Source organism: Typopeltis vanoorti, chromosome 1 (assembly GCF_054136105.1).
Source record: "Typopeltis vanoorti isolate ZY-2024b chromosome 1, IOZ_Tvanoo_1.0, whole genome shotgun sequence".
Taxonomy (NCBI): Eukaryota; Metazoa; Arthropoda; class Arachnida; order Uropygi; family Thelyphonidae; genus Typopeltis; species Typopeltis vanoorti.
In genome coordinates this window covers 82,018,512-82,090,600 of record NC_143549.1, presented here as the reverse complement: position 1 = coordinate 82,090,600, position 72,089 = coordinate 82,018,512, and the positions used below count along the sequence as shown (strand labels likewise).

Sequence of the window (72,089 nt, the reverse complement as noted above, 5' to 3'; positions counted from 1 at the left end):
AAACCGCTAATCTGATCATTGAAGTTCAATCCAAAATTTTGTATTATACTTCGAGCCATCAAAAATAATCGCCCGATGTCTAAATGCGAAAGGAAGCATTTCGATTATTTCCTCTTTAACTTAATTATAATTTGTAATTGTAGTCTTCGGAATAAATCTGCAAATGTTTTATAGTTCGTAGGTTTTCATGACTCCAAGTAAATTAGATTTAGAATCGTAAATATAATAACTTATTATAATAGGTACTGTCATGTGTGTTACTAGCACTTGATCGAGAAGAGAAAAAACAAAATCGCTGATTTTTGTTTCTTTGTTAATGGTATTCAACAGCTTCATCTAGTGATTCCATCACAATATTCTTCACGCTGTTAATTGGGATTTGGAATAGAATAAAGCCACACCCACTTCTCGTTTCTCCATTGTTTGCATTCTAGTAGCAGGTGTGGTGGGAAAATGCACAATTAAAATAGTCGCAATTAAAAACACATTTGACAAGGTTATCGTAGACATGACCGACAAACAGGTAAAGAAAGGAAGAATGAATGAGTGAGAAGTCCTACAGATTCCTACAAAGCGTCCACTTCGGATAATTTCTTACACACGTGATGATTTTCAAATAAGAAGAAATAATGATTGATGACATAATTTACAATTTTCCTCTGAAGATTAAAATTCTGCAGTACTCAGAAAAAAACATTATTTTTTAACTGAAACATCGTACGCAGTCGATACTTTAAATTGATTTAAATGCATCGGTATCGTTCCTATGCATTCTGGTAATACCGATGAGGGGATATTAATTGTTGACATGCGCTTCCCCCAAAAATCGACAGTTAAATATTACATTATTATTATTATTATTATTATTATTATTATTATTATTATTATTATTATTATTATTATTATTATTCCTGACACCTCCAAGGAGTCCGAAGACTCATCGCGGGAGGATACCTACAACTGTCTCAACCACTACACCGAACTTCTACTACGAATCATCTCCACAACGCCATCTACTGCCCACCTCCTCCACCACAACTAGTATTCTATGTCTGTAAATTGTGTGTGTTCTGAAGGGCCGATTTGTCTGTATGCGGGATGAAAAACCCGAGTTTCCGGAAGAAAAAACCCTGCTACCTCCGTATGAGATCGGCTAACTTACCTTCCTTATCCTTGAGTTTATATTTTTCGACTAGGGCCATTTGTTTCATTTGCAGAAATAAAGTGCTATTGGGTTTTCAAGTTTATAAAATGAATAGGAGAATATTTAAGATTAAATATTTCTTTCAAGACCACATGGATAATTCCTGAATTATGAGTGAATGGCGAGTGCAAAGGATTTTAATTCTCATGCATGAAGTAATCAGTCCAACTAGGGTGTAGATTAGTTATCGTTATGTATCAAAAGATAGGAATTATTCCAATTTTTTTTTTTTTTTCATTTTGAAAAGTGCGCGCCCGAAAACATCAAAAACCGTTAAAAATCTCAATTCAAAATAAACTACAGAATCCTGTTTTATTGAAATATCCTCCTTACCGTTGTATAATTGTTGAAATCTAATGACTGAAATTTTTAGCGAACGAATATGATATTTTACTTGTATTACAGTATTCCTACATGTTTCCTTCAATCTATAAATATACAGGTGAAAAATTATTTGTAAGTCATGTGCACACTAGCACTGACACATTTCAAAATAAATAAAGCAATAGAAAACGTAAGTTTGAAGCATATCGCATTTATGATATGTTATATTTAACGAAATGGACAACCTATGGAAAACAGGGCATAACGCACAACTTACTAAAACTAATTAAACAGTTGTGCTGTGTGATTACTGCCTGTATTACATCAAATATCAAAATCTAAGATATAATCTTTACGAAAGACTTTTATACATATATACTGCTTGGAAAGAATTTAACGGACATTATAATATAAGGACGCCCACTTTAATAAGATATAGGACATCTTTTTATTGCGATGACTGAGGCAATCCTACGGGGCAAAGTTTCGACAAGCGATCAATGGGAATTTTTAACCATTCTTCATGTAGGTATGCAATGAGGTCGTGGACTGTTGAGGGACGGACGTCCCTTGACCTCACTCGAAGTTCAGTTCAACTCACAGATGTATTCAATAGGATCCAAAACAGGACTCTGTGAAGTCCAGTCAAGTGTGGTGATGTTCTTGTCCACAAACCATGCAGTTACGGCAGCAGCTTTATGACACGGTGACCATTGTCTCTTCCTGAAAGAGACAATGGTCACCGTAGAAACGGCACGTAGAAACGGCACGAAGTAGGAAGCATTGTACTGTCCAGAATGTTCGGATAAATCTCGGAGTTCAATGTTTATGACACTACAAACAGAGGTCCGAGGCCAAACCAGGAAAAACTGGACCATACCACCGTACCTCGACCCCCCCGAATTTCATGGTAGGGGATTACGCACTCTGGTAGGAGACGTTCACCGGGCATCCACCACACTTGTCCATCTGATAGAGGATATAGCGTGATTCGTCGCTCCATAACACAGTTTTCCACGTCCACCCGTACACGCTCATTGTACTGCTGAAGGTATGTTGCTTTGGGCAATGTGGGGCTTGCATATTGCAGTCCTACTATTGATACCCAGGTTATGAGCCCCGGTTTGAATGTTTGGTTCAGGTTCCTATTCCAGTCGATACCCGGATCTCCGCATTCAACGTGAAGGCCGACGAATGGAGGCTTTTATATATTATCCTTCGTAATACCCTACGGTCGCGTTCGGTGGGTCGTCCACACACACACACACACACATACATACCCTGCTCGGAAAGAAGTCAAGGGAAACACTGCGGATAGCACTTGCAGTTGAATTCATGCATTTCTATCTCAGTATGGTATCATTGATTGTCGACCTGGGAATGCCCAATTTGTCAACAACTTGCCGAATATATAGGCTTGCAACAAGACATCCTATCACACCTCCTCTTTCAAACTTGGTCGGTTCCCTTTTTTGCGGTCATTTCACCCGGACGCAGTTGAATTGACTTGTGAACATCATATTTCTCTAATTTAATCTGGCTACAAACACGTGACTCGTTACATGGCACGATGCAACTTGCCCTTGGGAGTGTCTTTTGTCTTTTTTTTTCCCGAGCAAGGTATTTGTGTGTGTGTGTGTGTGTGTGTGTGTGTGTGTGTGTGTGTGTGTGTGTGTGTGTGTGTGTGTGTGTGTGTGTGTGTGTGTGTGTGTGTGTGTGTGTGTGTGTGTGTGCAGTGTATATACTCATAAAACCAGTTAGAAATAATTGTAGTTATAACTAGTTTTAATAATAGTTAAAGTGAAATTAGAAATTACAATTTTGCAATAGTTTCTACTTTCGGGTTTTTGTTTTATTTAGGGTACTCAGCTTGGGTGTTACGAGTGGGTGTTACTCGTAACATTGGTATTATGGTATTATTGGGTGTTACGAGTGGTATAATATATGGAACCCAGGAAGACCAAAATAGATCTTCCTATGTTCGATTCCCGTCAACGATGTGAGGAGCTTAAAGATCTTCCTCAGCCATAGCCAAGTTAGCCGGTCTTAGGGGGGTGGACACGGGTTTTTTTTCCACAGTCTATCTGGGGTTTTTTTCATCCCGCAAGCATGCAAACCAGCCCATTGAATACACACGGATTACAGTCATGAATGTTACCCTTAGGGGATGCAGCAGAGGAGTGGCGAACCGGCTGCATTAATACGCCAGTAATTGCTGGTAGTTATTGCCAGTAATTACTGGTAGGTCCCCTTATTAGGAGGGGACTCAACCCGTCCTAGGACGGATGAGAAGGATAGGATTTAAGCAGACGAAGACTCATCATCTTCCGTTTCTTAGAGTGAATATCAGGATGACTAGATCGACAGTAAGCCTGGTATTTCCTTAAATGAATATTACCAGGATCGAGCAGTTAATTAAATCTCCTTATTCTAATGATAATTGCATGTGTTCGCCTTCCATTTAATAAATAGATAAATAAAAAACTTCCAAAACTCCTAGCGTTCTAGATGGATTTGTCACAGATCGTTACAACCAAAGAACATATTTTTGAATACACTGAAATACAGTTTCTGCACTAACTATAGAACTGAACATGTTCTCCATCTGGGATTGATTTAGAGCTTTTCTCTCATACCTTGACACTGTGGGTACAAGGATAAACACTATAGTTAACAAGAGATTACAAACTGTGGTAGGGGATAAGGCGCCTCAGCCTGAAGAATGAATGATTTCTTTCTGAGCTATGACTTTTTTTTTTAACTTACTACTTATGAAAAATAGGCTTCCATAGAAAGACAGTGCAGAATTAAATCTTTAGCAATAATTGTTAAAACGTAGAACCGGTGTGCATTCCACTGTAATGAGAGAATGAATAGAAAGGACTATAAAACTTTCAGTTGATAAGAGTCATCCGTAAATAATGAGAATTAGGAGAAAATATTAACAGCATGCTGTCAAAAATGACGTAATGATAGCATGTAAACAGAAGACCATGCAGAAAGAAAAATTAAAGAATTAAAACGAAAATATGAAGGTGAAAAGTTAAGAAGAAATATAATGAAAGTTCTTTATGGGGATAATAAAGAATAGAGGTTGTTTAGTGCACCAGTGCATTGAATGAATGGATTGCTAAGAAGGAAGAAAGAAAACAAAACATTAAGATTCGTATCCTTAAAGAGGAGAATTGCTTTACAGAACATGAACGAAGTGGGAGGAAGTGAATTTGGCGGTTGAATGAAATGATAGTGAATAATCGCGGTACCTGTCTGACCGATTTAGAGAAGGGTGAGGAGAATTATTGATTCTCCTCAAATCTGATGAACAGTGACCATGGGAATATTTGTAGAACATGCAAAAATGCCACAAATTATGACGACTGAGTGAAAATGAGCGCACTAAATGAATTGATTAGTGAAGTATCATTAATTAACGTAACCGTTCTCTTTTGTGCCATCAAGATTTCTGGGAAACCATTCTAAATAAGAAATAGCAGTATTCGATGATTGATCAGATCTATGATGATTGTATATTTTATTGGACGCTGATAAAGCATACTGTGACATGATGCAAGGAAAAAAACTGAGATAAATATTATCGAATATTTTCGGAAAACAACTTATTATTTTTCAAAGAAATAATAGAAGATAGCGTGTTACTAATATTAAAATAAAACTTCAATTCTACATTGGAAATTATTTATCATTGATAAGGAATGTATTAAGGAATTCTTTAGTGTACTATCAACAGCAAAACTGGGAATTTCATCTGTGGTTAATATCGACTTGGAATTTAGAAAGAAAATAGTATGTGAAAACAAGAGTCCTTCAGAGAGCATTAGTTGAAATTTTTAGGACTAACATCCATCATTCAATGAGGTAGTGTACAGCAGAAAGAAACCTGGCAAAAAAGAGACAGAAGTTTGATGCTAAGATATGAGTCTCAGGATTCATTCTTTCTATGCAAAGCAGTCAAATCAAAGTAGACAAACATAATAATCTGTTTCGTGTCTTTGTTGGTCTCGCTGTGGTATTCAAATAACCATAACTATAGCTAATCTTATCAAATATCTAAGCGGTATGCATTCAATGCTTAAATATCTACAAATGTTTCCTAATATTTGTTCAAAGGAGGCGTAATAAAAAAAAGGTCTCTCGGGATCGATATCGGCAAAATCTATACTGAGGATCATCTATTATTTGAACAGTTTTAATTAGGGAGTAAATTTCTATATTATTTTAGAAAGAATCATTTAATGATAAAGATGTTTTCTACTTCTTTTTCTTCTTCTTCTTCTTCTTATTATTATTATAAATGGGTGTCTCCATGGAGTCAAAAGACTCATTGAGGGAGACCCTATGTCGACACAGTAGCCGTTATTCAACAATGTATGTCATTCCCAGACGAAGCGCTCACAACTAACTCTGGTAACCATTCTGCCCATTCACCACCCTCAAAGCAAAATATATCTAATCAATAACATCCTCGTTCCTCGTTAACCACATTCTTGCACAATTTCATGGGTGACCCCTCGTTCTCTTTCCTCCTGCACTACATGGAAAAACGTTATTAACGTCAATTCTATAAAATCCCTTTAAGAACTTATATGCTTCTATCATATCTCATCTCTTACATCTATCAGCTAGTACTGAGGCCTACTCGTTCATCTATTCTCATAAGAAGCATTCCACATACCTGCCACAATCTTTGTCACTCGCCTCTGAATCATCCTCTCCACACTTCTTCATCACCAAAAAATCCAGGCGATCAGATATGTGCACAATAGTCCAGATGTGGCCTTATGGAACAATAACTTCCCTTTAGAGGATATATTGCAAAGGTGGCCAAAACAGAGAATCAAATTACATGGTTGTTGAAGAACGCACTGACAAGCAGGGAGTTTTTCAACAGCCATGTAATTTGATGTTCTTTTTTGACCACCTTTGCAATATTTCATCTAAACTTCAATTCTCTGCCCACAATCACCCCCTCCCCTCAAGTCCCTTGCCTCGTCAACTTCTTCCAGTTCAGTTCCAACAATATAATAGTGTATAGCATGTGATTTCATCCTCCCAAAATGCATTGTCTTTCACTTAGACACGTTAAATTGGCAGCAGTTGACCTTTGCCCGTACCGACAGCATATTTAAGTCATCACCGTCACTCACTATGCTCTTCCCAATTTTGCATCATTAGCAGAGAAGTGGATATTTCCTGTCAGATTATTTCCAATATCATTAATGTACAAATTAAACAACAGAGGACCAAATACTGAGCTGAGGGGTACACCACTAGTCATTGACTTTTCCTAAACTCAATTCTTCCATAAACAAGTGTTTGGTATCTGTCAATCAGCCAATCCTCTAAACCAAATCTCCAATTTATGTAACAGAGTTCCATGTGGAATCGTGTCAAATGATTTTGAAAAGTCATCAGTATCAATGAGTAAGCATTTCCTTTATCCATCTCCACTGTTACTTTAATATAGGCAGCCAGTAAATTACTAAAGCAATACCCATCCTTCACAAAACCATGTCGTCTCTTTTAAAATATCATGTTCATGTTCACCATTCTGATTTTTCCCAACTTCCCCAAAATTCTTCAACCATCAACCGAACCAAATCTGATATATTGATTTGCCTATAATTTGCTACTTCTGTCTAGCAGCCTCTTTTATGGACTGGAATTGTTTTCCTCTTTGCACACTATCTCTATTGGAACCTTACCAGAAATGAAGCTTAAATTAACCAGCTTGGTCAGAGGAAGTGCTAATTCTCTTATATATTCTCGTAATACATTGGCCGATATGCGATCTAACCCTAGTAGTGTTCGCATCAAGGTTTTGCAACGTCCAAAACATTTATGTTTCCATCTCTGTTCTCCCATTAGTTAGTGACACATCCAGAATTACTTTATCACAACCAAGATGGTACAATTTTGCAAAATGATCCCTTAGTAACTCAACTATTTCATTTGCTTTTGTTATTTCCCAACACCAAAGTTTTTAAAGTCATCCCTATTTCCACTTTTACTTGCCGTATAGCAAATGAACTCCTTAGGATTTCTCTTGGATTCATCAGCTAGCTTCCTCTCCTAATTAGCTTTGGATTTTCTTACCATATAGATCCCACTTTTTGCCTGTGCGTTGTATTGCTCATGGACATGCTGAACACCGTTTTCTTTATACTTCCTGTATAATCTTTTATTTCTTCTTTTGAATATGTGGAGTATGAAATAATAAAGAAGCTACTTACTAAAATAAAGAACCAAAAAGCTTCAGAAGCTACTATATAAATAATAATGTAAGAGGAGAATGTGAAAAGAAATTATGAAGGAAAATTTCAGTTTTAGAGCACAAACCTTTCGAGAATTGGAGAAAGTTATGACAAAACTCATTAAGATTCTACTGTGTGCTCTTTCTTGAAAACAACAACAACAAAAAACTAAAACGAGGCATTGAATTCTGCGATGTCTGAGTATCAGACATTTTTCTAAATCATCAGCGGGATTTCGAGGATATGTCAAAATTAGCTTTGCAAGTGATACTGCAGTAAAACTCATCAGAATCCAAATAAGACGAATGAGGATGCAAAATAACTTTCCTTCAATTCGTTCTAAGAAAAGATCACGAAATATACAACTTCTATTTGGACATTAAAAATTTCTTGGTTTAAAGCTTTTCAGAATCAACCGAACCAAATCTGAATGTGCTGATAATATATTTGCAATTAGTGAAAGTTTATTCAGTCAGGAAGAAAATGAAGGAGAAGATTCAGTAAAAACTGTTCACAATAAAATCTTTAGGTTTAGATATGTGAAGATGGCTTCCAAGGCTAAGACGGTTCCAACGATGCCTTTTCGATGAAAGACCTGGGTTCGAATGCCTGTCTAGAACTCGAAGAACCTTTATCACCACTTTTCATTTCAACATGAGTTAGCCAGTTTCGTAGGATGTAGAGGGCTTTTAAAACCCAATCGGAAACTTGGGTTTTATCATCACCCAAACGGATCAGAACACATGCATTTTTAATGAATTATTTACACGTAAACACAAGGTAAAGATAATATTTATTTGATTATAAGGCCATACATTTCAGTATGAAAATTACAGACCATCTTCAGTGACAAAAAACATTTGATACAAGGTAGAATACAAACAATGGATTTATTTGAAATAGAGTGAGCCACGTGATTTGTATTTCCACTAACGTTATGTTCTAACTGACGAAAAGGTTAATCATAACAGTATAAAAAATTAATGATGCGCTATTCTAATCAGACTTTCTCATATTTTTGATAACGATAGGCAGTCATTCCGATTCAAGTTCGGGCATTGAAGAAAGGCTTTAACACTCTCTTTAAATAAATTTGTATCGACAGCGATATAGTGGGCATGTTTCAGACCAAAGAATGTTGTGGCCTATGTCTACCCCCTGTTGAGCCAATTCAGATTTGACAGATTTCCTGTGGAAAATAGAGGATTGATATTCTTGTGTTCTCTTTTCTATTGAGCGTCCAGTTTGTCCGAAGTATGATAGTTGGCAGACAAAAGGAACTTTGTATACACCTGAAAGAGACATCGGAGAGCGCTTATTTTTTGAAGAAGGGAAATAAGTTGAGACTTTATTGATGGGTATAAAAGTAACTACTAAATCATATTTTTTTAACATTCTGGAAATCGGTTCTGAAACGCCAGAAATGTATGGGATCGGAACTCAACTTACTGTTTCACTGTTGTTTAGGTTAGGTTGTTGAGGTAATGTCAAACGCACGTTGTGTAGTAGTCCTTTCTGAGAAGCCATTTAATTTCATATGTTGTTTGTTATTTGAGAGTTCTTCCTGTAATTGATGAATAATCGAATAATTAGTCAAAGCCCCGTGGATAATCAATAGAAAAGCGATTACAAGAATATCAGTCCTATATTTTCCACAGGAAATCCGACAAATCTGGACTGGATTTGTGGGATTTCTTCACCGCCCGAACTTGAATCGGAATGACTGCCTATCGTTATCAAACATATGGGAAAGTCTGATTAGATTAACTCGTCATTAATTTTTTAATACTGTTATGATTAACCTTTTCCTCAGTTAGAACGTAACGTTAGTGGAAATATATCACGCAGCTCACTGTGTTTCAAATGAATCCATTGTTTGCATTTTACCTTGTGTCAACTGTTTTTTGCCATTGAAGATGGTCTGTAATTTTCAGACTGAAATATATGGCCTTATAATACTGTAAATTATTACCTTTCTCTTGCGTTGACGTGTAAGTAATTCATAAAACTATACTACAAGTTTCTCTATAAGAAAGAATACACGCAATGTACACCCAAAAATATGAATTTAGGGCGTAAGGATACTTAGCAGGTCGTGGGCACATTAGCAGTAGACTATTATTATGTGAAGAGAATTAAAGAAGAATGGGGAAAATGTCTTAATTTTTAGAAAAAATTCATTTCATGCTGATCCAACTGTGAATATCTTTGGATGTGAGAAGAACTTTATTGCTGCTTGTGAGATCACATCCTACTTAGTGAAGCTGTAAAAAAATAAAAAAATAAAATAAAAAAATACAAAAAATTAGAAAATTAGAAGCTAGAAAATAATAAATCAAGATCTAATAATCTCTAATAATAACAGTAATAATAATAATAATTTCTCTAATAACAGAGAAATAAAATTATATAAACCATACATAAACCAAGAAGATCATTGACATTCTCTCTTGATGACCCTCTTGACATTCATATGAGCAGTGGGAGAAATCATTACCAAAGAGAAGATCCGAATTGCTTAAACAACAAACAACATCTCGAATACACTTTAGAAGGCTTATTGGTCAGAAATTGATCATAGGTGTTTACTGAATGGTCAGGAATGTCTGATAGGTATGTGTACAATTACACTTCGGGTTTAGCGACGGTAATTACCTTACCAACTTTGCTAGCTAGATTATTGCTGTTGAGAAGTTTTTTTTAAGTTGAACGTAAGAAATGTTAAATTGATTCCCGTTTAGACAACGTCCAATTTCGGATATAACAGCGAACTGCTTCTCTCGACACGGAAATAAAGAAAATGTGTATACTTTTAAGAAGTTTATTCTGTTTAATCTAAAGAATAAGATTAAAATAATTTACTGTTCTTAAAACGAATTTGGGATACCATAAGATTCTATGAATAAATCTAGTTTTTACTTTAAACTAAATAGGACGAAATAGTGTAATAATAGCAGCGGTTCGATATTTTGTTTGGTATGACCTATCTTGTTAACGCATTTCTTTAAAACACCAACTAAAAAACTTTCTTTGGTGATTTTTTTTCAGGGTGTTACTATCCGGAAGACTGTCTGATGTAGATTTTGAAGATTGAAAATGGACAACATTAAGATGAAGTCGACTTCATAGGTTTGGAAAGGTCGACTTTTTTTTTCTTTTTTTCCTGCATGTAATCTATTTCTATTTTGAGTTTTCACAATTGTATCAGTTAAAATGAGATTGGGAAAAGTATGGAATATATAATGATGCCTTTTTTTTTGGGCTAAGTTCATCATCACATATTACATGGCATTTTCAACCCGGACCGAAATGTTTACGAAAAAAGATAAATAAAAAATAAAGGACATTTAAAAAACGAAGCGCCTGACAATGATCATGAAACAATAGATATATAAAAAATTAGAAGTGATTTGGGATGTTGTATCATATTTCTTCTAAAATAAAAATCTGAGTTATATTAAAGTTTGCGTGCATACACTTTTAAATAAAAGTAAATTATATAGAAACATCCTGGTACAGAGTGGAAAAACATATGAATGTATAGTGCAAGAAGGTAGGAGAATGTTTAAACAATAAGCAAAACCACTTTTTGGTGTTTCATGGCTAGATAAGACGTCATTCAATCGCAGGTTATTTTCCCTATAAATTATTTTACCTTAAAGGATTATCTAATGAGATAATCAGAACTACTGACATTGAAACTAGATAGTTTTGTTATTAAGAATCGATAACTGAATTGCATCTACCATTCAGTTTCTGGGAAAACTCACTCTAGGAGTTGGTAAATTCCAAGAAAAAATCATTGCTCACATTTCCTTCTATTTACTATTTAAAAATGCATTTTAAAAAGCTAACTGTTGTCTAAAATGTCAAATCTATAAAAGGGGAACTTTGTAGGTAATCGGATATTCTATATACACCAATGACACGTATCGCTTTGGTAACTTTGAACGCCTTGGCTCAAGGACAATGGATAAACTTCCCCAAAGGCATATCAAGGAAAGTTTTCATAGACGATGACGTTAACTTCTGTGTGTTGCACAATATACAGAGGAAAGTGAATATAAATCTGATCTTGGATTTGAAAAATGTCTTTGTGTGTGGATCCTGGCTTTTAAGAAAAGTTTACTTATCCAACAATCTTTTTTTTTTGTGTAGTCAGACTATTATTATTATTATTATTATTATTATTATTATTATTATTATTATTATTATTATTATTATTATTATTAAAAGACTGTGCTATTTTCAAAAGCAATGTTACTAGTAATGTCCAATCATGCGTTTTCCATTACTTTTCTTTTTATCGAAATTCTATGGTTTAATTATCCCACTATAATATTATATAAATTGGAATATATGCTATCAAAAATACTAATAATTTAGTTTTGTTTAATATATTGTTTCTTCAGTATAAATTATCACATTTCCAAAGATCTATTTTTATTTTCTTATGATTAATACATAAATGGATTCCAGCATATATATCACAAGTAAAGCATTATTTGAGTGCACAGTACAAACGCTGCATGTACGGTTCGCTTGAGTACACGGTCGCATTTTTCGATTAAGTTATTTGGAATATCGGTTAAAGCAACTTAGGCTATGAGATTAGCGTGTTATGTATATTATTTGCTCTATTCTTTTGACAGGCTTGTTTGTAAAAAGACAATGAAGGTCATCTTCAAGAATCAGTTTATGAATTACACAAAATAAGTCCACAATACAATTTAAAAAAGTCATGGCATTTAAAGGTCCGGAGCATGTTAGATCAAAAATAGTTATAGAAAATAAAATAATAGAACAGATGACATACTATAATTATTGAGGTTGCATAAAAGGATATCTAAAAGAAAATGATATACATGAAAAAATTAAAAAAAATTCAGAAATCTGTGGAACAATTAAAAGGACATTGAAAGAAAAAAGGAAAAAAAAACACTGGAAAAAAAAAAGATGAGAAACCCAACTAAAATTTTACACAGTAATGGCCACTTCCACTCTGTTATATGGTTCAGAAATGTGAATTGTTAAAAAGAAAGATCAAAGTAAAATACAGACAGTACAAATGATATTTAAAAAAAAAAAAAAAAATTGAGGACGCACAAAATTATACCGTATAGAAATGAAGACATTAGAAGAGATGCTGATTATTTACAACCTAAGTGAAAAGATCAAGGAATATTAAATAGAGAGAGAGAAATGGAAAGAGCATTTATATAGAATGTAAAGGTATCGTCGGCTACCAAAAGAGGTGGATTGATATGGACAAAAAGGGAAAAAGAGAGGGGGAAGATAAGAGATAAAGTGGGAAGACCAGTAAAGCCGGAACAGGCAAATACCTAATCCCTGAAAAGAAAAAGACGAATATACCTTGATAAAGTCAAAGCAAACAAAGACATTATCGCGCATGCGTATATAAAAAGGCAGTCATAGCAACCAGCCTACCTTCATTCATTTAACATCCGGGTGGATACACCAAAGGGGAGAGAGAGAGAGAGAGAGAGAGAGTGAGAGGAGGAGGATTAGCTGCAAGATGGAAAGACCAGTGAAACCAAAACATGCAAATACCTAATCTTTGATAATAATAATAAGAAGAAGATTTCCCTGTTTTTAAGGATGAAAAACCCAGGTTTCTTAGTGAAAAAAATCGCGTTATCGACACTTCGGACTGGCTGACACTTTTTAAAGAATTCGTCTTTCCAACTAAACGACATAATTGTTATCCGCATTTCTGGATACGGTAACTTAAAGAGTTTTAATTAAAATAATACATTCACGTGAACTTGAATTCATTATTACTTTCCAGTGTTTTATGCCGTTCTTTGCATAGTCAAAGACACGCAATGAAAAGAGTAAAATCAAGACTGATTGGAACTACTCTACACTTGCTTTCATCTGTGTACAGCTAGCCCACTGTAGTTCTCTGTTTAAAAATTGCAGATGAAAGAATTAAGTCACACAGAAACTTGAATGATGACTTCATACTTCAAGTTTCTGTGTGACTTAATTCTTTCATCTGCAATTTTTTTTTGCGAAAAACACTTAATGTTTTTCGTATGATATGCTTATTGACATATACCATATCAAAAGATACTGTTTTCTTTGAGGTAATATATCTAAATGACTGCATTGATGAGCTGCTTAGTTTTTTAATAGTTTATAAAAAAATATTCACATACATGTGAATGAAGCTAGAGAAAAATTCTGAGAATTGATCCAAATCTAAAATTCTCTCAAACTGCTGGAGAGTTAGGGATATTTTCTACTGTTTCATTAACTTAGTTCTCACAGAGGGAAGATATTCTTAATGCAAAACTGAAAAGATTCTGAAAAATATTGCATTCTTCCTTAAAACGTTTAAGCTATTTTTAATTTTGATATAACCATGATCTCACATCTATTTACTCTTTTAAACTTGGATTTAAACCTTGTCAAGAACTCAAGAAACATCTTCAAAATCTTTTCATCTGAAGTAAGGTGCTATTGTAGAGAATGGTAGAGCTTTCCCTCTCTGTTACCGCCCCCCCCCCTTACACACACACACACACACACACACACACACACACACACACACACACACACACACACACACACACACATCACCGTCACCACCAGGGAAAAACATATAAACCGACCAGTGAATACACGCATTACTAGTCTCCTGGGAATTCTACTAGCCTGCCACGGAATTTGAAATATTTTTAGACAAAGTGTTTAAACATGTATTGAGCTTATTAGCATAGCATACACGTTAGAAATAATAAATATAATTACACGCACTATAATAATAATAACTACATTTGTAAGATTCAGTGTTTTAATTGAATACAGTCCACGTTAGCTTTTTGTTTATTCTACCGGTTCAAATCCACAATGAACAACTTCTCATTAGGTTCATTACATTCTGGAGAGACTACACCAAAAATAGCAGAGGAAAACAACTGGCTTATCCTGGGTGTGAAATTGGCTTACCGCTACCATACTTCCTGAGGGAGGGGGGTATCTCCGTCAACATATTCACCGAATCGAAATAGTTAATTACTTGGTTTGTGCCGTCCTGGGAAGAACAGTCATCATGAAGTGGTGTACTTGTCAGTACGTACTTTTAATATTCATAATACGGTGTACGAATATCAGAACTACACGAGATTCCTAGAATATCTGTTCATCTTCGGGTTTTCTCCTAACCGTCCACATGGCATAGTTGGAAAGGAGAAAAAAAAACAACTTTTTTCCCGTTATTAATGGTTTTATGACCTCTCGTACAAACTGTAGGTCAATGATTAACGTAAGCATGGGTGTATACCTCGATTGTTTTTGGTGCATTTCTTTTCTGCCATCCACCTCCGCAAGTACATAGTTCCTGGAATGTATTTATACATTTGTGAAACACGTGTTTTCAATCATTGAATGACGCATGCCTTCGTTAAATTAATACTTTCTCCCATTTCGACTGTTGGATTCAAATTGATTAAGATTTCTTTATCTAAGACATTCAAAGTTTCTTTGCATATGACTTCTTTACCTTTATCTAAAGATTGAAGACTTTATCTTTCTACAAATAAATACTTTCTGAAATAAATTTTTCAAAAACATTTTAATTATTAGATGACTCTACCTTCATTAATCGTTTTCACATATTTCAAGGAAAAAAATATTTAAGAGTTTATCATCTTAAAACTTATTCTTATGAGATGTAGTGCTAATATAAAGAGATGTATTTGCACTGGCAATCATACGCCACCTGCCACATGGAACTGCCCTAGGAGGTACTCCTCGTGTACATTAATCATTCTATACCTGCCTTGCTTCACTAAGTAAACATTCCGCTAGCTAAACAGTCACTGCTAAAAAGCATCTATTGAACTCCGACACAAAACATCGGACACTGTTCAAGTCCTCTATTGGAGAAAAGCCAATTTGTTTTTTGCCATTTGCACGGTTATCCGAACTGTTTTACCCACCCCATCAGATCGTCATATTATTCTCATCGGTGACGTCATCTACCAGACGTAAGCTAGAAGGTACTCACTTCCTAGACATTACTTCATTTCCTCCATCGTTTGTTTAACAGCAGAAACTCACGCGGGAATCGCGCATTTCAGCATCGAAACACCCGGCTGATGTCTGTTGATCGGTGTCTTGAAGACTCACAGAAAAGCAGGTGAGTTTTATCTTATCATTCGCATATATCTTTCATTTTTTTATCGTTCGTAATGAATTCTTTAAACGTTGAAAAATCGTTAAATCAACTAAATATTATTGCTCTGATCACTTAGTATTTGGATTGTGATTTATAGGTTTAAACATGAGTTTGTGTGAACAGAAAAAATAGTCACAGTTTGGTAATGAACTCGAGAAAAAAAAAAAGACAGACTTCCTGTTCAATAACACTATTACAGAGATAAATGTCTGTTAAAGGTCACTAGAAATTTCTGATTTTTGTGGCCTTTTAAGTCGCCATGTTTTTGAGAAATTGTAATCTATACCACTATTAGCTGCTGAGCTACTGAAAAGCAAGTGGGAATAGAAATTTGGGAAATTAATGCATAAGGAATGGCTTTGTTTACAGATCGTGAGTTTTAACTAGTATGACAAAATATTGCCGAATAATTAAACAGAGAACTTGATATTACTAGCGCTGCAACGGGCTTTTAAAAAGTTCTCTTGACTCAAAGAATATCCTCAAATTGTGAATGTTGACGCGTATTCTTAGGTGATGAAAATCGTCACAAAGTAATTTACTTTTAATCCGGCTAATAGAACTGGTTTTTCTTGTAGTAAACTGATGCGATTCCTGGAAAAGATGCTTAACGTAATCTTATGAGTGCCTTACGGGATAAAAACTTCTTACAATGAACTCAGTACTTTCTAGAGAGAGAGAGAGAGAGAGAGAGAGTCCTAATGACATTTCTGAAATAAAGTTACACGTATTGTTCTTATCATTAATTATTAAGACCGTCGCTTTCAGATAACTACTTTTTTTACACGTGAAATTCACATTTGTTTTCTTCCTACTAATTAACAAAACAATTCCTATTAATTACCAAAAGGTCAACTTTCTTCAGCGTTCAGACCACACAAAAATGTTGATGGTTCCAACTTGTAGTATTACGCAGGGCTTGGTCTTTCAGTCAAGACTAGTGGCGACCGGTGAAAATTTTAAGTGGGGGTACTGCATATACAAAATAAAATTTTAAAAAAATTCATTTTTTCCTAATCAGTAACCAATTTATTAATAAATAAATTTACATATTTAAAAATTGCTTTATTAAAAATATTTCAGCCTCACCACGAACACACACCAATAATAATAGTTTCGTATCTCACAGAAATAACCAGCGCAAACATACAATTTATCTGTAGCGACACTGCTCTCTGAACAGTGTCACTACAGATAAATCCTCACTACAGATGTCGCTACAGAGAGCAGTGTCGGATTCACTTGTTAACGGCAGTGACAAATGCAAACGAATATCGGCGAGTCTAGCTTTTGGTCGAACGTGATAATTCCGACACTGGTTAGATCGCAGTGCATTTGTTTCTTAATTTAAAGCGTTAATCGAACAAATCTAATTATTAACTATTCAGTCAATGTCAAAACATAAGCCGTAACCTTTAACATGTTGTATTGTTTATATAATGTTGTAAGCATTGTTATTATTTATAAACACAAACAAAATTTACATTTTTCATTTTTTTTCCCTTCGGGTGCTGTGAGGTACTGCTTATGTACAAGTCACATAGTCATATATTTAGTCGGCTGTCTGGGCTGAGCCAATCGTTGGATTTTTTTTTTTCTCGCCGATATTTGAAGAATCTTATCAATATACCATTTATCTTTGGTTTAATCATTTTATAGTGCTCAATAAAGATAAGTAGAAAACAACACGTAACACCTGGGGAGAAAGAATTCTCAAAACATACTTGCTTTGTTCCAGTCGCTCCGTTCTAGGTTTTTCGTAGTTCTTAAATTATGAAGCTCTCATTCTTTCATATTTCATTCTCATTTAATAAGGATATTTCAAGGTTAACACATACACCTTTCCTAATTAATAAACTGTAACACTACAGTTGTTTTTGCCTTCTCAACCATGACATCGTAATACAGGAATGAAAAATATTGTAAGGAAATGAATCATAAAGCCTCTGACATCATTGATGTGAGCAACAGATTTGCATTGAGCATAAATATCTTAGTACTTACTTCTCTTTGTCAACAGCCTATAGTTCAAGACTAGTTGGTTTTGCAAGAAAAAAAAATCCGATTTCATTAACATGTAGGATTCCAATCTGTGTTTTTCAAATCGAAACTCTACTGTCATTTTCAAATGGCTTAAAAAAATGTGAGATTTATTTGAAATCATCTTGTTTTAGATGCATGTGCATCTTTTTTTTTGGGGGGGGGGGGGCTCTTGCATTAGGCGTCCTTTAGTTTGTTTTCTATCTCCTGATATTTCATTTCCATATGTTTCATCTTCTCCAATTATAACTCCACGAATTTTAAATGAAGGAGTTGCATCATTGGCATTACCTGAATGCTCAAATTCACATTACATCGCACATAATTGTATTACAATTACCTACTGGTATATTTAATTCAGTTTAGTGATGTTCAAGTATTTTTATAGAGAAAGCATTTTGATTATTTTATTGGTAAGCTGAAAACCATGGGATCATCGGTCATTGGGAGTTCCTTCTTCTTATTTTATCTAATTTTATATTGTTAATAGTCATATATTAACGACAAAATCTTTCTTTATTATTATTATTATTATTAATAAATCAAGCACAAAGCTTGAACAATACTTTACTCCAATAATTTTTCCCTCTCCAGGTTTCGTGAGTATGACAGCATATCTTCTCAAAACCTTTGCATTGACGTCATATGTGGTTTTAATTGCATCGATGCCGAATGAACAGCCTAATATCCACAAACAGGGTGAGTCTTATGGCATTGCTGTTTCATATTCCTGAATAAAAATTAAATATATGCAACACATACCAACCGAACCTTATGCTATTTCAAAAAATGTATGAACTTATCCATAATTCGGGAGATATAAAAAATGAGTGCTTTTGTAAAATTCAAATATTTAATTTGAATTCTGAGGAGGTGGCAATTTGCCGGCCTAATTGGCCAAATGGTTAACATATTCGCTCTCCACCCAACAAGTCGCGGGTTCGAATCCCGCTGTTAACAAGGATGGTTGTGACTGTCTTTTGAATTTCAGTATCCAACCTAAAGTGGTTTAAAAAGTAAAAATACAGCATAGTTTAATTTATCACATATTTACATGTGTAATTATATAATTACATGTTTTAATAGTTAGTACTTATTTTATTTTATGCTAAAGGAATACTAGTTTTCGTTCATTAACATTGCCTGATGGTATATTTAAGTTTGCATCTTAGAAGCGGTCTATGTTTATATTTGCTATCTTTGATGTAGAGTTGAATACTTACATATAAATTAATCTTAATTGCTAAATCATAGCATATATAATATAATAAAAACGATTATTTCTTTACCATTTTAATAATAATTAAAATATAGACATAACGTCATAAACAGAAAATACAATTTTGTCTTTATAATAAATTAATTTATAAACTTTGTATCAGAAATTTCGCCGTATTCAGTATAAGAACTTTTATGAATTAAAATGGAACGCACCGTCTCTGTCTTTCTCATAAACATTGTTCTTGGTATGCTATTAGTATTTCATGTTTTGTTTTGTTTTTTAATTTCATTGTAGCAGAATGTGAGGGTATCGAGATCGTTGAAAGAGACGAATGGAGAGCGAGGCCTTCAAATGGATATGAACCACTCCCAATCCCAGTAGAGCGTGTGTTTTTTCACCATACTGCAGGTATTTTATGTAAGACTAAGGAAGAATGCATCAAAATAATGAAGGCTATGCAGGATTTGCATATGGTTGAGTGGGGTAAGTTCACCTCAAAATAATTACGTGATGGTACCGATTTATCCTTTTTATTGTGTTATCTCTAGTAAATTTAATATTTTACTTTGAAAAATAAAGAATTGCCTTAGTCTACAAAATCGGTGTCATATTGCTTAATCTCAATTATATTTATATATTATTATTATTATTTTCATTGTAGGCTGGAGAGACTTGGGATATAGTTTTGTGATTGGCAACGAAGGCCGTGTCTATCGAGTACGCAGTTGGGATAAAGTAGGAGCTCACACAATAAGATACAATAACATCTCCATCTCTATTGCCTTTATGGGGAACTTCCAAAATTTGGTTCCGAACAAGAAGATGTTAAATGCAGCAGAAAAGTTGATCCAGTGTGGTATCGAACTGGTAAGCTTTTGCTATTAAAAGATTTTCACTTATTTATACTAGATTAAGTTTTTTATTCCAGATTCCAGCCTTTCCTCTCACCGTAAAAATTAGAGGAAATGCCCCGCGGTTGTAGACATACGCAAAGTATTCATATAAGACTGATCGTTTTATATCAAAATTAGGTTTATGAAAATGGTCACATTAATTAATTGGCTATTGAGTCTAATACCCTAATGATAGATGAGATGCCGTATAACTACACGTTCCATAAATGCTAACATTTTCAGAATTATAAACAGTACTTGAGTTTATGACAAATATATAACAATATTGCTTTATTATCCTCCCCCCCCCCCCAAGGCTTATCTTGTCCAAATGGAACAAGTTGGTCTAGTTCAGGAAATTATCACTAGAGGGAGATGCAAACTGTGCCGGTATTCAGTTAACTGCTTTCTTTTGTATATTTTCGGTGACAATGTTAACCTCGGTTTCAATAAATATCAGTTAATATTATAGCCAATTTTAATCATTTTTAATTTTTTTTCTTTTTAAAATCCACTCTTAAAATTTATCTTCATTTAATATATGAAGCCTAAATGCATGTTAGTTGAGATAAAAACCAGATATGTTCACAAAATATTTGGAACACCTTACAAAACTTTATATTATATTTACATATCAAAAGAGTATGATATAATGATAAGAGCAGTTTATGTTTATTCGGCTTATTTCGCTGGCCTGGTTGGCCGAGTGGTTAGAGTATCCACTCTCCAATCAAAATGTTACGGGTTCGAATCTCGCCGTGAGCATGGATGTATGTGAGTGTCTATGGGGATAGTAGGGGGTGGTGGTCGGCTGTAGATGATGAACGTAGTTGCGTCTGTTGGATTGACGGAGAGTTGTACAGTAGGATGAGTCTTTGGACTCCCTGGAGGAGTTACGTAATAATTATTTTATCATTCCCTCTCCCTTTTTAAATATCATTTGTGTGAAATTAATTTGGCAAAGAGAGTAGTATCCCCACACTGCTCGTGCAGTTTCATTATATAGTAATTCACAGTAGGTACTAGATAACTGGAATTATTTATCACTAAAAGACCTTTGCTAAACGAAAGCACATTAACGGGAAAAAACTCTTATACCCAACTTAAAAAAAGTCTGTCATATTTCCTAAATTATATTTCAAACAGTATTTTACTGTTCAAAAATGCGCTACTATTATATTAGTATATAATTCGTTGTCAATAACGACTGCTACTGACAAAGAATTTGTCAATACCTGTAGCCTCGTTGTAACTTTCATGATGTTAGATGACAGAAGAAAGACATACAAGTTTATGTCTAGTCACCAATCAAAGAGATTATCTCCTGGAAGGAACTCGCTTCTTTTTTTTTTCTTTATTTATTTTTTTAACAGCGATCCTTGGAGAAATAGACCATAGAACCTTTAAGATTTCACGCAGTAATTTCAGCAAAGATTATGAATAATAATTTATTTATTTATTCGTATGGAGTTCCTTCCCCAACCCCCGTTCCTCGACCGTCTCTTAGGACTGGTTGAGCCCTCCTAGTGAGGGATTAAGTATGTATTTTATGACTGTAGATCCGTATGTGTCCACAGGCTGGTTTGCCTGTTCTGAGATCAATAGTAGTGGCAGCATTAGTCGATGATATTCTTGTCACGCCATCGTCTATAAAACTACTAGTGTAGATGAAATGCCTACCAATTTCTTAAAGTTAGGGTTAAAAGAGTTCTACCCACTCCCTCGGTGAATACAAAATCGCTATTGGATTTATTTATTATATTACATCGTAGATTAGTTCATGTGCCCCTCTTTGTTTCCAGTTTAATCGGAATTATTTAACTTTTTGAGAATATGATTTCAATATTTTAATATTAGAATACTCATAGCGTAACATTTAACATTTCATGTTAGTCTTACAAGAGAGCATCTGAACCTCCCCTCTTCCAGTATCACAACTGTCGTGTTAAATATTATATCAATGGTTCAAGTTTGTCTTTATTTCTAAGAAATTTCTTTTTAGTTTTATAACTTCCGTAATTAGAGTTAGTGCTGTTGTTTCTGATAAAAATTTTTAGAATATTGTTTCTAAGACAATGATAGAAAATGTCATATTTTTCAGAACTACCCTTCTGTAAATGGGATATATACGATGTTATGAAAGCAATGCGTCATACATGATACGTTGTTTTCATAACATCGTTATGAAAGCAATGTGTAGACTAACAATAGTCTACACCTATATGAAATAGGTGTAGACTATTGTTATAAACAATTGGAATATCCGTAGTATTGCAATTCTAAGCCTATTTTAGCCATTTATTTCCTAGATCATTGATAAATGTTCTAGGAGATAAATGCTATGCCATAAACGCTCTGGCCATTGATAAAATGTCATAGTTCGTTGCCCATCAATTGCTTCCTTGTTCAAATTTATTTGTAATATGCTTATAAGTATAATATTATGCTCACTCACACGCCCACACTTGAACTTCTAGAATACAAACAGTAAAATCATAATATAAGACAGATATTTGCATTTATTTTTACTTGGAATAATTTACTACAATGAAATAAGTTTTCTACAAATTTTTTTTTACTTCCTTTCAATTGACTGTTTTTATATTAAAGTTGTGCCTTTCCTTTTTAGGGTTACATTACTAAGGATTACAAGCTACACGGACATCGGGATGCATCTTGCACCTTCTCACCAGGTGATGTTATATATGAAATCATGAAAAGAATGCCACATTACTCTAATGATGTTCCTTATTATACTTGTAAGGATATTAACTATACACCATCGCCAGAGCATCTGGAATTTCTGAAAAGGTTTGATGAGAATGGCAATGCCATTGAAAACCCAGCTCAATGAAAGTGATGCTCGCTGATCTCAGATAACAAAGCCAGCGAATGTTCAGACATTAATTACATTTGTAATGTGTATACTTGCTGGTTTTAATTATTCAACTGGTGCAGTACTTAGACTCGAATACTTTGTATAATTATCTTTATTGAGTCATTTTGATAGCCATGAAGATTGTTGAACATTTTCTTGTACATAAAGAGATCTATTTTTATAATATTTGTGCAAAAGTTATTTCTCATTTAAAGACATTATTTGCACTGTTTGAATAAAGTGCATCATCTTCTCAATCATACCATCCATGCTACAAAAATTAATTCATTTAACAGTAAAATTATTTTAATTCTAAAATAAGATTTTTTAAAAAAATAATTTACATGAATTCATTAAAAAGCTACAGTTGATTTATCTGAACATTTTGCACATGAATTCAAAAACATGAAGTTTATATTATATTTGTTTCAATTATCTCGTATAAAACTGTTTTTAATCAGCAGATTTGATATAAATGTCTTTAAAATACGATAAGACTGATATATTTTTTAATTCCACTATGTACATAGGCTATATTTCTGTGAATGAATAGCACCTATCAATTTTATCATTTTGTGTTAATGAACATAAAACAACTGAATAACGGCGAAACAATTTGAAGAAAAATTTTCGAGCATGCAATGGAGTTACCCTTGATATCTGTGATTTAAATGCTTCCCGTGAACGTAATCTCGCACTTATCTCCTCGCACTAACTAACCCTCTTAAAGTGATGGTTGTAAACATATCTTAGATACGCGAAAGTGTTTGCAATGCTGTCGTATGTGTACATTTCCCATTATCTACATTCACAGATGATCAGTTTTAAGCATAGAATGGAGGTGGATCAAACTTAACATATGTTATCAGGTAGAGATTCTTTGTTAAAGAACAATTAAAGCGGTAAGCTTTAAGGTCAGTCAACTAGAAACACAATTTTTGCAGAGGTCATGCTCGCGTAATGTTTATTGTAAAATTCAATGAATTTCAAGATTAAACTATGGAGTGTACATGTTAATTCCTAACATGGATACTTTCGAGATTAGGTCGAAAAGGATTTGTTAGTGATATTCTACCCAGGTGAGTTAAGTGGAAGAACAGTAACCGTACCCTTTCTTTCTTGTTGTCAGAGATTTTTATTTTATTTTATTTTTAAAGTAATTCCATGCTAGTGTTGGTAGTGTTGCTAGAATAGGTTCTTAAAACTGAAAAAGAAATGCGTCTAACCGATCTCTTACAGTGTGCGAATTACATAACTGTTTATAAAAGTAGCGAAGCTATGCATGCATATACGAAGAACTCTTCTCTCTCTCTCTCTCTCTCTCTCTCTCTCTCTCTCTCTCTCTTTGTGTCTCGCAACCAAGAATGGTTTGAATCTCCTGGTTAGAAGTTTCTATAAAGTTGATTCATTTTATTAATTTTTTGAAAGTAAGGGATAAGAAACAGGAAAGGAAAAAAGATATTTTTTAATGAGGAAAGGATAGATCGAACGAATTAGAGGAAGACTCATAACACTCTCGATTAGAAAGGATTGATTGATTTTGTTTTAAATTCATTTCTCTCTCCTGGACAGTTGTCATTGTACCAAGCAAGAGATTTAAAATAAAATGAAACGTTAGTTCTTCCACTCCAAGAATAATTAATACACTAAAACCGATGCATTAAAAATAAATGATATCTTATGTTTTACGATCTTCGATATCTCTTAAAAGCAATCATGATTAGGAGATGGCAAAAGATAATTTTAGCACCAAAAGATGGGTAATTAAGAATAGTAACATTCGCGCAATATTTCTGCATTGTCCTGTAAGGAATGCACAAAAATAAGGAAATAATTAATGCATAATTTGATATTAAACAAACAGAAGAGAAAACTTAATATAAATAAGCATTATTCGTTTTCAAATGAAGTGAAAATGCAAGAGTTATTGCCAAAGCGATTAGATCTTTCATTTTGACTTGCAACCATTCAGCTAGTTAAATACGAATAAAAAAATAAACTATGGAGTTCTGTTTGATCAGTTTTTTTTTTATAATAAAATGACTCAGACTAGAAGTCTCAGTTAAAAGGTAGACATCTGCTGCTCTTCACATAATGGAATTTACTCTTGCGAAATATTCTGCCAGTTCTAGCATACTCTCTATTCTTCTTTCCGGATACATTTTATTTAATTTATTTTTAAACTAAAAAAAAATACTAATGAAAGAAATATACTGACTTCGGATAGTTTGTTTTAAGTAATTCAACACCTGGTCACATCATTAGAAACGTTTCGTGTTTGTTATTTTGAAGATGCATATATTCACAGATTTCCGAATGTCAAATACAATATTATTATTATTAGTTATTCTAATATGAACTTTAGTCCTAAAGCTGCGTATGAGTGTTTATGAATTTTAAAGTAACTCATTTTAAAGATTTCGTAAGTCTGAAAAGTGTCAAGTATCGAATTTTTTTTCAAGTTTCTGCCATTGTTTTTGTTGCACTAGTCTGAAAAAGTAAAGTAATAAAAAAGCATTTACAACATAAATTCAAATAACTAGATCAGTAGATTAATGCATTTTCTTTCGATAACGAGACGAAATCACGTTATTTTCATTTTTTCACAGCTTATTTCTATTAAAAATAATAATACAACTTATGTTTTATTCCTGACTTAAAATTTAAATCTAAAAGGATTAAGTTTTTTAAAAAAATTCTAAATATATTGAAACACCTTTAAGTTTTTTATATCGTAACGCCGGTCGTTTTTCCAATCTAATACCCTTGGAGGGTAATGGATGGCAATGCTGTAGCTAATGAAGTTCTAACTGAGGCTCGGCTATTGCTGTTACCTTCCTGCCATGATCAGAGCTTCAATAGCTCAATAACACCTTATCCCTACACTGTCCTCTACAGATAACGGAGAAGATGAAAAGCATTCTTGCTTCGCCCCTTTAAGCCAGTCCTTATAAGGACTATTAAAAAAAAAAAAAGTATTTGTATTAGGAACTTGAATTCCGCAATACCCTTGGAGGGTGATGGATGGCAATGCTGTAGCCAATGAAGTTCTAACTGAGGCTCGGCTATTGCTGTTACCCTCCTGCCACGATCAGAGCTTTAATAGCTGAATAACACCTTATCCCTACACTGTCCTCTACAGATAACGGGGAAGATGAAAAGCTTTCTTGCTTCGCCCCTTTAAGCCAGTCCTTATAAGGACTATAAGGATAAGTATTTGTATTATTATTATTAGCTTGAAGGATGAAATAGATTAATCGACCGTGAGATGCGGTGATTAATACCCTTGGAGGGTAATGGATGGCAATGCTGTAGCCAATCAAGTTCTAACTGAGGCTCGTCTATTGCTGTTACCCTCCTGTCATGATCAGAGCTTTAATAGCGCAATAACACCTTATCCTTACACTGTCTTCTACAGATAACGGGGAAGATGAAAAGAATTCTTGCGTCGCCCCTTTAAGCCAGTCCTTATAAGGACTTATAAAGTATTTGTATTCACGGTGTAATCAATCGACCGTGAGATGCGGTGATTGATTCATTCAATCCAATACCCTTGGAGGGTAATGGATGACAATGCTGTAGCCAATGAAGTTCTAACGGAGGCTCGGCTATTGCTGTTACCCTCCTGCCATGATCAGAGCTTTAATAGTTCAAAAACACCTTATCCCTACACTTCCCTCTACAGATAACGGGGAAGATGAAAAGCATTCTTGCTTCGCCCCTTTAAGCCAGTCCTTATAAAGACTATAAGGTATTTGTATTAACAGAATGAGTCAACTTTTAGTTGCCCAAAATTAATTAACAAATATTGTGATAAAATCAATCCTTTCAACAGTACACCTTGAAACCCACAGAACAAGTTTCTTTTCCTCTTCCTTCATCCCTGCTACCTGTACTGTGGGACAGTCTCCCTACTCCTGACGTATTTCCCAAGGAATACAACATACAGGCTTTTAAATCAAATGTAAAGAAGTTTTTCCTTTCCCAACCTACTACCCATATAAGGTAGTAACGTACTATAGGTTGACCAGCCAACCTCTCGTATATAGACCCAACATAAAAAAAAAAGCATGATTTATATTTGGTAAATTAAAGATGTTGTAATTATTATGGCAATATAAATACATTACATACGTCGATAGCAAAGAACAGTTTTATCTCTCCCCAAAACGTAAACTAATCTGAATAGCTGACACTAACTCTCTTATTGATTTTAAGTGGAAGAGAGGGGAAAAAATCACATTATTTATTTATATAAAACAGATTTGTATCTGATAAAAGAGATTCTGTAATGTTGGATCCCTGTAAATACGCAAAACTCTAGGAAGTTTTTAATCCATATTTTATTATGCTAATCAAGTTCAGTGTGATGTCTGACCACTCGAATATATTCATCTTGATATGATAAAAAAAAAGTTTTAAATGTCTAAAACAATGGCTGTACCGTCGACTGTAAACTAGAGTGAGAAATTCAATTGAGTATTGACTTTATTATAACCAGTGGCGCACCCAGAGGGGGGGGGGGGGAAAGGGGCCCGGGCACCCCCTAAAGAAAAGGAAAAAACATTAGAAAATTTTCCAAAAATCTTTTCCTAATTAAAATTCATTTTTTTTTATTTATGTTGTGTCGTGTCTTCTATTCCACTTATGAATTAGCGATCACTGCAGATGCTCAGTCATAGGTCGTATGCGATGCGTAGTGTGTATTCGCAAATCGTCTACTCAACTCGGCCCCCCCCCCCCAAAGGTTAAATCCTGAGCGCTCGGCCCCCTCCAAGATTAAATCCTGAGTGCGCCACTTATCATAACACATATATCACTTAATATGTACATTGTAATGGCTTCATTGTAAGATCGACATCTCCAAGCTAAGAACACGTGTTAGCAATAAGGAAAACGTGCACTTAATTGTTGTGTTTAGTTTTTCTATCTGCCAACCTTTCTAATGACCTTTATACACACCATTGCAATCCATTCCCACGTAACAGTCTGTATGGTATAGAAATTTGCGCAACACTTCTCCGACTTGGTGTTTACAGTTCCGAGAGGTAGCTTTTGCGAACCGCGCCTGCGCGCACTTTTACATTCGGTTACTCCTATCACTTCCTCTTTGGATGAACTGTAGCGAAAGCACATGTCTCGCTATGAACACATGTACTCATCTGGAGGTCAACAGGTTATGAATGTTAGGTGTTAACGAAGACTACATGAGGCTAAAAACATCCAGAGACTGAGGTAAGAGTCAAATCAATTTTCATATGTTTCAGCCTTCCGCTTCTTTTAATATTTATAAAAAAATAATTAAATATTCCTATCTAAGATGAAAAGAATCTTATACGTTCTTAGACCTTAGACCAATCGTCCAGAAGTGAATAAACAATCAACAGACATAATGCACTAGTCTCGTAGCTTAATTGTTGTTTTGGCCATGATTCAACCAACTCCAATATAAATTCGTCAATATCTGTATAGGTGTTTTGCAGATTTGAACCCCCCCCCCCATTAAGCTTTTATTCCATTACTGATTTCACAGTTTGAGAACATGACAACACCTGTTTTGTTGTCTTAGAGATGAGGCAGAATATAAACTGAAAGATTGGAAGATTTTATTGATAAATATATTTCATAATCCATTGATAAGCGTATTATTATTATGCAGTAAATATAATTATATATATATTTACAAAATAAATGTTTGTAGTTCTATTACTGTCATTCCTTTCTGTTTAAAACAGATCGACGTCTGCTGAATGTGCTATTTAGAAAGAGACAGTCAAGGTCAAAAGAAACAGCCTATCACATTTGGTTGGAGGGAAAACCAAGTTTGCTTTAATCAGAACCTGTCTGAGATGACATGGCCTTGTAAGGTCAAAACTCCAGTTCAAGTAGCACATGACTGCAGAAATTAAAGCGTTTTAAAAAATTACTTTCGTTTTTGACTCAACTGTATTCGTGGAAGTGTAACAATTCAACGCATATTTTTTTTGTGTCTGCCAGCCAACTCGTAATGATGCATACAATACGTCAACATTGTGTCGTCATACTTTTTTCTGTGAAATGTGTCCAAAAAAAACTAATTTCTCTACTGATTTTCACTAATATCTCCAGAAATAATTCCATTCTGAGAAAGTGGGATTTTTTTTTTTTAGTTTGATATTTGGATGTATTTATTTGTATTCCCAGAAAGACTTTTAGATCCAGGAACTTCCTCAACATTGGATAGAATTGAATTCCGTGAGGATGCTTAGTTTATTGAGGTCATCAATACATTTCCTGTTTCACTGGTAATGTGCTAACCACAGGAATTTCTCGGTCTACTTTGTTACAGTACTCTGACTGTTTTTACCGGAATTGAAATGTAAAAACAAATATACTTTTTTAAAGTTATAAATGGACAATTTTGTAGATACTCGGAGCAAAATTAAACTCACCATCTTTATTGTGACACCGTGTTTTTAAACTGATACATACTTCCTGTGTTCCTTCCTTTTCGTGTGATGGTACAGCACCCCCTCCCGTCCCCGTCCGTTTTTTACTGGAATGTACATCACCATCTGAGTCCCCCCAAAATTTTATCCGGGCTCCGGAACCGGCATAGGCTGACGAATCAGGCCTATGGCTGGGTCAGTATTCCTGGCTGTAATCCGTGTGTGTTCAGAAGACCGGTTTGCTTGCTTGCGGGATGAAAAACCCCAGATAAACTCGCGGAAGAACCCCTGCTGTCCACGCCCAAGACCGGCTAATTTGTCTATGGCTGAGGAAGATCCTTAAGCTCCTCACGTCGTCGACGAGATCGAACCTAGGACACTCCTTCCCCAGACATATGGTTGCGAAGCGCAAAGCCACTAGGCTAACCTCGCAGACACTTCCTGTATTGAAGTGTGTATCAGTTTACAGTATAATGTTTGACAAGCTTTTTGGACAATATCAGGGTAGTTTAACTACCAACAGATCCCAGCATCAGTGAATATTATTGAGTCATTTAGTATAACAATGTCCGGAGTAGCCCAGATGATCACTTGACTGAATATATACCCAATCAACATCAAATGCGACGAGATTAGCAATGGATGAGAAAATTTGTGAAAAGAAAATAATACTTATTATTATTTAAAGTTTAACGTATCATGACTTAAATATAAATAACATCTCCATACGCCCATATAAATTTTCTGTGCAGCCTTCTGATTTCATAATGTTAATATTACACCATCATCCTTGTTAAAGGATCACCTTCTAAACAGGAATTTATTTTTATATTTTAAAAGCTGGTTTAGTCGATCTTTGAGAAGGCAAGTAACGTTTTTAATCCCCCGCATTTCAAAAGAAAAAACAAACAAACATACGATTCATCGTGTAAAGGAAAACAAACAATGCAAATAAAGAAAGTAGGCTGAAGATTAAAATCTCGCCACTCTATGAAGGCTGCGTTGCTTTGATCATCTAGCAATCCATTTTAACACTTTTCATATAGAGGAACATCCGATAATACCACGGAATACCATTTTACACACAAAATGGTATTCCATATTAGCTGAAGTTCCTCTAAAGCGTTTAGAGTGATGGAAATAAATAATATGATGAACATAAAACGGTCGCGAAATGAGTTATTGAACAATGAGGAAGAAATGCTAGCCATTAAACTAGCATGTTTATTTCATAAAATACTAAATGAATGTAGGATCTTAAAAGAATCGGAAAATATTACTGTACCTGTCGATAGAAACACGTGACAAAAGAAACCAGGAAAATTATAATGGAATTAATCTCTTAAACACAATATGAAAATTAATGACAAAAATAATCTGAAAGACTATAAAAATTATCAGGATCATTTCAAAAGTTTAGCATCTTGGACTAGTCTTGTTATTATAAACTACAAAGTCAATCAAATTTTTACCATTCCTGTTTAGAGTATGTTCTCCATGTATTCCTATATTATTATTAATTTTCGTGTTTCCAATTCTTGCATTTAAGTCTCCTGCTAAAATTACGTAATCATTTTTATTTATTTTATTATATATGTCAATATTATCCTATTCTCTTCCTTCTTCTGGGGCATATAAACCAATTATTGTTAAATACCCTCTATCTATTTGTATTCTATCTTCTATTATTCTTTCATTCCATAATTTATAATGTTTTAACTGTTTTGAAAGGGAGTTATGAATCCATATCATGACTCCAGCTTGTGCTCTTTGGTCTCTGTCAACTCCACTGTATATCACATTAAAATTTTCAGTTCTAATGGTTCCTTTTAATTTCTGTTTTGTTTCAGTGATTACTGCTATTTTAAAATTTCTTTCATTTAATAATTGGTCTAATTCTATTTCTTTATATGCTATTCCTCTTACATTCCAGTTTGCTATGTGTATTATATTTTGTCGTTTCTGCGTTTGTTTTACCTTTTCCATTCCAGGGTCGTTTCCTATAGATTCAATCCGATTATCTTTTTCTGTCAGCTTACTAATAGAATTATGTTCTCCATGTCAGGGGACTAGCCTGACGATGGAATAGTTCAGTGGTAGGGCTGCTACCTTAAGGCTTCTGAACTAGCTTTCTTCCGAATTTAAACCCATAGGAGGAATAGGGTCTAGGAATAAGGGGGGGAAAGAGTAGATTATAGAAGAATTATAGTAAGGTTTATAGAGAGGACATAGTTGTAAGGCCAGAAATTAAAAGATCCCATGGCCCTCGAGTACTCTAATAGCATAACGGTCATAAAATAAGAAGAGTTGGCTGATAAGGCCTTATAGAACAGATTAAAGTAAGTGGATCTTCCTCAAAGTAGAAGAAGAAGAGGATAGATCCAGCTAGGGGTCCATGGGTGTGCCGCTTCCCTTACAATCAAGATGATTGCCACTTATGGCCCTGTTGGTCCACGAGTCCTTATTCAGTATATTCGGACCACCCCACCACACACACACACACACATGGTGGGCTCCCCTATCCGCCACCCAGGGGACGCACTCTCTAGGGGTTACAGGGTCTCTCCGAGAGGTATCAGTATACTAAACTCCTGTTACAAAATATATAGCAGAATATTAAATAGCAAACTAATGAAATATTCCTAAAACTTTATTTTAGCAGACAGAATGGATTTAGAAAAGGAGGATCATGTATAGACCCGGCCTTTTGCCTAGAATTAATAATAGAGAAAAGAAGAGAATACAATTTAGAAACACATATTGCATTTTTGACTTTGAAAAAGCATTTGACCAAGTTAAAAGAAACATATTATTTAAAATATTAAAAGAAAGACAAATACTAAATAATATCCTAAAAGCTATCACAAGTATATATGAAAATAATCAAATACAAATAAGATTAAATCACGAGCTATCATATACGAGAGAGATAAACCAAGGGGTCCGACAGGGATGTCCCCTCTCAGCAACTCTTTTTTTAATATCTACTTAATTGAAATAATAATAAAATGGAATAAACATTTACATCAAGGAACTTTCTCCTACAAAAAACACTCTCCTCATTGCTGACGACCAAACAATAATTACAAATTCTGAAGATAACTTACAGAAAGCTATTTTAGATCTTAATGAGATAGCCAAAGATTATGGTATGATAATATCAACAGAAAAAATAAAAACTATGGCCTTTAAAGGACAAGATCCAGCAAGAACTAAAATAGTAATAGATAACAAGATCTTAGAACAGGTGAATTCATTTAACTATCTAGGATGTATGATCACATATGAAAATGAAAAAAATATAAACGTAAAAATTGCAAAATATTTAAAAATAACAGGTGTAATTAACTCTATATTTAAACCAAACCTAGTTCAAAAACAAACCAGGCTAAAAGTATACAATACATTAGCCCTACCGGTCTTAATGTATGGAAGCGAAATCTGGACAATAAAACAAAAAGACAAACAAAGATTAACAACAGCAGAAATGAAGTTTATGAGAAAAACTGCAAAGTATACCCTATTTGATCACAAAAGAAACGAAGATATTATGAAAGAATTAAACCAAGAACCAGTAAAAGAAAAAATTAAAAAATATAAATGGATGAAACACGTTCAAAGAATGAAAACAGAAAGATTACCAAAACAAGTCTTAAAGTACAAGCCATTAGGAAAAAGAAAACCAGGACGTCCTCCAAAGAGATTCAACGATGACTTCTAAGGCCGGAACAGGCCATGCTAGGCCTAAATCCTTGATACGCAAGATGATGATGATGATGATGATGATGACTAATCTTGTTAAACCAAACCTTTATTAAGCAAAATACATTTACAGGAGTTTCAATACAATCTCCATTCTGCCTTGTATTACTGTCAGTAAACCTCTGTTGATGTGTTTTAAAAGTCGGGTCGGAAACATCGTTCAATGGTTGCGAAGTGTTTTCCTTTGGAATGTTTTTTTTTTCATCTACAAGGGGCCAAATCGAAGTATGGAAGGTTTATGTCAGACTTCACGTGTATTTGTGTGTGGGGGGAAAGCATTTGCAACTATATTTTTCTATAAGATCACGTGAAACAAAATACCCCACCGAATCTAGATATTTCCTTCATTTATAAATCTTATTTCTCAGAACAAGAACAATAGAAACGAGCACGTGACATTTTCACTGTCGACTTGCGCCAAACGTGGAGATGGAAGCCATTACATAATTTCACTGGCCACTCATGAGTAATGCTCAGAGCTTTTGAAATTACTTTCATAGATCAAGAACCAGGTTTTATTAATGGAGGGTCATATAATAATTCTATATTTATCGTGAGAAAGTGTTAATATAAAAATCTACCTAATATAAGTAAACAATGTTTTATTATTTGCTGACATACAAAATGTTGATATTTATTTAAACAGAACGAAAAAAAAACCCAACAAGAACAGAACTCAGTACCATTGAGACTAGTCATGGTATTTTATATATATAATAACATCCTAAACTATGGATGTAACTGTAATGTTCCTTTTTACGGTCAAACTAATAAATCTGTTGAACCTCGCATGGAGGAGCATAGAAGAGACATATCCTATAAAAGATCACATGCCAGTGCCTTATCCAGCCATGTTCTCTTCTCTAACAATCCTCATGACAATTTTCAAGGTCACTCAGTTTCCTGGGATAGATCTGAAAACATTTTCCGTTGCAAGGATGAATTTGAAAGAAAGATAGTGGAATCCAAGGAGATCGTCCTTAATTCTGAGCATCTGAACAGTAATTTGAGCTATAACATCCCTGAGAGCCATACTGCTGTTGTTCAATACTGGCGTTCTCGAGAGTCTACTACCACGCATACAATAAACAATGGCACGTAAATAGAACAACATTATCTAATACAATTAACCTGTGCTTCTCAGTTTCCTTAATATCTTCAGTCTTTTATTATTGTTTCTTCTACCTGCAAAGATACCTGATGAAGGCCATAATAAGCCGAAACTAATTGTATCATATCATTAAAGTTTTCTAACTTATTCTCGGTTTGTTAATCATTAAATATTTTTTTAAATGTATCACAGTAACCGAGTCAATGTTCATGAATATATATATATATATATATATATATATATATATATATATATATATATATATATATATATATATATATATATATATATATATATATAAAGAGAAACTTTAAAATGACACAGCTTATGTACAGCTTTTTTCAACTTCGAAAAAAATGGGACAATTTCCTCTAATTATCGTATTCTGAAAATACGATAATTAGAGGAAACGAGAGAGAGAGAGAGAGAGAGTTTCAAACATTTTCCTAAAACATTTCCACACTCGCTATTACAGTTAGATACTATTTAGAAAGCGTCGGTAGATGGCGCCATGTTGTCAGTGTCTGACGTCATTTATCTCAGTGTGTACTCCTTTGAATTTTCTTATTGTCAATAAGATTATAAAAGAAAATGGAAAGGATCATTTCGTTCATATTGACGTCAAATGTCATTCGAGTTCTTTAAAAACAGAAGGCTGTGATATGACTAATGATGGCTTTAAGTCATTTGGATGGTTTTGGTTTATCTGGTGTAACTGTTTTCCGTTCTGGGTGAGTTTCTGGGATTTCCTGATAGACGGAAGCCAACCAGTTTATTATTAACAGAAAAGAAACAAGAGACTCTTTTTATTCATCCTATATTTATTCAGCATGCACAATCACGTTACAGAATTATAGAGAAAACGGGAAAATCACCACTTCAAGTTGTAGATTTGTCAACAACTACCGGAATGCTTTATATAAACAGTGTTGGATACAATAACAGTCGCTGTGGAAAGAATTATTATGCAAAATACTTCATAAATGGTATGTTTCTTAGTATATTTATGTATAAAAATCATTAAAATATGAAAGAAAAAAAAGTTATCGTAGACGATGTGTATTTAATGACGTTTCTTTAATTAATATCTAGGCTTTTTTATTTTGATTAAATACTTGATCACGAATCTAGATTTTCTTTCGCGAATTTGTCTTCTGAAAAGTAGGAAGGTTTTGCCTTAGTGTTTAACTTCAAGGCGTCCAGAAGGTGAAGTGAGGTCACTTTACGGCGATCCCTGAAGTCGGCAGCATGTTGCACTTTCCATAGATGTCCACAATACAGTTCTTTAAAGTATGGAAGAAAATCGGGATGATTTTCCTATTTTAATATTCTACTTAATGTTTTACTTTAAAATATTTAATGTTTGCTGTCGTCTATATTGCTTTATGACTGGCTGGAATTATCCTAGCAGACGGGAGTTCCTTATTAGCATTCAAGTGAAATTTGTGATGTGTTTAATTCATATTTTAATGCTTTGTCATTCTCGATTCTACAGCTGAGATTAGAACTCATGTCTTCATGTCATTATTGTGAGAAGATAATCATATAATGAAGATACATTGAAATAAACTACTGTAAGGTTATTAACATGTGCTAATTTAGGTCAACGAGTGATTATGACATTACCCTGTGCTTGTGTTGAAATGCGCGATCATTAAACTTATCCGATAAAGTAAAATTGAACAAAATCCAAATAGAGTGCAATAATAAGACTAAATTTTATTCCGGGTGGAAAGAATATAAGGTTTACTTTGTCGCAATCATCCATTCTTTTTAGATCAGACATTACTACTTTTTTTACGAGCTACCCATAGAGAAGGCTGTCATGCGCAGAATATTACCGCAGGTGTTCCACTCGCTTTATCTAACAAGCTGTGGAGTTTATCTACCTCTGTATTGTGGTGACATTATTTGAAGTGAGAGGTTTATTACTGTTTGTTCAGCATTTCCTAACACAAATTCTTTATTTCTTTTTCTAGACTCATGCATGGTAGCACACAATAATAGGGAACTGGACACGCTACGAGAGAAAGATATTTGAAATTTCATATTTATACTATTCAATCTAAATGCATGCAATTATTTGGTAGATATTCCTATCTCCCTTTATGACAATAATTAACAGTTATGTCAGTATCAACTATTGTACTGATTCCTGATTACTAATATTATAATGAGAGGATACTGACTAATACACTTCAAATGAACAGTAACCATGAAAATATCAATAGATGTAAAGAATAAAAAAAAACAATAGTAACTATTCATCTGTCCGATAGGGAGATATGAAAGCCAGTAAACGGTCATGAATCAATCTGATTGTTTTCCTAATTCGTTAGTTAGAAATAAGGCCAAGGCCACCAATCACAAACAAATAACTGTGGCGAGTTTGTTTTTGAGGTATGAAAAATCCTACTTTTTTTCTGGAAAGAATTGATCATTACTAGTTTCCGGAAATAAAAATCCTTCTTCCTCCATATGAGACTGGATAACTCGCCATCTGGTGAAAAAAAAACCTTATATGGTTCTTCATATCCTAGACACGATTCGAATCCAGATGTGTCTGACAACGGAAGGTCATGCTTCTGTTATTGAATCTACAGAGTTTCCTATTGCTCTTTGTTAAAACAGAGACTTTAGGATGAATATCACCCAAGAATGAAAGCTTAGCGGATAAGTGGATGTACAGATAAGGAATGCATCTGAAGAATAAAAGCAGCATTTTAGAAAATGAAATATGGTTGCGATACGTTGTGACATGTTTACGATAAGAGAAATTATTTTAATCATAAAAAGTATATAAATGTGATAATGACAAATTTTATTGTTTCCAATGGAAATAAAAAAACAACAACAGTACTTCTTCGTTTCTCTCTCTCTCTCACACACACACACACACACACACACACACACACACATTCTCTCTCTCTCTCTCTCTCTCTCTCACACACACACACACACATTCTCTCTCTCTCTCCCTCTCATGTACTGCTAAAAATTATAATTTATGCATTTCATAAAGGATCTCAAATTCAATTCAATATAAAGCGAGAATAACATCGAGGAACTTCAATATCCTTGATAACCGTGAGCATAATATAGCTCAAGACGGTATGGATTTCGAAACATACTCATTAATATTATTTAAAATAAACATAATAAATAAAAAAAGTTTAATTAATTTTAACCTAAAAATTATCCGTTTATCTGCTGTGATTGTTGTTAACTCAAAGCACCTCGCTAATAGTCTGTAGTTTAACTTTCAGAAGTATAAACTTGTAGTCGTCACACTGGAATTACCAAAAACGTTAGTATTAAAAATGTGGGAAATACGAGTAAATCTTGAAAAAAAGCTGATAGAACAGACCACTACATACACAACTTAGTTTTAATGTTGTTTTTTTCTCATTTTCAATTTGTTGATGTGATTTTATGTGAGAAATAACAAAGAAATATTAATGCATTTTGTGTATAATAGATTTGCGATTTGCTAGACAATTATTTGCTGTCGACTCTGCGTGCATTTAATCTCAATCCTGCATAGATTCAGCGCAGACTCCACATTCTATAGCGACGAAGTATTGACTACATAACTAAAGATTTTTTTTTCATTGTTAGAACTATAACATAAAAATTAATAAGAAATAAATTTTAAAAAAATCGAACTGGACAAGAAAATTAAAAGGAAGCATTAAAATCTCATCAAAGACATTATTTGTGTTTGGACAGTAGTTCAAAACTACAGTAGTTTGAACGCTTGATCGAGTCTTTTCCTGTGGATTAACTTTATTTGTATTTTGATAAAATTTTCTCATAATAAAAAAAAAAATCAGAACATGAGAAGTGGTTTGCTTCTCAAGCAGCTAACTTATCGGCGTTGTCTGATAACGCAATAAAGCTGGTACTATCTGCTTTATTCAAGAAGATTTGCACCAACAGCACGATTATTTTGGGGGAAAAGGCAAGCTCGAAATTGAAAATGTCATTCTATTTAGTATACTTGAATATAAATGAGCGAAACAGATCATTCAAAAATGAAAAGTACTTCGATAGCTGAAATTTTAGTCTCATATGTAACCTGCAAGAAATTATTACAGTTTCAGGGAAAAAAAAAATTCATTTGGTCTACTAAATCAAAATTTACACCGATAGAATGAGACCTGTTTTTCCTGATGCTTTTTCAAATAAAGAATTATTTGAAAATCGGTAAAAATAAGATAATTTTTCTTTAAGTGGATTTGCATACTGACGGAGAAACCAAGGCTGTAGAGGAAATAATTACATAGAGAGTGATTCTACACTCGTTATAAACGTAAAGATTATTCTACACCTAAAAACTAACAAAATGTTTTCAATAAACGTGGATCTGGAAATCTCACAGTTCGAGATACAGCGCTTTTTAGTGGCAGCACGATCGCTGAGAGCCTGCTATGTCGATATAACGCAAAATTCCAAGAAACAAACATAGATCCCGTGAAACAAGCAAAGAAACGCTGTAGGATGAGTGTATTTGAAAGCATGTGTTCGAAATGACCTGTTACCAGCCACGCATCGGTTGAGAAGTCTCACACCACTGAGAGCCTCACGCGCTCGAAGATTCAGGATGGTGTCTATGGGGGTGCACAACATGTTCCTGAAGATCATCATCATTCTTCACTAGCTAAAGAAGTGTTTCTTAAATTTTTGAGACACCAGAACCCTACGTACAAATACTTCGTTTGGGCAAACATATCAGGGCAAACGCAAAAATTTTCACAAAGAATTATTGGAAAGGAATCATCATAATGAACCGTTACGTATAAAATATTTTAATCAGGAAAACATGCGGTATATAATATTATAAATAATAAAGTAACACAATTTAATAAATCAATTTAATAAAAAAATCCTCACTTTCTGCTATGCTCCACTATGCAATGCAGGAGGACCGTATTTTCCCCCCCTTTCTTTTCAATGTAGAAAAGATGCGATATTAACAAACCTTGAGAAATAAAATGGCAAATCTTACATTTAAATCAGTCTTAAGTGGTAAATGAGCTTGCTATTTTTCGCAGCAGTCATTAAATTTCTGTCGTTTTCTTTAAAGAGATCTAACGCGGTTCACTTTTTTTTTTTTTTTTTGTAACTGCCATCTACGAAACGTTGTAAACCAATAGTACAGAACACCATGGGTAAACCGAGGATTCCTTTTGTATATTTTTATTAATTTACATTGTTTGTATGTTTATTTATTTTTACATAGTTCGGAAACCCTTCTCTAGACACCAAACATGGAACTATTTTGAGCCAATTCAGACCTCCAATAAGCAGAGCTTGTGGTCTCACACCAGAGGAAGAAATTCATCGCCTACCTAAAGACCATCATAAAAGAGCCATGCTCGCAATGGCATTCAAATCCACAGCCTTTTGGTTAGACAGTGGATACATTCGGTAAATAAATATACAAATAATTACAATAATATTACTCTTTCTCTAAGGTTTAATAATTAGAGACCTAAACCTCCTCGATCCTACGCATACATCATTCGCCAGATTAATTTTCCTGTAGAATTTTTCTCGGAAACTACATCCAATACAAGTTAGAAATGTCTGCATGAGCCGAGGGGCCCCTTTTACTTTATCGCGTAATTCTAGGGTTTGTGTGATTGAACACAGTTTAAAAAACACTGAAACAGAATGCGGCAATGATTTCGAATATCCTCACATATCTCAAAATCCTGCTCATGGTTGTTAATCCACGTCATATGAAATTGACCTGGTGAGGTCAGTCTGATCCTAAGGTCATATGAGGCCTAATTGGCACATTTCGAACACTCTATTTGATCACCATATCTTCAGGCTTTTCTGTGTGCTGGAACTCCGTCTTGAATGAACTATATGTCTCCTCTACAACATCGGAGCGTATTTTCTAATCTAGGAAGGTGTTTTCTACTAAGTTTTGCAAGAAATCACAGTAGATATCCTAAGCCTGTTTCCCTATTAATTAATCTGTATCTACAAATGCCTGCTAATACGCAGATGGAGAACTGCTGATGATATTATGATTGAATAACTGCATGCGTATTTTGATAGGTACACATACTGTATGTAACAATTGAAACCTTTCACTTCAAAAAAAAAAAGATATATTTGGTAGAGAAACAGAAACAAAACAACTGCCGCTTGTTGAGGGCAAACCTATTAGACCAAACGCATCTCCACTTCATAAGTACTTGTCGTGCATGCGATTTCATTATTCTTTACAATCACGTGATTCACCGAGTTGCGTGAATCTACTCTGTGTGTTGATGCATCTACAAACGACTATATCTCTGAAATGCAAGCCCTATAGACTAATACAATTTACTAGTACTTTTTCATTAGTTTTCATTATTGAGAAGCACAGGAAAATTGCAGTACATAATTCACATGAAAAAACGTTGTATTTACATTTAAGTTGTTCTTACAAACGTGCATTGTTTGTTGAGTGCGTGCTTGCAGACTATCGCGAATTTTTGATACGAAACGTACTCTAGCTTTTTTATTCAACGATAAAAGAACTTTAGTTCAAAAGCTTGAAGAAGTCCTGGATAATGGTAGCTTGCATGAGTTTTTTTATGAATAGTGAAGCTCAGGCATCTCAGATACAATATAATAACAAGATTAACCTTATTAGAAAATTTGAGAATCTTAAGAGAATGCAGAATCCACTTGATTTTAATAAAGACCACATTAATCCTGACAAAGTTGTAGTAAACAAGTCCTCTCACGTTCTTACAGTAGCCGAAAAAAAGCATTCTCTGCAAAGGTCTTATTTTCATTCCTTCACCAAGATTTATTCCTAAGGAATCTCTCCTTACTAAAATAGAAAAAGCTACTTCACTCCTACCTACTCAAATGGCTAACCTTCTACGCATGGAATCCATTTTTATTATTAACAATGCGAAACCTCCTACAGATAACATTTCCTCCGCTGAACGACACGCCTTAAAAAAACTTAAAAACAACAGAAATATTACCGGCAGATAAAGGCAATGCTACCGTAGTCCTCGATTCTGAAGAATACCATAATAAGATGCTTCAATTACTTGAAAATGATACATATTCAATACTACAGGAAGATCCAACACAGGAATTTCAAAACCGCACAAACAATTTATTGAAGACTACAACTGAACTATCTCGCAACATTCTGCTTTCTCTACTCTCTCTGCATCCACTCATCCCACGTATTTATGGAGTTCCAAAAATCCACAAGGAAAATTTACACTTCGTCCAATCGTGGAAGGTATTGATTCGCCTACTTACAAGCTTTCCAAACATCTTGCTAAATACCTCAAGTGTTTTTCCAATAAGACTTCATCCTTCGTTAACAATACCATGGACTTTATATTACAAATTGAAGATATAACTTTCAACGAGAATGACATAATAGCAAGTTTTGACATAGTTTCCTTATTTACAAATGTCCCTACAGAAGAAGTGCTAATATTACTAAAGAACAAATTATCCAAAAAAAAAATGTTTGCTTTACTAACCCATTGCGTTAAGTCTGGTTACTTTCGATATCAAGACACTATCTACAAACAGAACCATATATAGGGTTGCCCATCTATCGATGGGCAACCCTTTATCTCCTATTCTTGCTAACATTTACTTGGAGGATTTTGAAACTAAAGCTATCTCATTCTTCTCATTTAAACCAAAACTTTGGAAACGCGATGTAGATGACATTTTTATTATTTTGAGTCACGGCTCAAATGAGATTTTCTTAATCATCTCAATAATCAGCATCCTAATATAAAATTCACAGTCGAACTTGAGACAATTCCCTACCATTCCTGGATATAAACGTTTCACGCTGCTCTGGAAAATTTAGAATCTCAATGTATAGAAAACCTACACAAACTAATAGATATCTTCACAGTCAGTCCCATTATTTTCATTCACTAAAAACTTGGAACTATTTCTACCTTGGGACATAGAGCACGCTCTCTTCTGAATGACTCAGATGAACTTCAAAAAGAAATTAATTACCTCTCTCATGTCTTTAGACAAAATGGATATTCTGATAAAACCATTAAAAAATTTGTCCTAAATCCTCCTAGCCACCGCACTGAAGAAATAATTAACTTTAAGGGTAACATCTCCATCCCATACATCAGTTCAATTTCCAAAAAAATTAGCTCAAGTTCTTAAAATGTATAACATCAGGACCTTATTCACTTCACTTACAAAAATCCGCTCGCTAGTAAGCCATCCAAAGCCTTGTCATCATAATCTGAAGTATCCTGGCGTATATAAGATATGGTGTGATTGTAATATCCCTTAATTTGGTCAAAAACAAATAAATCTATTGAATTACGTATGGAGGAAAACGAGAGAGACATCTCTTACAAAAGAACACATGCCAGTGCCTTATCTAGTCATGTTCTTTTCACGAACAATCCTGATGATGAACACCAGGGTCATTCAGTCTGCTGGGATAGATCCGAAAACATCTTTCGTTGCCATGATGAGTTTGAGAGAAAAATTGTGGAGTCCAGAGAAATCATCCTTAATTGTGAACATTTAAATAAGAATTTGACCTACAACATCCCTGATAGTCACTTTGCTGTTGTTCGGTACTGACGTTCGCGAGAGTCGGCAAGCACGCACTAAACAATGCCACGTTTGTAAGGACAACTTAAATGTAAATACAACGTTTTTTTCATGTCAATTATGTAGTGCAATTTTCCTGTGCTTCACAGTTTTAAACTTCAGTGTTTTTATTACTGTTTCATATTCTTAGAAGACATCTGAAGAAGGCTGTCAAAAGCCGAAACTAGTTGTGTTTTTATTTCAATAAAGCCTTACTATTATTTCTCGGTTTTAGTCATTAAATCTTTTAATTTAAAAAAAAATAATATATATATATATATATATATATATATATATATATATATATATATATATATATATATATATATATATATATATATATATATATATATGTGTGTGTGTGTGTGTGTGTGTGTGTGAACTAGTACAAGCATCTACTCAAAGACAAGTTTTTTTTTTCACTATCTGACTTGCATTCGCGCGTCTAATCAGTCTAACACACGGAATAATATTAACACTAAACAGAATGACCTGGTTTTATAATCTGATAAGTTCAGTTAGTAAGGTGTGAAGTACATCATGAAACAACTTTATTGGGATCATAAAAATGTTATGTTTTTTAAAAAGAAACACCTGTTAGCAAAGAAACGTGCCCACGAGCTTATATTCAGAAATGTTCTTGTTATCAATGACGTTATTATTGTACCTATTTATATGTTTAAAGGATCAGATAGGTAGTACACTGTATTTTCCACTTCGTACCTTGTTTTCCCGATATTTCTTTCAGGGATCTTTATCCTAATTATTGTAGTTATTGGTCAGTAAAAGTGCTAGGTACTATCCTGATCTTAGAAGAAAAATCTGTATATCTTGATAGTAATAATATCTTTGGAATTATTCTTCAATTTAATTCGTTATCGTCGTTGCATTTATTTAGATATTATTATTTCTTATTTATTTTCTAGATAAACGCAACCATGGTTGTGGCCAAAACCCTCTTATTTTACATCTTAGTGTCATTTATCGAAATTCTCCTCGCCCAATCTTGGGGTTGTGATCCAAAGCCTACAATTGTTGGTAAGCATTGTGTTTAACACAATTTTGTGCGTATTAGATAAATTTCAATTTTATATATAGATGAAAATGATTTTATTTAATTTACTATATAGCCTATTATAGTTTCATTTAAAAAAAAATAAACGTCAAGTATGCAGAAAACGTATATACTTGAATCCATAAAGAAACAAATTCGTTACTTTGCATTTCAAAGGTTATCTGACAGCATACGCACTCCTAATACAGTACATTATTCCGTGCTGCCCTCTAGTAACGAATCTTTATTCTTACATAGTAAAATTGTACAAGTTTTTTTTTTTTTAATATATATATGGTCAGAGCAAACCTAATGAATTCCTTGCTGTTAAATAAATGAATAAATAATACGAAATTTAAGATTATTATTATTATTATTATTATTATTATTATTATTATTATTATTATTATTGGGAAGCCAAGATCTTATTTAGTTCTTTAAGAATAATTCATACTAAATTACTAATTAAGTAATAATACTGACTTTTGGTGTGTTTCAGAATGTAGTAAAGTGAAGATAGTAGAAAAGAAAGGATGGGGAGCACGACCAGCCAAAGCATACACTCCTCTTCAAACACCTGTGGAACATGTCTTTATACACCACACTGCAGGAAAAACATGTTTTGATAAAAACTCATGCAGCGATCTCATGAGGAAGATGCAAAATTTCCAGATGGACATTTGGAGTTAGTATTTATTGCAAATAAGATGATGTTGGTTAGTTACTCAGTAATTCCTTGATTGTTGAAAGAAAATAACAAATGATAAATGTAGAGAGAGAGAGAGAGAGAGAGAGAGAGGAATGGAAGAGGGAAGAAAGAGAAACTTTGAGAAAGAGAAAAAAAGAAAGACAATGATAGAGTGAAGAAAGAAAAACACAAATAGAAACATTTCATTACCTACGTATTATTATATCTTTATTTAATAGGGTTTTTTTTTCGTTTGACAGATTGGTGGGATCTTTCATATAATTTTGTAATTGGAAATGATGGACGCGTTTATAGTGTTCGCGGATGGCATCAACAAGGAGCACATGCTCACAAAAACAATAATATATCCATCTCCTTAGCCTTCATGGGAAATTTTCAAGCTGTGGTGCCAAACAATTTGATGCTAAATGCTGCTCAGGAAATGATTCAGTGTGGAGTAGGATTGGTAAGTATAATTAGTTCAATCAACGATAAATATCAATAACACCATACATATCCATGTTTTATTATTTCTAATAGTTGTATTTTTGGTTCTGGAGTTAACTAGTTCTATTTTGTTTAGGGCTATATTAGAAAAGATTATGAACTTCACGGCCATCGGGATGCTAGTTGTACTTTCTCACCCGGCGATGTTCTCTATGAAATTATCAAGCGATGGCCTCATTACGAAAGAAAAGCTAAATACTACGCCTGCAAAGACATCCAATTCTACACGTCTTCAAGCATCCCGGATCAAACAAGCACAGTCAATAATACTATTAACTGATCAATTGTGGAGATTTCATTCGATCTGCAGTGAAGTTCACAGCTTAATTAACATCCAACGACTTTTTAGTAAGAACTATTACGTTTGATTTTAAACTATTTGGGTAAACTGCTGTGATGTATTTTGGTGAACTTTTTTAAATTCATCATTTAGTACTGTGTAAAACTATTTCTCATTTGAATCTTGACATGTACATAAAAGATATTTTATCGTTTAGTATAAAGAATATGTTATTATAGTAACATTCATGTGTACTTCATCATCATCCTTATGAATGGTTCTACAGGTTTTTAAGCGCCCACGACCTTCTAAATATTTTTGGATTTCGTAACTATAATTCTAGGATGCGGTGGTTAGCTCATGAGTGTAAGTATATTTTGTATATAAATTGCATGTTTTCTCTTGGTTGGTTTGCTTGGTTGAGGGTTTTTGGCCCCGAACCCGGACCAAAAACTCCGGGTTCGGGGCCAAACATTGGTTTTTTATTTTTCTTTTTTTTTAAACCCAAACATTGGTTACTAACTTTCATTGAGTTATACGGTCTCCCCTTCATTTGATAAAGCCTTTATAAAGTTTATTCTATATATCATCATCATCATCATCCATTATCATTCCACTGCTGGATGAAGACCTTTCCAAGATTACTCCAAGACTGTCTGTCCATGACTCATTTCCCATGTCACTCCTGCAAATCTGATGATATCATCAACTCACCGTGATTTAGGTAGGCGTCGTGGTCGTTTTTCCGTTCGTGGAAAACCCAATCCGTTACTTCTTTTGTCCATTGTTGATCTTGTCTTCGAGCAATATGTCCAGCCCATTGCCACTTCAGATGTTTCACTCTTCCTATGATATCAGAAACTTTCGTTTGGTTTCTTATTCACGTATTCCTTTTGTGATCCAGTTTTGCGATACCAAGCATACTTCTTTCCATACTGAATTGTGTTTGTTCTTAATTTTTGATTTCCATTGCCTTTAGTGTCCATGTTTCACAGCCATATGTCAATATAAGAAGAATGCATTGGTTAAAAACTTTTCTCTTCAGGCATAATTATTTTTATCTTTACCTGACACCTCCAGGGAGTCCAAAGACTCATCGAGGGAGGGCACCTACTCTACAACTCTGTCTTCACAACTCAACCCACCAACTACAACCAACAGCAAACTACACCAACGCCATCTACTTCCAACCACCACCACCACTAATGTTTTCATTAGTGGTGGTGGTGGTTGGAAGACAATCACAAACATCCATGTCCACGGCGTGATTCGAACCCTCAGCCTTTTGGCTGGAGAGCGGATACGCTAACCACTCGGCCAACCAGGTCGGCAAGGCTAATGGTAGTTGGGTTTTGAATACTGAATGTAGTTTTCCAAATACTTTACACCCAAGCATCGTGCGTCTTTCAATTTCGTCCATGATATTTTATTCCATTGATATCTGTTGTCCTAAGTATATGTAATGATCTTCTTGTTTAATTTCATCTTGTTTTAATATCATATATATATATATATACATATATATATATATACATTTTGTTCACACATATTGTTCACACATTTTGAACACATTTTGTTCACACACACACATTTTGAACACACACTGTTCACATTTTGCTTGAACAGCTGAAGGTTATGTATGGGGGAAGGCAGAGTGGGAGAGACTGTTCGAAAGGACAGAAGTGCATGGAATGAAAGAGGAGGCAGTGAAGTTGGTTCGGTTAGTTTCAAGATGAACTGTAAAAAGGTGTTGGTTAGCAGTGGCTCTTGATTTAAGTGTCCATATTTCACAACCATATATCAATATAGGAAGAATACATTGGTTAACTCATTTCGGACGAGAGTGGGGAATGATAGTGGCCAATTAAGCAAAGCACTGCACTGAACGTCTGTGAGAGGGGGATTATGCGGGTATGTGAGAGAGGAATTGTGAATTAGCCGGACTACCCTGTTTTGGATAGAATCGAGCAAATATTCCATTGCTGGCGGATTTGGGCTTCGTATAGAGTTAGCAGCTGTGAAGGTGTGAAATAGTGTCTTGTACGAAAAAAGTACACCAAGTTTTTCAGCGGTTGCAGATGCGGTTGAAATATGGTAGTGGTAGAAAAGATTGGAGGTGTGGGTTAGGATTGGAAGATTGTGAGCAGGTAATTTATATACGGGAGGAAGAGATGGGTGAAAGAACCGAATACTGGGGTGTTCCTGAATTGATGGGGAAATCTGAAGAGAGGAAACTGTCCACCATGACACGTAGTGAGCAAGCATTGAGAAAGTTGGAAATCCAGTTGCAGAGGAAGGCAGATCATAGGATGGCAGTTTGTTAAGTAGGCCCATGTGCCAAACCCGATCAAATGGCTTTTAAATGTCGAGGGCAACTACGTGAGTTTCTCCAAATTTCTTCATGGTCGTGAAAACAAGAAGATCAACTGTACATTATTAGTGGCGGAATCCATACTGCTGGTCACTGATTAGTTGGTATGTCTCTAGATGGTTCAATACCATGACGTGACCATCGAAGTCTACAAGAAGGATGATCTCACTATTGGGGGTACTTAGATTGCAGAAAGTCGAGGGTTAGAAAGATATAGTCATCGTCGATGATACTGATGGAGCTACGGAAGCTCTCCTTTCATACTTGACTGTTTTTAAATGACACACAAAATCTTTCAGTTCATTCGATCTTTATTTAATGGTGCGCTCTCTCTCTCTCTCTCTCTCTTACTTTACATAAAAAAGAGTAGTCTAAAATGGTTGTAGATATAAACAGAAAGTGCGTTGTGAGTGATTGTGTACAAACCTGGGTGAAATGAAGGCAAAGTAGGTCCGATATTGAGGCAGTTGTAATGAACATAACTCTAAAAGCCTGTGAAATCATGGAAACAAGCAGTAATCTCTGACCATTTATGCATGCGTGGATCACGATAAGTTCGAAATCATCAACTAGCGTGTGTGTGTGTGTGTGTGTGTGTGTGAGAGAGAGAGAGAGAGAGAGAGAGAGAGAGAGAGAGAGAGAGAGAGAGAGAGAGAGAGAGAGAGAGAAGGAAGCAGCAGAGACAGAACACAGACATTTATGTGTCACGAGCTTCACTTATTGAGGTTATACCCGTCTTTCCCTTTATCACGCTCAACACGCTTGACGTATAACCTAAAGTTGAAAAATAAAAAGCGCTCCTTAAAATAATTTCACTCAACTAGTTCTAATCTGTTGGTATTACGATGCAGCAGAAAATGAACTTTTTCTTCGAGTTTTTGATTATTCAAGGTTTGAATACTTCAGGGAATCGTCTTGATTAGTCCTTCCTTCCACTGAAAACATTAGCTAATTTTACTGAAGTCGAACTGACTTTTTTACTTTTACTGACTTCTTCCCTTCTTCACAACAGCATCTTACAAGTGTCATACCAAGGTGGTGGTTATACCTGGAAGCTCGGTTTTTTCATCCATCAGAACAGACAGACCGGCCGAAAGCAAGCATACAAACATAATACGCTGGCCTGATAACATTAGATGCTTCTGTCGTAAATTCAAAACATTGACAACGGCAATAACTTCTATAGAAAAAAAACTGATGGCTTAAAAATTTGGTCTTCTTCGCTACTTAAGCGAAGAAGACCGACTGTCGAATAACAACAAATGGTCAACGATCAGCGAACAAACTTGAAAGCATTTATGTTATTATGCTGCACATGCGGGGGGGATGCAAACCGTGTACACTTCCGTTATTGGTTAACGCGAAATTTTCTGTTCATTTTTAATTTAAATTCTTTATTCTTAAAAACTGAACAAGTCTTCTGATCCCATCCGAGTACAATAAAAGTATTTTATTTCTTTACACTCCCATTCTTTTACTGGATACTCTTACATGCCCCCTTTGGTTGGAAAGACTGGGTACAAATCTCATGTAAGACACGAAGAATCTTTATATAGGTTTTTATAGCTGTGAGTTAGTCGGTCTATTAGAGGTGAATGAGTTTTTCCTCCCGGAAACTAGGGTTTTTCATCGCACAAAACAGGAAAAAAACTCACAGCGTGAATAACAGTTCACTGGTATCATAGCGTCAGCTTCTTCCATTAATGCTCAAACAATGCCCACAAAATGACATATTTGGCTTCTCTGAAACAGTACTAATCTAAGCCACTATTAACCTAAAGCAACCTGACACTTTTCTAATACATACTGTCCTTACTTCATTAAAACGACAAATAGAATACTGCAGTAATTTCATGAATCTCTAAACAAACCATGCAAATAATCTAAGAAGTAATAAAATAAAATAATAAACTCAACGGCATTCTTATATAACGACACATTAAGATCACAGTAAAAGAACTTATAGTTTGTTCACCCTCACAGTGAGTGCAAACAAAGGAACTTACAAGAATTGCGCGAACGTACAAAAAAACAAGTCACTTAATATGATAGCATAATACTGAATATTTTCGAATCGTCTTGACGATTTTGATTATTAAAACGATCCGATTTAAGCCAAAATTAAAGTAACGATAAACTTTATTGAGCATTCCATTTAATAAATGAAACATTAGCAAAACATACTTGAAAGAATCTCCTATATCTCATCCTTTGAGGTATGTTTTGCAAGGGATCAGAAATAACTTTGCTGTGGTCCAACTGAGTCTGTAAATCGACACTGTTAAACAAATATAAATGAATGTTTACTTTTCAGAAATGTAGGAAGTCATTACCTTGTTTTACTCAGTTGGTCTTTATTTTAATTTAAAAAAGGGGGAAGTAAAATTAATGAGGGTATGAAAAAAACGGAAGGAACACTCTCATACATTTACGCATTCATTTTACATCTTGTTCCATGTACAGATGGAACCTTCGTGCGACCTTACCCAAAAGAGTTTAGATCTTAAGACATTTAATTATTCAATCGGAACTACAAGAAAGGAGAAAATATGTGTGCCATCTTTTGCATGGAAACACTGTGCTTTCAATACTTAAAAACGTGGAAGAGCTTAGCTACCCTCTCCTCAACAGTTGTGCTTCCAATTTTGATTTTTGATTTGTTTTACTTGTCGGGAGCCGTGGACCAAATTTATTATTAGATATCTGGAAAGCTGTGGAAATAGTTCAACTCCGGTATGCTGAACTACTTCTGCTGGCCTGATTGCTATCATTACTCCACCTTCACTTAAGCTTATAAAACTATTGAACAACACGTGAAACTATTGAACAACAGCCAGTCACTGCACGGCCCTTCCAACATATCAGATTATCATATGGTCTTCCTCTTTAATTTCATCGACCCTTGTTTGTCTTTTTACTTGAAAGGACTACGACCTCCAATTGTTAAAAAAAAAATACAGTTTCCCCCCTCTTCCTTCTTCATCACTTCCTCTAACATTGCACTGACGTGCTGAGGTTTTTTCGATCTTTCGTGTGGTATTGATATTAAAATAATATTTAAGGTTGCTGCAACGATACTGCCCACGTTCTGCTATATAACAGTAGTAGAAAAGGTATTTCTTTGTTTCATTTACAACACAAATTTATAATTTTATATAATTTAATTTTAATTATTTACTTTAAATACAATTTTTAATAAATTTAATTATTTGAATTAAGTATATATAATATAAAAGAATTTAATTATAATTTAATTTTTTAAGTATATAATTTAAAATTTGAATAAATTTTATTATTTGAATTAATCGTAATTTAAAATTTTAATAATTTAAAATTGTCGTAACTTTATAGTGGTATTTGATTAAAAATAATTATATATTAATTGGCGTCTTAAATAATATATATTGTAATTATTAATGACTCTTTTTATTCTTAAATATTTAATAGAATAAAATAAACTTTAACAGACACAAGTTCACATACGTAAATTCTCGTTTTTTTTATTTTTTTTATTTTTCTTAATGAAGAGGATAATGACCACTTCTTTCAGTTTATTATTCTTGATTTAAACTTGTATGATAAGTTTGTCAAGGCTGCCCCAGTTCTCATTTCTGAAGTAAAAGCAGCTAGCCACCTAAAGGGAGAGGCCGACAAGTCTGTAAGGTCATTTATAGGAACTTATTAATCCCACACTGTTTTACACATACCAAACCAGTTTCTGATTTTTATGTATATAAATTTGTCTTGTCTCGTGCAACTGATGAAATCTGCATACGCACGCGTGTTACATAAATGACGTTTGATTGGAGGCAGCTTCTGTTCATTTCAATAGCATTGTTAACAGCTTCCGGTCGTTTTGCACATTAAGACATAAGTAATTATTACATCCGCTGCGAGAAAGAAACGTGTCAGTATATTAATTAGTTAACAGTTCTGCAGAAATATGTCGTCTTCTACAAAGATTATTTTGATAAACAGTACAGTTTTTTGTGAGTCATTATGCGGACAATGAAGTTGACTGGAGAGTTTTCTAGCTGCTGAAGACATATTGAAGTAAGTTTGCATGGATCGCTTGTTATAACGAGAATCACAGCAAAACTTATACTAGTTTAGAATGAACGGTAAAGTTTTTATTATACTTATAATATTTACTCTTGTGATGTTTATTATGATCTCGGCCCAATCTCCAAGGCCGGTGTGTTCCGATGTCAATTTGTGTCAGTTAGTCTCCACAGTGGAACTATTAGAAAGTGTTGCCAAATATGGATTATGGAAGGTTGCAGAATTGTTGCCGATCAAACATACTGTAGATATTGTAGACACAGAACTAAAAGAACAGAACGATCGTCTCGAACGTCTTCAACTTCCAGTGAAATCTCTTCAGCGGTTTATGCCTTCTTTGATTGACCATCTGGTAGGGATGTTGACCGAATTTTCTCAAACTAAACAAGTGAACTCGAATGTGAAAACGTTCATGGACAAACTGGGACAATTAGCCGTGGAAGATGCGGTCCTGGACACTTCTCCATACCCCAAAGTGCCCAAGCCTAACATGGCTATACAGGTCACCGAATTACGCATTATTATGGAGGGTCTTGAAGATCAAATGTATTTGATGAATCAAACTCTAGCCCACGTGACCAGCACCATGATTGCATCGCAGGATGAGCTGATGGAACTCAAGAAAGAACAAGAAGAGATGCGAAGTCATGTGTCAATAAATGCTTTCAGGAGGATTGGGAAACGATAAAACCTGAAGGTAAGGATTAGATGGTATAAGAATGCTCTCTCTCTCTCTCTCTCTTCCTTCCGTGTATGCATGTGTGTCAGTGAACATATCTTCATCAGTGAAGATATATTCACTGCTTTGATTTCTTAAATTGCTTTATTCTATGTATCGTTATTTAAATTGATTCCCACAAGATCATACCTGTTGTTTCTGTTATCTATTTAAATATATCTTAAGTCTGAGAAAAGGAAGAATATGTTGAGAACCCAAACTTTTAAGGATCCACTTTTGATCTGTCAGTGTTTCTTTAAGGAACAAAAAGTGGGTGGGAGAGAAAGGATGCGTTTTAATATAAGGATCGTCCATGCTCCAGTGAGTGTATAGCTGCTTTTTAACAGGATAGAAAAATCCTGTAGTGACTTGAAAAGAGTACAAGTTTCCTATCCAATTTAGAAGCATGTATGATCTCGCTATACTTTCTTCATTTCTTTTGTAACGTCAAATATAAACTACTTATTGCTCTATATGGAATTTAACTTAATATTTGAAAAAAAGTTTATTGTTTAAAATCTAGTTTCACATTTCTTTACTCTTTAGTCCCTTACATGTCATTTTAAAAAAGACTGTGTCAATTTTGTACATTTACAGTCATTCAGAGGGTTGTTAAACTTAAACACACATTGTTGTTTCACATTAACATTCCTCTATTTTAATAAGTTATGTTTTATTTTAATTTTAATATTATTTTAATAATTTTCTTGAACGCAACTTATTATTAATGGGTACTGTTCAACCATTTTTAACCTTTTTAACTATTTATCCCAGAGTTAATATTTCATGAGGCACTGAACAGAGAATAATATGATCCCAACTTTAATCATGGAGATCTGACCCCTTAAGCCTTCTGAGTTATGCAACGATTCCATTTAAAATATTATCTCAATATTTAGAGATAGATAGAACATATTATCTATTCCTTCATGACTTTTTAATCATAAATGAAAATGTACTTATGGTTGTATTCTGCCGCCTCGATATTTACTATCATTATTTTATAGGCGATTACTTCGATTTATAAGATTTTTAGAAATAATTTCTTCAAATATTCAGAATATTGCATCCTTTCCAAGGTCCTTCCATTATTTTTATTTACTTGATTTCATGATTAGTTTTGCTTTCCCAATGCTGCTTTTAAAGATTTAGAGATTCAACCTTCAGTTGCATCTTCAAATGCCCATACCCAATAATACTCAATCTCTAAAAGCTCGTGCTGATTTATCACAATGTTTTATCATGTCAATTTCTTGTACACTTTAAACTCTTTGAGAGTATTATGAATTTTACCTTCTTATACCTTTAAAGATAACTTCTCCGCCTTCTTCCTTTGATTGTTCAAAAGTAATCCTCTTTTGTTATTTAGTTTTTGAGCTCACGTGTACAATGAATTCAAGTTTTATTCTCTCAAAAGCTTTCATAGTTTAGTGTAAGAATTTTTTTCTCTGTAAGAAGTGGTCACTAGGTGACCACTTCTTACTTACATTTTTCCCCATCACTTTGAAGATAATGTTATTCACAATATGATAACCGAATAAGCGTTTTCTCATGTATGTGTTCGTCCAGTTATCAGATATCTCTCATCTTATCTACGCCGAAATATCTGTCTATCCATCCACCGATCAAAATTTTATTATTAAGGTAACTCGGGAAAAACGTTCATCGATGGACTTGCCGATAGCCTAAAGAAATGCAAGGGGATTTTTTGATATACGAAAACTACACAGAATGACGTATCATATTGATCTGAAGAAGTAGTTTGAATCTTCAATATTGAAGAAGTAAATAAACAGACTGCTTTACAGAAAGCAGAAAAACGGGCTTTATTTCCCAATAGTTGTCAGATAAAGCCCACTAAATCAAGCTTCTCGTTTAGGAAATTAGAAAAACTGTTGGTAGAAATAGACTCTAAGTATGCTCTTACTTCTTCATCTCCAGATTTAATATTTTATCATCCATTATCTTGATTACCTCGATGGACCTGTGATTTCAGTCAGAATTTCTCCATGACTGCAGGTCGTAAAGAGTCCAGCTATTCCTGTCTTGGGCCTTTCTTCTTCATTTTTCTTCCAACTTTCTTAATCATTGGGTCTTCACACCTTAAGGCTGGTCTTCCAGGTTTCCTTTTGGTATCTTTCGGATACCAATTTGTTACTCTGACTGTCCATCTGTTGTCTCTCATTCTGGCGAGATATCCTGCCCATCTCCTTTTGTTGTTGTAGATTGCTTTTATTACATCTTTGAGTCCAGACTTTTTCCTGATTTCTGTGTCTTACGTGGTCTATTTTATTTATATCGCACATTCTTATTTCTGTTGCGCGTTGTTGTTGTCATTAAGCTTTGTTCTTCTTCTTTTAAATTTATATTCCTTGTTTTACTGCCTAAGTTAATGCTGGTAGTGACTATTGAAAAAGGTGGACTCTTATTTCTATATTTATGTTTTGGTTGGCGATTGTTGATTTTATTTTGTTGAAGGCTATCCAAGTAGCTCTTTTTCTCTCCGCTATTTCATTTGATATATCATTATTCATTTTTATGGTCTGTCCGAGGTAGATGCAATCTTCAACTTTTTCGATGATGTTACTCTAGAGTGATTGTATAATCTTTACAATGTTCGTTTCTCATCCATCTTATTTTGTTCGGATGTATTTCCAATCCAATTTTTTGGCAGTTTTGGCTTATGTCATTCACCATTGTTTCTTAGTTAATTTTAATCGGATGATTGAATATTTGTTGTGCCTTCTTTGTAGATATCTTTTATGAGATGGATAAATGCTATTTATACTCCTTGGTCTATTAAAGCTTGGAATACTGCGTTATGTTCAACATTGTAAAATGTCTTTGCCTTTTTAAAATCTATAAAAAGAAGACAAAGTGGAATCTGGTATTCTTTGCATCTTTCTGTTAGTTAAGTAATAGTTTGAATGTGGTTTATTGTAGAAAAGCCTTTTTTTGAAACCGGCCTATACTTTGCAGCTATTTTCGTTGAAGGAGGTTTGTATTCTGTTTAGGATGACCGGCGACTATTTTATATGTGTGTGATAATAGACAGATAGGTCTGTAATTACTGATGTCTTTTTTATTACCTTTTTATGCAGAATTATGGTCTTTGATGTTTTCCATTCAGTAGTTGATTTTCTTAATTGTATATATCGAGTAAATATTTCTGCTAAAGCTTTAAAGAGTACTTGTCCACCCATTTTTAATTCATCGGATTTTATACCGTCAATTCCTGGTGATCGGTCATTGTTCATATGGTGGATATCCATTTTTACGTCTTCAGGTAGAATAGATGGTATTTCCAAATTTTCCAAATTTTCGTCTGGTACTGGCGCTGTGACTACCTGTTTAGATGAGTAAAGGTGCTCATAAAACGATTTTATTATTTTTTCCATCTCACCTCTTTATGTGTCTGTTTCCTTGATGTCTATGAAGGCTGATAGTAGTGGTTGCTTTAGACTTATTTATTTTTCTACTTTTTTTAGGCTACTATTATGGAGCCTAGCTGCTTCTGCCAATTTTGTCATTCTACATATATTATAGTCGTCTTTGATGTTCTGCTTCAGTTATTTACAGATAATTTTTATTCTAAGCGGTCTTTTCCTGTATCTTTCAGTATTCTTCTTTTCTTCAATATTCTATTGTTCTTGCTGATAGGTTCCCTAGTCTTAGGAGAAAGTTCATAGGAGGCTCTTTCTTTCTTTGCAGTTCAATAAATGATTATTAATGTTTGTTAAATTTTCGTCAATGTCGTTTTTTAATTTCCAGTTGATTTCTTCTACATTTTTGTTTCTAAATTCTTCTGGATTTATCTGTTTTGAGCATTTTTTATGGTTCGACTCTGCTCGAATGCGTTCTTCTTTTTTTTATGTATTTTGAGGGTGGCTCTTATTGGGCGGTGGTCTGAGTGAACATAGCAGTAGGTTTTTCCAATGAATTCAACATTTTTTATTATTCTTTTGCAATTTGTTAAAATGTAATCAATTTCATTTCTTGTCTCTCCATTTGGGGATTTCCAAGTCCATCTTTTTCCAGTTCTGCTTTTAAAGAAACTATTCATAATGTAAAGCCTTTCTACTTCAACAAATTCTACCAGGAGTTCACCTCGTTCATTTCTTTCCCCTTTCCTCCACGGTCCAATATATTTTTCTTCAATAGATCCTGTACCACTCTTTGCGTTGAAATCCCCTCACACACTATCATGTATGTTGTTTTTTTTTCTGTAATGTTTCTCGTAGGTGTTCTCGTAGTTTTCTATTTCTTCTTTGTCAGGTGTTAAAGTAGGTGCATAGACTACTATTATTTTTATTGTAACTGATTCTCCTATTTTTAATTTTAGTGTTCCTAGTCGTGCAGAATGAATTGTGCAAGAAATAATATATTTAGTTAGCTATGAAGCCAACTCCTCCAGTCCTTGTAGCGTTATCATCTGCAGCTCCCAGGAAAATTTGGTTGCCATTGTTCCATTTTGCAGTTAATTCAGAGCTTCTTCGGGTTTCACAAATAACAAGGACATCAAACTTTACGTTTTGCAGTTCTCGAGACAGGAAATCAATATGAGAGTCAGAAGACAGAGTTCTAGTGTTGAAAGAACCAGTAAATAGGGTCGAATTTCAAGATATTTGCCTACCTTCCTCTGCGGGATTCTTAGCACCCCCCCCCTGCTCTTGCAGATATCTCATCATCACACCTTGGTGAGATTGCAAAAGAGCCACGCAAGACTGGGGTTCTTTTTCTTCTTCTACTTGCTGGCATCTTTAGTAGTCTACAGCACTTCTCCTGATCATGGTTCTGAAGTCCGCCTTTGGTCCACGGCTCCATTATTCGGAACTGTCCGCTTGGGCTTCCCTCATCTACCACCTGAGACGCGCTAGTTAGGGATGAGGCCCCCAAGTTATCGTCCATACATACTATTTTAATACCCCTTTATATATACCCACACAGTAGCGGGAAGAAGAACCTTCAATAGTAGGTGAATGATGGTAAGAGATAAATTTATCAATCTTCTGAAGAGAGAAACCATTGCTGACAAAAGTCATTTTTAGTAACTTAAGTTCATTTTCAATCTCTGATTCGTCTGTTAATAAAGATCTGGTTCGATGTACCAGGGTTGAAATAATACCAAATTTTTGCGAAGGGTAGTGATGGGAAGAAGAATGAAGGTATCTGTCTGTGTGAGTGGGTTTTCTAAAAATAGAGATTTTGATTGATATTTTCAGCGCATCTTGTAAGTTTTATGTCCAAAAATGGGAGACAGTTATTGGATTCCAGTTCGTAGGTGAAATTGATTTTCTCATGAAACTTGTTGAGATGGTCTAGAAAAATATTGAGGTTGTTTAAACCGTGTTCCCAAATGAGGAATATATCATCTATATAACGGTACCAGATTTTGGGTTTTAGAGCTGAGGAATTAATCACCTTTTCTTCGAAGTCCTGAAGAAATATATCAGCAAGAATCGGAGAGAGCGGACTGCCCATAGCCGAAGCTGAGTTCTGTTTGTAAATCTTATTTTCGAATTCGAATTCTTACCAAAACTGGCAAAAATTCTTAAGAAATTCAACATTAGAACTTGTTTCACTACGTTTCCAAAACTTCGTTCCATACTAAGTAGACCTAAAGTAAAACATCTCCCTCTTCAGTATCCAGTAGTCTACAAGATTATGGGTGAATGTAACAAACCATATTACGGTCAGACGGCTAATTCTATCATTTTACGTATTGAGAAACACAAAAGGGACATATCCCACAATAGGACCAGAGCCAGCGCTCTCTCAAGCCACGTTCTCTTCTCTATTAACTCGGATGAAGGCCTTCAACACCTCATAGACTGGCCGCAAACTTCTAATATAGATTTGTGTTATGATGAGCTTGAAAGAAAGATAGTCGAATCTAAAGAAATATCCCTTGATTCATCCCATATAAACAACAGCCTTAGCTACAATCTTTCTGAGCACACATTGCCACTGTCCAGGATTGACGCACTTGTGACAACTCACGCACGTAATCAACTTCAATTGGAACTGCACCACGCATTCCTGTTTAAAATGTATTACGGTCTTTTACATTAGATCTGTTGATGTAATTTTATAATGTCTCTGTTATTTTCTATATAATTCTTTGTTTTCAATACCTGAAGAAGTTGATTTTTTCAACGAAACTAGTAGTATCTCAGCATTAAACTTTATTCCTTTTTATTCTCGATGTTACAGTCATTCAAACTAATCTATTTTTCATAACATTATCTACCGAGTAAATATGAACGCCTATATATATATATATATATATATATCATTCATCTTTACTTTCAGGCCCATAACCTACCAAGCTTCCTTGTCTTGGTAACCAAAATTTTAATATGAAAAAGGGGTTAGTATTACGTCTATAAATATATTATACGCAAATTCTGTGTGTGTGTGTGTTCTGTCTCCCCGTTTGCCTAACTGTGGGATGAAAAATCCAATGGTCAACTGTACCATTTCCTTATGAGACCGACTAACTGTCCTTTAGTTAAAAGGTTATTTTAAAGGGTTCATATTTTATATACAATTCAAGCACAGGTCTTTCCGATGGAAGAACATCGTTGCCGATTTATGTTAATCTTAGATTAAATTCTTTTTATACTAGCTTGTCAGTATTATAAGAATTTAATTTAATATAAAATGAATTACATTTGAAATCCTGCTAAATTAAAAGTTGCATTATTTTTAAGTAGCATGTAAATGAAAACTGAAGGTCAAAAGTTTCAGATTATATCGTCTACATATCCATTTTCTCTCTCTTTATCTTATTCTTATCTTGAGAATCGTGACTCGGATAAGTAGACCTTGAGCCAATTAATAATTATAGAGTCAAAAACAGTCAGTTTTCTTAATAGCAATGCTAAAGTGCCAACCAACAGAAACATCGAAATTAAGTTCTGGATTGCTAACGAGTGTTTGTATCTGCTCGGCTTTTGATATACAATAAACCTTCCAAATCTGTCATTCAAAATAAATAAATAAATTTTTGAAAATCGTATTCCGTTTGTGTTGGTCTTAATATGGCAACTTTAATCTATGGCTCTTCTGTCATTATCGGATGTAAAAATTAACTAATTTATATTATCGGGGTCCGCGCGGTTAGCCTAGTGGCTATGCGCTTCGCAACCATATGCCTGGGGAAGGAGTGTCCTAGGTTCGGTTCGATTCTCGTCGACGACGTGAGGAACTTAAGGTTCTTCCTCAGCCATAGCCAAGTTAGCCGGTCTTGAGTGTGGACAGCAGGGATTTTTCGAAGTTTATCGTGGGGTTTTTCATCACGTAAGCAGGCCCCGTGAACACACGCTTCGACAGACATGGGATACTAGTGGGAATAAGGAGAGCAACCAACCTATTCCGCTGAATTATTGGTTACGGAAGCTTACGCGGTAAAATGTAATAGGCCTGCGCAAAAGCGTAACATGCGATGCCGATATTATCGGGAATCGCAACACCTGTATTTTTCTCGAATACTTTAAAGCAGTGATTCCCAAAGTGTGGGTCGCGAGTTGATTTTGGGTTGGTCTCTTTCTACTGTAGCTTTAAGAATGCTGCTTCCTTTTACTATTTCGTATACGTGTGAAGTTGGATTTTTGGCAATGATAGGAATTGAAAACAAATTTCGAAATAAACTTCAATTACGAAACACCTTGTGTCTGAAAATAACACATTGATATGTGTTATTTTCAGACACTATGGACGTCAAAGACGTCATCAGCAAAAATAGAAAACAAGCCATAATGTATCTGATTAATAAATTTATATATCAATTAAGTGTATTCAATAAAAACTTTAAACGTAATAAAGCGATATGTTTTATTCAACCCCCCCCCCCCTTCCTTTTAAAATATGCATTGCAAGCGAGTGGGTCGCGAAAAATTATGTCTTCGACAGTAGGTCTCGACCCATAAAAGTTTGGGAGGTCCCACTCTAAAGAAAAAAAAAACATGTGGCACAATAAAATAAAATAAAATAAAATAAAATAAAAACAGGCAAGGAACGCACTAGAAATGATGACAAATGTCTCAGTACTGAAAATTTTGAAATGAAACGTCGTTTGGAATTAATATATCTCCATCGTTATGAAATTAATTATCGCTTGGTAAGAATGCAGCTGAAGATTTCAGATCAACTGACGACATTTTAAAATATAGAAACATATTACTAAATATAGTACCTTGACAGATAATATAAACTGAAGGAAGAAGGTAGGTGAGCCCAGTAAACGTGACTTCTGTTAACTGGAAGTTCAGTTCATCCACAGCTCTACTTTGTGTGTGTGTGTGTGTGTGTGTGTGTGTGTGTGTGTGTGTGTGTGTGTGTGTGTGTGTGTGTGTGTGTGTGTGTGTGTGTGTGTGTGTGTGTGTGTCGAAATAATGATATTTGTGTCAAAATAATATTATATACTAAACTCCATAACTTTCTTTTTAGTGGACAAATTTCTACACAGTACATCGCCAAAAACAATTGTCGGAGACTCAACCTTCTTGATCACACCTCATCACCATTGTAAGATAAACTATTAGAAAAAAGCGGTTTGATTAAACAAAGAATAACTGACTACCCCCCACTCAAAAAACCCTCTTCATATCAGATGAATGTATTTGAATACACCTGTCAGTTAGAATCGTAAGAACATTCATTGTGGCGGTGTTGACTTTATGTTCATAGAAAAGTCCTATATGTAGATGAGTATCAACATTAAAACTCTTCCTGTAATATTTAGAAATAAGAGTGTAAAACAAAGTCTGAAATGAAGCTCTATACAGTAATGTCTCTTAATCTAAACTACACTGCAGACAGGTAAAATTATATAGATTGTATATCTTTCTATATCTGTGTTCATGCTAGCAGATCTCTTCGAACCCATAATTGGGGTTGGAAGAGATGGGGAGATGAGATAGGTATGAGGATGAGATAAGCATGCCCAAACATCCAACTTTTCTAGAGGAACTGACTACTGTTACTGGGCGGAGAAATTTGCCCACCATGCAGATTTCACTCTCCTGGGCAAACTTATTACTACCTGCTGATCAATGGACAAAGATATATTGACCTCAGGAAGTCAGTTGGTTTCGACGAGTTTCTTTGGGTGCAAAGACTTGTGTTTGAATCCTATCCAGGAAAAGTAAAACCTTGAATTTTCAACTGAAAGTGAGTTAACTGATCTCATACAGGATAGAAAGGCTTTTTCCTCCCAGAAACTCGAGTTTTTCACCCAGAAAATAATCAGCTAGAAGAACATTAGCAAATTACAAACATAAAAATGCACTTACCTCAAAGGACTTAATTCTTTAGCCATAATACCAAAAATGCCACCAACAGCACTCTCCTGGTAATGAGGTCCGCACGATAAATATATGTGTGCAATACTCATAAATAGAAAACCGAATTTTTATTACGCAATAATCAGCTATGCCGATAGATGTTTGTCAAAAATACTAATTTCGCAAAGATTTTTGTCAACAGGCAGTTGCCAGATGCAATATATTAGTTTTAGATATTATTTTAGTCTTTCTGGGATTAAATAGCAATTGTTGCAGAATTCTGGAAAAATATCGATCTTAACTTGAACCTTACTTAACAACCTTTCCTCTGATACCGCAGGTTGTGAAGAAGAAGCCAGATTTAAAATAAAAATTACAGTTTCAGATTGCAATATAATAAGATCAGCAGCGAAAAACGTATTAAAAAAGATCCGCGAAAGATAACTAGAGGCGAAACTATAGAAAGGAAATTTAAAAGTGATTAGTGTATCTAACAATAAAACTGTTGATTAAAAAAGCCCTTAAAAATAACCTCCGAAAAATAGGAAAGAAATGACAACATGCCCATAGAAAAATAAATCTGAATAGATCAAGGATGTCTAAACAAATATTCTTATTTAAAAGTCCTCAATTCTTTTTTTTTGTATGAATTCCCACATAAATAGTTGAATTACTCGATCACATATTCCGAAAAAAAATTTTTTTTTCTCAATTGTACAAGAAATGAAACTAGACGATGTTAATTAATGTTATTATTGCCAATGAGGGAATGTGCCAGAGAGTTAACAACAGCTTTTGTATATCTTTTCAACATGAGTCTCTCACTGGGTCAGGTTCCAAAAGAGTGGAAAGAGGGTAAAATTGTTCCAATTCATAAGGGAGGTGATAAGAGTAAGGCTTTGAATTATAGACCAGTCTGTGTGTCTGGAGTTGTGGTCAAGGTATTAGAGAAGTTAGTTAGGAATAAAGTTCAGAATTGGGTTGACAACAGAAAAATACTCTTTGGTGGCCAGCATGGATTTACTAAAGGAAAATCGTGCTTTAGCAACCTGCTTACTTTTTATAATAAAGTGACAAATGCGTTGGATAAGGGTATTGCATATACAGTGGTATATTTAGATTTTGCAAAGGCGTTTGATAAATTGCCACATGACAAGCTGGTAATTAAATTGGAACGGATGGGGCTGAACAGTAGATTGGTTCACTGGTTTGGAGATTGGTTGTCTGATAGGTATCAGCGAGTTGTCTATGGAGGAGCGATATCCCAGAAGAGGAAAGTTACTAGTGGTGTACCTCAAGGGTCTGTTTTGGGTCCATTGCTGTTTAATTTGTATGTAAATGATATCTGGAGAGGTCTGAATGGTGATGTGCAGTTGTTTGCAGATGATGCAAAGTCGGGTAGAGCTATCAGTGGTAGTGTGGATGCTGTAGCTTTGCAAGAGGACTTGAATACACTGTCTGAATGGGTAAATAAGTGGGGATGTCAATTCAATGTCTCAATGTGTAAGGTTTTGAAATATGGGAAGCAGAGATGGGATGTAAAGTACAAAATCGGTGCGAATATCGTGGAAGAGGTAGAGGAAATGAGAGATCTGGGAGTGATTGTAGACAAGGACCTAAAATTTCGGGGACATGTTACTAAAATAGTGAAGACAACACAGCGGATAATAGGAATGATGCGGAGGACATTGACTTGTAGAAGTAAGGATGTTATGGTTCCTTTGTATAAGGCTTTGGTCAGGCCACATATGGATTACTGTGCACAGATCTGGTCACCTGGTTTTCAAAAAGATGAAATTGCGTTGGAAAAAGTTCAGAGGCGATTGACTAAGGTGGTTTCTGGTCTCTGGAATGTAGAGTATGAAGACAGATTGACAAAATGCAATTTGCAGAAATTGGTGGATAGAAGGAGGAGGGGGGATATGATTGAGACATATAAGCTGTTAAGTGGTTATTACCAGATTAACGTCGGGGAGGCTTTACACAGAATGGGTGAGGATAGCAGGAGAACAAGAGGTCATTCCTGGAAGCTGTATAAGGAGGGTGTGAGCAAGGGAGTGAGGAGCAGGTATTTTGCATGGAGAGTGGTGAGTGATTGGAATGCTTTGCCCGAGAGTGTGGTGTGTGTGTGCAGAGACAGTGAATATATTTAAGGCACAGTATGATAAACTGTGTGTATAACAGTGGACCTCCCACGATGAGTCTTTGACTTCATGGAGGTTTTTATAATAATAATAATAATAATAATAATAATAATAATAATAATAATAATAATAATAATAATAATAATAATAAACACTTTAGCACTGTTAGCATCCAATAGCTCATCAGACCAAAGATAAGCCCGATGGACGAGTGAAGACTGATAAAGAATCATTTCAACAAGCCAAATCTCCAAATATGAGGCAACAACAGAATCCTGAACGTAAACGAACAACTGCAAATTTTGTAAAATTTTTACACTATTTTTGATATCTATTAGGCGCATATAAATAGCATTATCACGCTTCCTAAACTTGACATTTATTAAATTCTAGTTTAGGGAGCCTGAAAAAAAAATTTAGTCGAGTAGTATTATTATAGTTCATACCATTAGATATTATGCAACTTCAAAAAAAAGAAATGGGGATTACTAGGCCGGATATACATGAATTCAATGTTGAGTACACAAAATAAGAGTGTTTCATGTTAATTCACTATCTTCAAATCTTATAGCGATATTATAGTGATTATATGATAGTGATATACTACAGATGGTGGATTAATTAATGATGAAAGGGGGGGGGGGTTGTAGTAGCGTGGAGTACCCTCCCGCAATCAGTCTTGCAGTTTTCTTGGAAGTGTCACGTAACAATAATAATAATAATTATTATTATTATTTTATTATTATTATTATTACTATGCGCCATTCAGCTTAAATATATTTCTTTTCTACGCACTAAATCTGTATAGTATCATGTAAGAGCAGTGATACCCAATATTCTTTGCCATGCAGTAGAAAAATATAAAAAGAATAGAAACTTTTTAAAGGAAGTTTATTTGCATTTGACATTCGTGATTCCAAACTCGAAACCAAGTGCAGTCTGAAATACTAAGAAATGCAAATAGTCATGTTAAATATCCATAGTTTTAATTTTAAAAAGATTTAGAGAAGTGGTGAATAAGACATAATAATTAAAATATCAATATCGTTTTTTTAAGAAAGCAAATAAAAATAACTTACACGTTTTTTTTAATAAGAAATTCCGTTTTGAAAGACATACAAGAAAGCACTCAGAAAAACAAGTTGAACGATTAAAATATACTTACTATGTTATAAACAGAACTTACACACACACACACACACACACACACACATGGCTCGATAAAATTATTGAAACACTCAGAATGTGGCGTAATAATTCGGGTGGTTTTCCATGAAGTAGGACAAAGTTTTGTATGGTCATGTACAATAGAATAACATTGAGATGAGGTGACAGCGAGAAAAGTCGAACAGGTGTAAGGGACGTAGGGATGTAGTGAGTTACCAAATGAGTTACCAAAAAGATTACAAGATAGAAGACCATACAATAGGTCACATGATATGGGTATTACGTATGATTCCTTCTAAGGGCATAAACAGGCCGGACAGCAGTGACCGATACCTTTAGTTTACTAAGTGATCTACTTGGTGGCAGTGGAGGTCCAATGCGACGCCCAAGACCATATTTAAGTCTGGTGATCGCGCTGGCAGACGTTGAATATCTTCCGTTTCAGGATACTCCTCCACTACATGAGTTCCATGGACAGTGGCATTCTTATGTATGAAAGAAACTCTGGGCTGACTGCATACCTACAAAATCACACACATTGTTCAAGAATCTGTTCTCGGTACCTCTGTGCAGTTACGGTATTCCTATCAAAAACGCGTGGCTCTCATTATTCCGCCCTACATGATAGCATTGTCTCCACGTAAGTGTTGTCCCTTTCTTTGACGTTTTAGGGATGATATAGCATTCCTCGTTCTCCTCAGATCACACAACGCCTACGCCTACATTTGGTTCGTAGGCTAAAACATCAGAGATCAGAATTGTGATCCTTTTTTTAGAGTTCTAAGCGACCTTCATTGCGCCAGTCTTAACTGGCTCTTCAATAGTTTGTGGTGAATGTGATACATACCACTGACTTCTTTGAACAGTGCAGTTGAATTTAGCCTTCTTAACACACAGTCAAGTTGGAAACGTTTTTACCTGTGTCTGCGACTCCTTGTGATACGTTAAACCAACGTGCTATATTCGCCTGGGACCGCGCTTCAATTCTTCCAAGGCTTAGTATCTCGAAGAATCATCTAAACTATGCTGACTTGACATCCTGGAGGTACTGGTGATGTGATTAACTCACTAAGTAAATTAAAAAACGGAAATGAAGTGATGTGGTCGCAGTTTTTATAGGCAGTATCAGTAATTTGCATTATGTGAAGGCCTGTTGAGTGGTCGATCAATTTCTATTAAACACTTGGAATTTGCATGCAGAACGCCTGTTTCTTTTTATCAAATATTCGCCTTCGAAGCAATCGTAAAATTAAAATATTCATGAAAAATGTTTCGTTCTCTTAATTTTGTTGAGCAGTATATAACCAAGCTGATGAAACGTCCGCAAAAATCACGCCTGCGAAACATAGCTTGATTTATGCCTGAATATGTAATAGATAGACTGATAATCACTTCTGGGAGAAATGGATCATCACTCAAGATTGAATCTCATGTGGGATTAAATATAGTTTTAGTGCAAAACTCGGGGAAGTTCTATTTTGATATCTTAGTTTCATGGATAACATTGTTCTGTCGATTAATATTTGAGATGAACTGAGTTCATGTAAGAGACTTTGATACAAAAATTAAGAATTTATATTTTTAGTGTTGAATCTTATAGATTAAATTCCAGTTACACAAAAGCGATTTGATCAGACAGTCAAAGACAAAGTAAAGTTATCTGCCTCCACGTTTCTTACTTTGAACAAACCAAAAACTGTCTGCAACTAATGACCATAATATTTCCTCGTGAATGTATCTGCTTTGATATCTAATTAAAATAATCCAATCAATCTGTATATAAAAAAGAAAGATTTCAGAAATAAAATAGCACTTCTACTGCTCAAGCGAGAATTTTTAGTTTATTTTGCTACCATTCCTAAGAATGCTTGTTGGTTGAGTCTATCTACAAGGAAAAAATTTAAAAATTGAAAGAAAAGGCTAACAGAAGAAAAAAATATATAACTAAGTTGATTTCAAAATGGTCTTGTAAAGTTGACTTTTACTTTTGTGCTTTAAACAACCAGAACCACGAAATTGGACAGGAAAGGTAATTCAAATATTTTAGTTACTTTTTTTTTCAATTATTTCAGTTATTTTTTAACTACTGTTTTTTCACAAATCAAAACTTTTGGAAGGAGTGGATAGCATCGGCAAATAGATTATTGTTTGGAAGCAACCGCAAAAGCTGACCTATTGCATTCATTACCTCCTCCAGTGATGCACTCATAAAGAGAGTAAGGAGAATGCTTTCCTACAGCCACAATATGATGAAAGGTTTTTCCATCGGTCATTCTACATGGAAGTCGCTTTGTCATGAGGACAAGTGGTGACGTACCGGTAATGGATAATAAAATAGTGGAACTTTATTCGCTTGCCAGACTCAGATGACGTGACAGAATCTTCGGTAGTGGTTCACAACTACAAACCGTCCTGTTTGGAACTGAGTAGTGAATGATAACACCGCTGATATTGAGGTTGGTGACTTCCAATTTGACGATACCGGATACACAATGAAGTTTCTTTTGATATAAATAAAAAAAATGACGCCACGTGCGTCACTTCCTATAGACATCAGTTGTCTTTCGCTTACTACGTTGTACGACTGCAACCATCATCTTTCACCCAAGAACATTGCTCCAAGTTTGTGAACGTTTCGAGCTACGTTGTGAGATAATTTCAACTGCATACATCCGGGTTTTAGCCACCTTACAAGCACTGTGCGAACAACCCCTTTACAGCTTTTCTAAGCGTCTACAGAAGAAGTCCCATTACTTTTCATACCTGAGATTAGTTAAATTTACAAATAAAATAAATCAAAACATCTTTAAGAATCTGTTTCATTTGAAACTCCATTATTAAGACATGCACGTGTAAGCAGAAAACGGAAAATTTACTTAACACACACACACACACACACACACACACACACACACACACACACACACACACACACACACACACACACACACACACACACACACACACACGTTTGTCAGATAGACAATTCTCGCCTTGCAGTCTACCCTCATTATCACATCGCCTTGGGAAAATTTTAAGAAGTTGAAATTAGAACTATGATACTGTCGAAATTCCAATAGACTTTTATTCTTTCTCTCTCTCTCTCTCTCTCTCTCTCTACCATAGTTTTAGTATATATATATTATTCTCAACCCCTTTCTGTTCTTGCTTCCTTGAGAATTTTCTATCTCTTAATGTGAGAAAGAATTCAGGTTTGTCTTTAGGTTTGTGAGAGAGTAAGAAGTTCTATATGACAGATTTTATCTGCGAAGGTTTGATTGTGAAGCTGTTACTTGTTACTTCTCTGGGTATAAAAATGCATGAAGGTTTCCCATAGATTGCTAATGATAGAGAGAGAGAGAGAGAGCATTGTCGTGGCTCATTAAGATATCATTGCATTGGATAAAAACAAATATTGATCCACACGATAAGAACTGACAATAGTGACCTGGCTAGTCCTTGGCAGTGGGCCAATAAATCTGTTCACAACCAACAATTGTTAATAAACACGGTATAATATTTTTGTTGCTTAATTAGTGAAGTTCAGAATGTTTGTTCGTTTTTATTATTGTTGTCATGAAAAACCTTGAGCTTTACCTTGGCTTAACAAACCATTCGTTAACCTTCATATATATATATGAAGGTTAACGAATGGTTTGTTATATATATATATATATATATGATATTGTGGACAAATTTATTATAAAAACAACATTATGAATATTAAAGCAGCTGAAAAATAAAATATGCAATTATCGACTTAATCATATATAAACCGAAGATGGCTCCTTTGACTTTAAACCTAATCTAGAATAAATTTTAAAATGATTGCGCAACATAATTAAGATATATTAGAAAACTCTATTTAGAACATAATTTTATTCTCCTTTTTTTGAAGATAAAAATCCTTCAAATTAATTTTAAAACATTAATTTATTGTATTATTTTTATTTTCTAGGTATCTAATCAACAACACCAGTAGCTATTGATTTGGACACCGAAATTCAAATCATTAAAACTAACTACTGTGTTCATGTGTTCTTTTTTTTCGCTGGACTGTCATTATAGGAGCTTCAAATTCGTCACGGATGCGCACACTGAAAAATACTGATAAATGAATTTGAAGTATGTATTCATGAGAAATGATAAAAATCTTATAAAAGTAAAAAATAAATGAATAATTTAGATTTTTTACAAATAAACGCTTATGCTAAATCTATTGTCAGTAATTATTTTTATTGTCATTAAAAAACATTTTCTGCCTAATGTAGAAATACTTGTATAGTTTAGTCCGAATATAAGTAGAAAAAATAATAGTTCCCTCCCCATCACATAGTCTCATTACCATGTCATTTAATTTTAATATAGAGTATTGCGCGAAACAAAGATAAGGAGAATACAAGAATATCATAAAGAAAGCGTTTATTATCAATTATTCATTTCACTCAGTGGTTGCGTAAATAGGATGATTTTAAATATCAAAAGTATACAAAACGATTAGAAATGATAGAAAATTTATGTTACAAAAATGAGGTAAAAGTAAGCCAACCAATCGTAATCTGTTTAAGTGAACCATTGACCATTGACGTTACTGACAGGATGGGTGAAGCACGAGTGCTTTTCATATTCCCCTTTGTCTGTAATGAGTTATTTGGGAATGGGAGATTTGTGAGCAATTAAGCTCGCCCTCTGAGGGCAGTAGTGTTAGCTATGATCGGTTGAGAGAAGAATAGCCTTCGGTCTTTTGTGTTTGTAGTAATCAGTCTCATTGTAATTGACAGCTTGCACGATTAGTGGGTTTGAGTGTGAACTTGACTTCACGAAGAATTTTTCTGCAAGATCACGAAGAAGGGAGGAGATGTATGGAGTGCCGGTTTCTCGGTGAATTTCTGATGAACCACGGTGCATCCAGGATCATTCTAAGGCATTTGTTTTGGATTCTCTGTAATTTTGAAATGTTTGATCTTGAAGTGTGACACCATGCTGGTGAGGCGTAGGTAATGACTGGACGTATTACCATCCGGTAAAGAAGCAATTTATTATGTAGATTCAATTTGCTCTTGCGGTTGATCAATGGGTAGAGCTGAGCTATGACTTTGGAAGATTTGGAGCAAACGAGATTGATGTGTATTTTTTGAAAAGGAGTTTCTTATCCATTACTTAACTATTTATTGATTAAACGGGTGTCCAAATTAAAATACCTAGTTAATATCATATATTTAAAGAATGCCAATTGAAACTTTTATAATATTTGAAAGAATTATTCTTGCTATGATATTTAATATGAACTCAATGCGTAGTTCTAAGAAAATCATCATAATAATTAAAAAATATTATATGCGTTTAATAAATATAATAATAAATTTTCATATATATATTTAAATAATTTCGAAAACAACCACTTTAACGGGCATTATTGGCTGCATACTCCTATGTTTTATATTTCATAAATAATAATAATAAATCTGCCATCGAAAGAGAAACATGCAAAGTCTTTATGAAAATAAAGATTGAACTACATCAAAGTATAGTCTGACCATGAGAGTTCAAAAAATTAATTTACATATAATTAAAATCAGAAAATTAGTTAATATTTTTTTTGATTTTATATTCGGAAAATCGCTTAATGCTTCCATGCAATCATTCGAACTAATTCACTTGATTATAGCTATTTTTAGGTATATTTAAAAAAGTTATTCAAAATGGGATTTTTTTTTTTTTGTCTTGCAAATTTGAAATCCTGTCTTCGAGATAAAAATGCAGCTTTTGTTTTAATTATCGCATCAAAAAACACGAGGAGAATAAACGCTACTTTAGATAATATTATTCTAAAAAATTGACTTTTTACCTTAAAATAATAATTAAATTCTGGTAATGATCCTTTACATACGTACCTCATTTATCGCATATAGAAAAATAAGGAATTTATTGACCGTCCTTTTTTGAATTCTGATGGGAAACGAAACTTTTCTTATGACCATACTCTTGACTTCCGTAAAGCTATTGAAGTTAGAGAGAGAGAGAGAGAGAGAGAGAGAGAAAACCGAACGTATATAGTACTGTAAATGCAAATCTCTATGTATATACTGTATATTATTTGTTGCTTTTCATAACAAAAGCTCACGTCGTCATAAACTATTCTTGTTATAACTTTATTGAGTCATGAATCTGTGTTGTCCATATGTAGGATGCTTTCTAGATAGTGGTGCCATCTGACGGGTAAGTTGTTTTTCCCTTGAAACACAAGGCTAATGATTTTCAACAAATTGAATGTATTTCACCGTAATCAGTCATTATTCACATGTTCATTTTTAAAATACAAAAGATATTTTTCTTTGTATATCTAAATGCAAGTAACTGCACTGAAATATTGAAAGATATGAATACACATTTGGAATTTACAAAAGCGGATGAAAAGACAACAATATGAATAGCTCAGGATAACCATAACGTCAATAATTACTTTAATTTGTGTTAAAAACTGTTGAATATGAATCAATTCAATCATTGATTTCTCCTATGATTTCGAAACACTACGGCGTCGTTATTATTGTGCCTGAATGAGATCATTGACTTGTGGCAAAGTTTTGCTTACATAACTTTCAGAAGAGCCTGTGTAGCTCAGTGGATGTGGCGTTTACACACCACGGCGCTTGGCAGCACGAAGGAAGATTTGGTTTCGAGTCTAGTCGGCGACTAGAGGAATTTTTTCTAAGCCTTTTTTCGACCGGTTCCCGAGTTAGTCGATCTCTGGTACGGGCAAGAGTCTACAAGATTTTGTGTGATTGCGGAAAGCCTTATTATGGACAGACTGCCAAATCCATCCTTCTACGTTTGGATGAACACCGTAGA

At 34.4% G+C, this 72,089-nt stretch overlaps 2 protein-coding genes across 7 annotated transcripts; both read left to right on the top strand.

Moving 5' to 3' along the window:
* The first annotated feature begins 15,846 nt into the window (after window positions 1-15,846).
* On the top strand, window positions 15,847-23,225 carry LOC150110146 (peptidoglycan recognition protein 1-like). Of its 2 annotated transcripts, none has more exons than XM_090398067.1 (5): window positions 15,847-15,967; window positions 18,641-18,745; window positions 19,566-19,751; window positions 19,930-20,135; window positions 22,791-23,225. In XM_090398067.1, exons 2-5 carry the CDS (start codon window positions 18,652-18,654, stop codon window positions 23,013-23,015), a joined length of 711 nt encoding a protein of 236 aa, XP_090254193.1. In that variant the 5' UTR covers window positions 15,847-15,967; window positions 18,641-18,651; the 3' UTR covers window positions 23,016-23,225. The 2 variants fall into 2 exon arrangements, with proteins under 2 accessions (XP_090254193.1, XP_090254186.1); XM_090398060.1 differs by having other exon boundaries at window positions 19,563-19,751.
* Window positions 23,226-23,973: 748 nt separating this feature from the next.
* LOC150110145 (peptidoglycan recognition protein 1-like) lies at window positions 23,974-69,456 on the top strand. 5 transcript variants are annotated; one of them, XM_090398107.1, is made up of 7 exons: window positions 23,974-24,118; window positions 43,886-43,997; window positions 44,513-44,698; window positions 44,962-45,167; window positions 45,285-45,854; window positions 51,387-52,618; window positions 69,196-69,456. In XM_090398107.1, exons 2-5 carry the CDS (start codon window positions 43,898-43,900, stop codon window positions 45,486-45,488), a joined length of 696 nt encoding a protein of 231 aa, XP_090254233.1. In that variant the 5' UTR covers window positions 23,974-24,118; window positions 43,886-43,897; the 3' UTR covers window positions 45,489-45,854; window positions 51,387-52,618; window positions 69,196-69,456. The 5 variants fall into 5 exon arrangements, with proteins under 5 accessions (XP_090254233.1, XP_090254227.1, XP_090254205.1 ...); XM_090398101.1 differs by lacking the exon at window positions 23,974-24,118 and adding an exon at window positions 28,153-28,274; XM_090398079.1 differs by lacking the exon at window positions 23,974-24,118 and adding an exon at window positions 34,971-35,326.
* The last annotated feature ends 2,633 nt before the right edge of the window (window positions 69,457-72,089 follow it).

Excerpts from the sequence above, each read along its gene's own strand:
- LOC150110146 (XM_090398060.1), top strand. The coding sequence starts at position 18,652 with ATGACAGCATATCTTCTCAAAACCTTTGCATTGACGTCATATGTGGTT. Across the intron at positions 19,752-19,929 it reads TTTGCATATGGTTGAGTGGG|GCTGGAGAGACTTGGGATAT; the intron begins GTAAGTTCACCT and ends TTTTCATTGTAG. Across the intron at positions 20,136-22,790 it reads TCCAGTGTGGTATCGAACTG|GGTTACATTACTAAGGATTA; the intron begins GTAAGCTTTTGC and ends TTTCCTTTTTAG.
- LOC150110145 (XM_090398094.1), top strand. Across the intron at positions 43,998-44,512 it reads TCCAAAGCCTACAATTGTTG|AATGTAGTAAAGTGAAGATA; the intron begins GTAAGCATTGTG and ends GGTGTGTTTCAG. Across the intron at positions 44,699-44,961 it reads TTTCCAGATGGACATTTGGA|ATTGGTGGGATCTTTCATAT; the intron begins GTTAGTATTTAT and ends TTCGTTTGACAG.